The 57,391-nt window shown below is 41.8% G+C and overlaps 1 protein-coding gene across 2 annotated transcripts; it reads right to left on the reverse strand.

Moving 5' to 3' along the window:
• Positions 1-1,050: 1,050 nt before the first annotated feature.
• khdrbs2 (KH domain containing, RNA binding, signal transduction associated 2) lies at positions 1,051-57,132 on the reverse strand. 2 transcript variants are annotated; one of them, XM_035531727.1, is made up of 10 exons: positions 56,857-57,132; positions 44,131-44,258; positions 33,241-33,357; positions 29,564-29,710; positions 18,585-18,712; positions 15,274-15,472; positions 5,028-5,110; positions 4,846-4,904; positions 2,917-3,016; positions 1,051-1,068 (listed from the first exon to the last, which is right to left on the reverse strand). In XM_035531727.1, the coding sequence occupies exons 1-9, from the start codon at positions 56,945-56,947 to the stop codon at positions 2,919-2,921; spliced, it is 1,050 nt and encodes a 349-aa protein (XP_035387620.1). In that variant the 5' UTR covers positions 56,948-57,132; the 3' UTR covers positions 1,051-1,068; positions 2,917-2,918. The 2 variants fall into 2 exon arrangements, with proteins under 2 accessions (XP_035387620.1, XP_026856252.2); XM_027000451.2 differs by lacking the exon at positions 1,051-1,068 and having other exon boundaries at positions 2,020-3,016.
• Positions 57,133-57,391: the final 259 nt, after the last annotated feature.

Below are 57,391 nucleotides of genomic sequence, written 5' to 3' on the forward strand. Positions count from 1 at the left end.
AAAATGTACTAAAACAATTCTGTCATTTAATCTTGCCTTACTTCAGATAGTAATGTAATTGCTATCTGTTCTGTAATTGGCAATCCTTTGTTAATTTTCATCATAGCTGTTCCTTTCACGTAACTTATAATTATTTCTTGTCCATAACTATAAATAAAAGAACAGCTTTTGATTTGTTACAACTAAAGAAATGGTAATGTCATAGGTGTAAAACGTGTAGGAAAAAAAGAAGGAAGCAAACTCCAACTGAAGAATTGAACGAAACTAAGGAAAAACGAAACCAGACATAAGCATGCACTAAGTAGAACTAAAGAAAGCAAGCAGAACAGGATCAACGACTGACAGTTGGCCACAACACCACACAGGCTTATAAATGGAAGAACATAAAAGAGTCAATGATGCATTTTGCAGTGGCAAAAACACTGATGTGGTAAAACCCTGTTTAAGTCACATTTAAGACCCTCTGAAACCATGTTACACCTATGGTTTACTGACAGTCTAAACATGCATGCTGTATTTTGGTGTTAATGGTATTTAAAGCATTATGTGCTCAGTATACAGACCTAACCTTTTAACTCTAAAGAGTCCTAATTATTGAGTAAGAGATTAATGATTGGAACTATTAAGACACCAATTTAGGGTTGGTGTCACAACTTTTCCAAAACTCTCATGATAACACCACCACTGCACATAATATCAAACATACTTCTAAGGCTTCCCAAATTGTATTACATTTTTTATTGTAGTCTGCAATTATCTGACCAAAAAAGTTGGTTCTTACAATATTTGTCATTTCAGGTACCAAACACGGAGAGAATTTAATTTCATGGTTTTCACTGCTGTAATGATCTATACTCCATATCTTGTTGGAAGAACTAATTATTCACTGACATAGATTGATCTATTTTTCACAAGTTCATCTGATGGCATAAATATTGAACAGATGATACGTATGACAGGCAGAAAGGTTATGTTTTCCCTTTGTGTCTGTATAACCAAAGCCAGGGAGGCTTTGCTTACTTACCAATGACTGATTCTCCCTGTGCGTCTTTGCTCAAGCAGAGAGACCTGTCGAAAAAGAGATCTTATTTAAGAAGTAGACTATGTGTCTCAAATGGAATATTACACATATGACACACAATACATACGACAAAAACTCTAAACAAATTTCCAATCACATGCAAAATGGATGTAACAGCTTAAGCAGGATGCCAAAGCCTGAGCCACTATCAAAAAAGTAAACCAATTTGAGGGGCAGGACAAAAGCTGTCATGGAGAAGAATCTGATTTCAGAGCAACTATCTCCTTCCTGTTTCGGGTTAAAATGCTTAGTTTAACTGCTCATGTATTAACTTCAGTTTTAGTTATTTTAATGAATGCAATGTTAATTTTTGTCTTGTGTGTTAGGGAGTCATTTTTGAAGTCACTAGTTAACTTTAATTAGCGGCTTTAGGGGGCCGATGCATTTATTTGGGGTTAGACAGGGTAGGTTTACTTTTTTAAGTGTGAGTAACTTCATTTATGACTGGCATTCGCAACATTAGAGTTACTATTAGGGTTACCTGCTTATTGTTTAGTCATCCTTTCAGTCTCTTAATGCACGTCGGCATTCAGCTCTAACAGTCACAGAAGGAAGTTCACGTCTCTAAAAGGTAGTGACCTTCAATAGCTGATATTTAAAAGCATTGGTATTACAACACAAATGCAGCTTTCTGATGTTCAGTGGAATAAGAATAAAGGTAGCAGAAACATATCAGTTTACGTATATCCCATTCACTCTAATGAGTGATGAAACATTGTGAATATCTGCCATATTCACATACTTTGGCTATACTGGCTAACACCAATGACTGAAGCCATTTAGACAGTCTTACAGTAATACGGGTACGTTCTTACCTCCTGAATCTCCATATCATTCACAGAGTCATGCTAGTACAAACAAGTCAGAATTTTTGTTTAATAAGGCCAAGCTTAAAGAATATGTTAAAAAAAGTCAATTTATTGATCTAAACAGTTGGTTTCCATTAACACCTTAAACATTTAAATGACGATTCAAGATTCAATGAACAATTTAGTGCTAGTGTTAAAATTATTTAACAAAGTTGGAATTGTATTAATGTATCTTATCTATTGTTACACAAAATGTCTCGACAGCCTAAAGTTCATTTTTTGTTGCTTTTCTTTGTTAAGTGTATAAAAAAAAAACATATTAGCAATTTCCTGAACTAAAACAGGCATTTATTACTAAAAAAACAACTATGTACTTATCTAATTTTACAAAACTGGTCAGATCTATTAACAAATTATGGCAACAAAAATTTAACAATTATGGTCACCTATTTAGAGAAGCTTACACAAGGTGCTTTATGTACTTTTTATTACATATTTATGTACAAATACAGGCTACACACAAAGCAGAGCACTTGTAGGTAGCTACATACATAGCTGATTGCTTTCAATCCCAATACTGATATCAAAATCAAATATACAAACTCATTATTTACTGTCATGAAATCAAAAAGTATTAAGAAAGATGTTAGTGTACAATACGGGTGTGTAGTACTTAGGAGTAGAAGTTTTTGCCTTGGTGAAATGGTTGCCAAGAACAAGGAAGCATCAATTTGTAGGAAATCCCATGCTTTAGATTCAGGGGGAGCAAACATTAGACAACTAAGTGAAGTAGCATTCCAGTGAAAGTATTTTGTTTAAGCAAGAGTCTTGCCAGACCTAGATTTCAACTGTGTTTCTTAATATATCCTATAAATAAGTCAAGTTATCAAAACAGTGAAGGGACCAAGTGCTGTAAGCACTTTCTTGCTCCTTGGTTAGGGGAGGTTAAATTTGGAAGTAAATACATGTTTTGTTTTGTTTTTTGAGGTTATTTGCCAGTAAGGGGAGCTCACTGCTCTAGAGCACCTTTAGTATCTACCATAGGGGTGTTCCCTGTAGACCCCTCTGGCAAGCCTTGCTGTTGGAGCTTTCAGACCAGGCCGGGCCTGAGTCCACTCCTCTTCAGCTACAGGTAAAGTGACCACAAGACATAATGAGATTCAGAAAACTCCACAGCTTTAAAGCCATCGATCAGACAATCAATCGGTCTGCATACTCAGACATAACATTTTCTAACATGATCACACGACATCACAAACAACCAAAAGATCAGGATCACATCACCTCAGCACATCCATGTAAAATCCGTGTAATATGCTCTTGGCGCTACAGAGTGGTTTTCTGTGTTATACATTCATGGTTTTCAATTCATCTTCTCTGATCTACCGTGCACATAATATAACAACACGAATGTCAGTAAGATATTCAAGCTGTTTACTGACACAGAACACTGCAGAGAAACCAAATAGATGGCAAACGTGCTAGGCTTAAGGCAGCTTACTCACTGAGCTCTGTCCAGTTCTGATTTTGTCCATTTTCCCAGATGTGAGGGATGCAATGTCACACTGCCCTAATTATCAGGTAGTGGCACTAGACAGATGAGGCATGAATTCCTAGCTGAGCTCGCACTATGACCCAGCTGTCATAGAATTGTGGCACGTGCTGGGAATCGATGCGCCATTAGGCTCCATGAGCGTGCTCATTGGACCGTTCACCGAACAATCGGCCCACCTTCACGGCAAGGAAACCCAGTGTTCATGGCAGTTAACGCGATGTTTCCATCACAGCACGGTGTTGTGATGCCAGAACACACTGGAGCAGAGCCCTTCTTCATGACATCAAAACCCTGCTATTCAGCACACCAAATCAGAGGGAACCGACGCCGGTCGGTATAGTGCATGAAACTGGCTGGTTTGTTCCCTCAGAGCTGTGTGGGCCTGGCAGCTGCATCTCGTTACCACTCAAATGTCATTACAAGCACAGGTCTCACGGCACGGTCGAATTTTAGTTCCGTGTCACAGAATGTTTATGGCGCATGAAATCAAATCACTGCTCTCTCGGTTTCTTTGTGTTGCCGCACTGAGATGCGATTTGCCATGCGGCAGCGAATGACCAGACAGGCGCATGGTGCAGGGTGGCTTCAGTGGAGAACAACGGCACCCCTGCCAAGAGCTGTGGCATCCCTGGATACCTGGTTTCAGAGAGATTTGTGCAGGAAGCTGTTCAAAAGGCAAAGCAGCATCTGAAAGGCCGGCGGTCCCTCTCTCCCTACCTTCGGGCCTGTTCTGGTCCCCTACTTTCAGCGTGTCTTAAAGATGCCCTAGGAGCCAGCACAGGAAGGCTGGCCACCAAAGACTGCAGCACCCTGCCGATTTGGCCACTGGCAAAAAAACGGTGTTTTCTCTTATCTCCCTGCCAAGAGCGATTTACCAGCACCGTGGGGAATGAGAAAGGAAGAACCATGTGTCCCTCGACAAGGGAGCCGCCCCATGGCCAGAGTTTAAGCCCGCTGGGTATGGACGTTAGTGGTGTTAAAAGAGGATCGCACTCTCTGTGAGATAGGACCCAGGAAGATAAGATGCAGTTCAGGACGCTGAGATGACACATGGCGCCTTGGATAACCCACTGTGTGGTAGGTTTCAGTAAGATGGGTTTTGCATGTGTAGCGTTTAGGGAAGCTTCCCAAACAGTCCATGGGTATTAATACAATGACCATCTGGGTGTTTGCTTCCTATGGTTTAGTGGCTGAGTATACAAATTATACAAGAGACATGCCAGGGAAAGGAACTGCTGGGAAATTGTGAATCAAAAAGGAGGCAATGTTAAATGTCTGACATTGACCCTATTGTCAATGGCTCATTGATTTTGTTGTGATGGCTTCAAGCCCCAAAGAGGAATTTTACAGTGGCACAACTGTCTGAGGATTAGCACTTTACAAATCAAAGATGTATTTACCGTAACTGTTGTAAGTGTCATCACTGGTCCCATGTCCATATTCATAATATTCTGACACACTACAATGAGATCAAAAAATGTTTTAGAAAATATCAGACACATATTCATACATGTAAAAGATCCAGGTTTATAAAACAACAACAACAGCATGGAGAGTAAAAGAGCTTTCTCAATGAGCATACCTTTTGGACTGGTTGCTATAGCCATCGTCATAGACCTCATAATTCTGGTCATCATATTCCCCGTCATATCCATCATCATAACCCTGAAAGCACAGAAATGATTCAGTGGGAGAAAAAAAACAATGAGGTAACAGGCTGGACTCCATCTCAAAACAGCACTCTAATTGTTTAGGGTTCAAAAATCAATGTTTAATCAGGCTGTGAAAAGATTTCCCTAATAAATACAGTCCCACTGTGAGGGAAGCCACACAGCTGAATCACGTCGAACAGAAAATATTGATTGTGTGCAGGGACAATTGTTTCATTTGCCATATCTGAGGAAACAAGATTGGCATTTGACCCCAAGCCGAGATGAATACAGTATCACAAACAGACAGAAAAATAAATATCTCATCATTTAATAGGACATCCATCTCACTTAATCAGATGAAAAGACACCTGATAGATGTTTAGCAAATGCCTTTATTGGTTTCCAAAACATTTTTCATGGTTCAAAAAGTGAACCTGAAAATGTATGCTTTGATAATTCAACTTTTGACTGGACAACCTCTAATCTTAAATAAATTAACACATCCCTTCCAAGTAGTATTAAACAGCCATCCTTTATATCAGTAGTAGCTTCTCAGATATTCTGCTGTGGTTTAAAAAGTATAAATGTGGTGGAATACATGGAAGACTCCACTTAAAAGCTTCCAGGGCTTCAGTAAAATGGGTTTAATGTTAGTAAATTCCACCACAAAGACAATTCAGTAGCTTGAAAGCTTCATGGTAAATGAACACAAGACAGGCTATTGAAGAGTCCAGTACTTACCTACCATGTCAAAGCAACATTAAAGTGGGAACTGTTAAATGTGACATGGGCAGAGTTGGAAACACTTATCGCTCTATTTCATAAGTAAATGTGAGGAACTGCTTTTAAAATCTATAAATAAAGATGATGACAGGCATTTTAAGTGTACACGTTTAAATATATACAATTCTGTAACCTTTTAGAAGTGCACTAGGATAGTACACACCATTACTCATGGCTGCGGGGACTCTGATTGTGTCTGTTATCCCACACTATAACTGAAGCAGATCTACAGGGCTCAAGGGGCCAGCTGTGTTTATGTTCAGCCAAAACCACTCCCACTGCATCAAACTGCCCGTCCTGTTGGTTAGACAGGTTTGAACCCTCTGGAGGTCACCATAATTGACACTATCTGAATCCTGTATTGCATTTAAGTGGGTTATCGGAATTTCAGTAAATCCCGCACGATGAAATGGCTTCCTAGCAAGGCATGCTCTAGCAACAGACACCAAAATTAATGTGACATATTCCAAATAAGTCCTCATGCCTCACACAGGTATTTATGTCGAGCTTCTCACATTTTCTCAGTGCCAGCCTGAACTTTAACTAATTATTCACGAGGTGCAAAGCCAATACTTAGATCCACCGGAGCCGTAATGTAAAGATGGTGAATGAGTGTCGCTCCCGCTGAGTGTGTGGGGGGCTCTACCTCTTGCTCGAGCTGAGGCGATGCTCTAGATCGGCATTTAGTCCTTCACTGTTGATGCCGTGCTTATTTTTATCTTTCTTGTCACATTTCTTCCTTTCCCTATTCTTCGCTTCCTGTTTTTCAACAGCTGAAGGCATGTGCTCAGCGCCTCACCGTGCCTATTTCTCAAGCTCAGGTGGTGTTCAAAGCTTTCCTTTCTGTCTGCCATCTTACTCCAGACTAATTCCCACGCTGACTCTCAAACATGCCACACTGCATAATGAGCCGCGTTGCAATTAAGCGCATTCCAAAAAGAAGCTTGTATAGTGTTATAAATGACAATCTCATTCGAACAAACAGCTGTACTACAATTGCGAAAAGCACATCCTCTTTGTTAAGTGTCTGATTTAAAAAGCTATGTCTTCATGCCATGTAATTTTTTTCCATATGTGCAGTTAAATGACTTTGGTGACGGAAATGCCCCTTTCCCATAAAAGAAGGTAATTTTAAAAATGCAGGGAAAAAAGTACAGAACACTGGATTAAATGAATCAGAATAACATTTCTTCACCAGTCGAAATGTGCTGTAAAAACAAGAGATTAGGTCTCGAACTGTTTCCTAACCTATATGGTACACAGTGGTTTCGTAATTCAGAGATTAACAAAGATTTTGATTAGGATTGAATTGGTTAAAAGACACTGGCTGCCAAAAATAGCTCTCAGGCCTTGTCACTTGCCTTAACGATATTTAAATTCTGCTCTGCGTGCTGCTGTGGTTTACTAAGAGTGAGCATGGATTAGACTAAATTAAAGTTAAGGATTATGCGAGGGATTAAGTTGTTGAAAGGATCTAACTTGGAAACCTTGCTCTATTAGTTTGCCCCATAATGAAACGGTCAGAGACCTTCCCTATCTTCCTAATGGACCACTTTGTTAACACTGTGTCTTGATAGAGCGTTCGGGGTTTAAACCACATCAAGCACACTAATACCAACAGCCGTCAAAAGGAATCTTCTCTAGCAGAACAGTGTTTTGATATACTAATTTGGAAGGATCATTTCACTGGCGGGGTTTGAGTAATCTAGCAATTCTATTTTTTTAATATGATCAATATGACAGTTTAACAGTATGCAGTGCCACTAGCTTTGGAGGTAGACCTGTGAGTGAACCTTTTATTCACTTGAAGAAATATGCTGATATTAAGCACTGTTTTTACTTCAGGCAAAATAAATGAAAAAAAAAAAAAAATTCAAATAAACACTGTCAAAGTACATTGAGTTGAACGTGACTGGAAATTCTACCAGGATGGCAGGGCTGGCAATTTAACAGCTGCTCCAGGTCATATATATCCTCAGAATAATAACAGCTGCATCCCCATTCAGTGGCAACCACAGACTGCAATAAGGTAACAAATTCACCAGTAGAGCTGATTCAGAGGCCACTGTGTGGAGCCTCTGTGCATCACGACTTTGGTTTTGTTTCTTTTTATCTTATGTTTTGTTTTGTTTTGTTTTGTTTTTTCACAGACCTAGGCTTGCTACTATGTCCTATACATCTGGAATAGAAAAAAGTTTCCAGTTTTAACCTAACCAATATATGGGTCAAAATGCCATAATTACCCAATGTAACGTACAGTTGTTTACAGAACCTCTGCTTCCACCTCTTTGACCTTAGCGCGGCATTACAAGGCACAATGCATTGCAAAAACAGTATCTAGTTAATGATGCCCGATCCTCATAGTTCAACACTCATTTGGAAAACCAATTAACTCTGAGCCTAGCGAACAAGCTAACGGGAAATAAATCAAGTGTTAACACATGGGTGGAGAGCCGTGCTAGTGTAATTAGGACAGCATGCAGGCGAAGGCCCTCAATACTCCGCTCCATTATCAATTGACAACCAGCACCTCCCTTGACAGTGACTGATCTTCCCATGAGGCCTCTGCTGCTGAAAGCCTCCTTACCACAGAAAGGGAAGGAAATCTAGGGGTTGGTAGGTCTTTTGTCTTTGGGAGTTCTTGCTTCTGCTCAGTTATTGCGAATCCTGGCTGCTTTTTGACATCAGTTGGCTTTGCTCTATCCTCTCACACTCATTTGCATTTTCGATTAATATAACGGAACAAGGATGGGCAATGTGACACAGTATAGAAATGCATACATACATCACACCCATTCCTATTTAGCAACCCAAATAAACATGCTTGAATTATAAGCATAGCTCATCGCCTCCCTACACATTTCCCCCCCACACACTGCTTCCTGTTCACTCAAATGATACAGTAATTTAGTCTGACACACTGAAAGTAAACTTCAAGCACTGTGCATAAGAAGTAGCGAGAGTCATTTTTGGGTGGTTATTTCCCATAAATAATGGGAAAAAACTGTTTTCTTCTGGTACCAAGGCCAAGGTTGGAGAGCACCGAACCGCGGATGGGAGGTGGCAGGAGCTCAAAGAATCACTCCTCAGTGCACAACCTCCTCCATCTCACACGAGTGCACCAGGGTTAGCATCTACAGGATCTAGAGGTGCCACTACTGCTCCAAATGAACTGCAAACGAAATATTCCAGTGCATATGCTTGTTAATCAGTTGCTAGTCTAAAAGATGAAATATGTACCAGTAGCATTTATGTTGTTTTTGCTGATTAACATCTGCTGCATGTGAACATGGATGTGCTCGCCTGTGTAAAAACGCTATCAACATTCTCACAGGTGTAAAAAGATACAAAATGACAGAGGTACTGAACAGTCAAACAATAACATAAGTAACTGAATCACATCAATTATACTCAGTGACCAGCAGCTGGGTTTTAATTTGATTTTTGTCATAATTGAAAGAGATTGCCCTGTTTTTAATTAAAAAGTTATATTATGATAGCTCATTGAAAATCCCTTAGGATGCCTCTTGCTCATCTGTTTGTGGATAAACATATGCATATTCATTACGGGATGTAACAGTACATCATATTGTATTTGATATGTGCCTCCCAATTTGAAAGCCATGGGGAAATGAACAATACTTTTTTATGGCTTTATGCCCAATTATCTTTCCAGTATTTTTAACTTCCAATTCCCAAATGCGTTTTGATTCTCCTGTATCGTACAATAGCAGACACGCAGCTAAACATGCTGGTGAGAGCGAGCTAGCCTGTCCACTGCCCTGTGGCTGAGAACTCTGAAAACCCTGAACAAATCACTCTACTCAGTGGAGAAAATGAAGTGATGCTTATAAAATGTTGTCTAATTTGTGTTAGGTAAACAAGGGGCCCACAGTGAGGGCAACCCAAAGAGCCTTCCTCCTTCATGGCAAATATCACCTGTCCCTGTCACATTTGATTCTGCTGCATATTCAAAAGCGAATCTTTTGTTCTGGGTTACGCATACTGTGGTGAAGCTGCTCTAAATAGATCAGTCTGAAATCTGCTGTTTCATTTCAATGTCTCCAAACTGCGCTTCATGTAAGCACATTTTCATATTCATGTCCTACATTTATAGCCCTTCTGAGGTTGAGTCAGTTACTAAGTCTATGCCTCAAATGGTCATAAGTTCACCATACTGCTGTAAATGACCCACCTAAACATCTATATTCAAACAGCTCTGCACATGAGTGCATGTTCATTTATACTCACCCATACAATTCCACCGCCAATCCTGATACCCCTATATTGTTTATTATCTGTGTATATACATTGTGTATATTGGAACTACAGTCCATATTTTTCTCTTAGTTACATTATCTAGCTTTAAATCTTTAGATTCTCCATCTCCTCACTACCCTTCTATGTGAACAGGCATTTCACTGCTAGTTGTGCCGTGTATGACTACATATGTAACAAAGTAAACTTTGATTTGATTTGCGTGCATGTTCGTGATATTTGTGAATGAGCATATTTGTGAATTAGCATAGACTATTTAATGGCGTCAGTATAAGAGAAGAGAGAGAAGAGCAACTTTCCTGCTTTCAGAGATCGGTAAACAGAGACAGCACCAGTGGAATTAAGAGCCTCTAAATTAAAACAATACAAAATAATTGTGACAATTATTACGTCCTCCTAAAACCTAAGGCTGTATATACTGCATTTACTTCAATTTTCTATATTTAAATGCAGATTTCTTCAAGATAATTAAATAGATACAATCTATTAATCCATACCAATGCTGGAGTGATTGGGAGAACTTGTTTTCCCAGCGGAGCGCCGGGTTGCTGGGTCAGTAGAATTCTGCTGAGGAGATCAGTAAATGCAGTAATGTTGTAAGCAGACCACCGTGAGGACTGATTAGGCTGTGTAGCCGTGTAATGTGGCTTTAGCTCTCAGTGCCTCACACTGGCTCACACTGCTATGCACACGCTACATCTACAGTGACAGAATGCTCTGACTGACCAATGAGAAACCTGGGTGGATGTGGCCTAGAACTGGGCTGAAAAAAAAAACACGGAGGAGAAGAAAATGATGGACAATAACAGGAGAAACAGAGGAGCAGAAAAATTAGGAAAAGAAAGGTATCAAACTCAATCAAATGCACCAAACTCAGGGACCTATTTAGAGCTCAAACCAGCAGCATAGTGGGCAATGAGAGGCAGCACAGCTGGTACTACCTACTATCTACCATGTCTTACAAAGCTAATAGCACTTCAATGCCATAATGTTTAGTGTTTTCAAAGCATGTAGGGGGTATTTCAAACAACTATTAAATAACCTTCAATCACACAAGTGGCCTGTAAGAGAGGCTTCATGTTATTTAAATCTGTGAAAATGGACTTAAAAGCCATTTCACCCATGAGTACCCAGAGGCCTTTCTGTTCGTGTGCACAGAAAAAGAGGTTCTCATGTCCTTAGACAATGATACTGTAATCAGCCAAGCTGCAGAGACCTATGCACTGCTCAGACAGACAATGGTTTAAGATGAACATCTTCAGCTGGAAAGCCACTTTCAAGTGTCATGCTGTTTTTGACTTTTTTATTTCTTGGGTATGCATTATCCATTAACTTTATAAAAAACTTTTTAAAACGTTGATCTAATGTTGTTTTTGTATGAATTAGATGGTTTTCAGGGATGTACGTGACTTGTAAGTTAGGTCTGGAACACTCATGAATTTGAAACCAAACCTCAGCCACTTTAGCTCCAGTATCTTGGACTCTTTCTATTGCTGTGTGTGAGTAATCTGTGATTATTATACCCAGATAAATAAATGTATCATGTCTACTGTTTACATACACAGAATTCACATTTCTGTAATTAACAGTATGCAGCCTCCACAACTCTTACTGTAGAATTACACAAACAAGAATAATACACAAAAGCTCAGTGTTTTTCCAAAATCAAAACACTTTAGGCATACACATATGCTGTCCATTAAAGCTATATCTACAGCTTGGCCTTTGTCAGTCATCCTAATGTCTGCTAAACATGGTCATAGATAATTACCAAAGCTAACTTTTTGCATCTGCTTGCACAATAACAGCCTTTAAATGTCAGACAGCCTTGAAATAAGGAACAGTGCCTAGAGTCTTTTGGCATTCAGTCTGTCTCTGAGAGTAAGAAATTATTAAACAATCTTCCTGAGGTGTATGTTGTACATCTGTTTTATTAACGGAGGGAGTTCTGCATGGAGAATTCCATTTCCATAATTAGTTTGCCTCAAAAATGTCAACTCAGCTCTGTAAGTGAGTCTATTGTTAAAAAACAGTTACTGAAGTGAGCAGAACCTTCCTTTGAAATAGTGGGAAAAAAGCCATTTCCTAATATATTCATTCCAAATCTACAATCGAATCTTCTTTCCATGTGAAGCAGTCATATGTGTGTGTGTGTGTGTGTGTGTGTGTGTGTGTGTGTGTGTGTGTGTGTGTGTGTGTGTGTGTGTGTGTGTGTGCGCGTGCGTGTGTGCTTGTGTGTGTGCGTGTGTGTGTAAGTCTGTGTGTTAGACTACTACAGTACTCACACAAGAACCTTTTCCATACTGGCATACCCTTTTCATCAACAGGAGTTTTCTGCCTATTGCAGACAGGAAGAAGCAAAGCACAGCCTTACAGCTCTCCAATTCTATGGCCCCTCATTTAATGGTTGAAATTCTGGCTGGCCAAGGCATGCATTTGCAGCGGATGGTATACAGGTTAACAAGCCTTTGGCCAAATTCAGGAAGAAACGTTAATTTGAATTTTTAGTGTTTACCTGGCCAAAATTCCACAAATTGCAACATTATAGGCAGTAACAATACAGCAACGTTCTGAGAGTTAGCTGGCCCTTCAGTAAAGCTTGGTAGCAAGACATAAAGACAAATTCTGCCACATAACTTTTATAATTCTAAAATAGTAAATATACAAATATTTAATGGAACAGAAATATCTAAAACTGAACTGAGTAACAGTGAATAAGGAACAATGAACCATGACAAGTGGAAAGGCATCAGCAGGTCTTAATGGGCTCTAAATACAGTCTTGTCTTCTACCTTACTAAGACTAAAGATGATTTTCTGTTAGTGTGACACTTCCAATCAAATATCTACTCATGTGGCCATCGGCACGGCTAGGGTGGTAATAAAGTAATTTGCAAACTGTCAAACCGACCTTTTAACTTAAGAAGGAAGACAGCTGGTTTCACTGTGATCTTCATGGAGGCATGGTACGGGATCTCTGAGGGACATCTGTAAGTGGAAGGGCAGTGATGGGCACTCTATACAAGAGTGAGGAAATCTTCCATGCCCTGAGCTAGAGGTGATGTGGTAGGTCCTAGGTGATCTCCACAAGAACTACAATTTGCAAGATTCAAGTCCTTCCAATCCACAGTAACACAAGATCAGAATATTAACTCGAAACTCTCTGCTTATCCACCTGTATTCATTCTCCTGGGTGAGTAATTGTAGCGGAATCTTAAACCCGGAAAAATAACGGAAATGCGACTGGATCTGGATAGGCGCTACATGGGGGGATAAAACAACTGTTCAATTCATCCCTTGCTTCATTGCATTGCACTTGTAAAAGCTCAGCTTTAAATCGCCCAGCTGCCATCATCCTCTGTGCTAATGGGCCTTTGCGCTGGAGCCTGCAAACAATTTGACCCCAAGAGGTGCCAAAACAGCCTCCATCACTGTGTCTGTTCCACAAAAGAGACTGACAACTTGACAGAGAGCATCAAACCTTCAAGCCCCTGGAGGCCTTTTAAAAATGACCAGTTTGGGCGCTACTGTATTCGTAAACTATAAACCTTAGCAGGGATTTATTTATGAAATTAGACTCAGCATGGAGATGTCACAATAAATTAATTATAGTCACACTGTCTAAATCAAACCTCCCTGATGGCCAAAACAAATCTGACTAAAATGGGTTGCTAAAATGGGATATGGGACCTATCGTAGTTGATTCAGTTAGATATCAATCCCCAGTCTACTTTGTTCTTGATGTGTGATATGCACTGACCAATTTCTTTATTCACCGTAAAGAAATCTCTGTGAAGTATTGACACATCCCATTTCATGAGAAAAAATGTGCTAGTGCATTCTTGTGAGTCGGAAACTGAGCACGTCGAGGCACAAAACTGAGATTACATGGAGAGGTGAGGTGGGAACTGTAAAAATATGTTCTAGGAAAACTTCTTATTTCCTAATCCCCAGATATCTGTCTCCTTGGCCTCATCTGCCTGGCCTAGCCCCAATTACTAGCAGAAAAATGTCCACACGTTGGGTGTGTGCAGCAGTAGACCATCTATGCAGCGCGTCCTCTCGTCACTGTAATGAGCCTGCGCGCTTACATTTCCCCTGTGCGGACAGCCCGCTCTGCTGACAAACGCCCAGCACGGCCCTTTTGCATAAGGTCAAAGCTAGGTAGCAACGGATTCCTTGAAATAGTGCTTTTTTCATTAGGCCAGAGACTGAAGTTCACTTGGCTGAGATTACTCAAAATAACCCTGTAGGCCCATGGGAGCAAAGATCTGCTGTGTGTACCTTCTGCCTTTTAATATAAATGGGCTAAAACATGAGATTATTAGGTTTCTCCATATATCCAGGTTTTTCTATCCGTGGCAAAAGCACAGCACTCGCTCGGTATGCTAGCAAACCCTGACATTTGCAAATAGTAATGTTTAAGTAATTTGGTCTCTCAGTGTTCTACCCTAACACCATTTACCAACTCCTTTCACATATTTACACCACATAGCACTTTGTTCATTTGACATGAATGGGGAACTAGGAGTCACTGCTCTATAGATCACAGTAAACAGTATGCTTTTCCCATCCAGAGACTTGTTCTTTATATTTATATTTCTGTGTAGCTGTGTGTTACTCTGTCTTGCGGCAGACAGACTTGACTGAACTAAAGCACCCCTGTGAGGTGGGAGGTGAAACGCTCCACGCCTCGCTATTTTCAACCTGTCTGAATGTGCTCCACCACCACCAATACATTCAACCTTTGGTAAACAGAAAGGCCAAGTCGGTGAGTTTTTCCATTTACCTGAGGACTGGAGGTTTCATAACTTTACCTCCTGTGAAGCTTTTTATCATGCTTTCTGTACATACGCAAGACCAGCAATCTAGCTGGAGCGTTTTGTTTGGCCTCAAAGATCAAAATATGAAACGCTTATTAGATCCTACCATGTGCTTCTTCAGTTTTCAAATAAAATTAGAACTTATGTGAATGCCTAAATATATAAATTGACTGGCACAATATGACTCAGTTTGGCTCATATAATAAAGTAATAGGATGTTAGCATTTTGCGTACAAATGCAACCGAGCCATATATTCGGATAAAAGATTGAGCGAGTGAGTGATTTTACTTACGAAGTCATCATAGGTCTTGGGTGTGGCCTGTAAGAGAGGGGGTCTGTAGCCGGGGGTCCCAGGGGTCCCTCTGGCCCGGGGTACTGAGACTCCTCTGGCTAGCATAGTGGTGGGCAGGGAGGTGCGGGCTCCCACCGCTCCCCTGGGAGCTGCAGCTCCTCGACCAGGAGGAGGAGGTGGCACTACTCCCCCTCGACCCCTGCAAAGCAAACAAATTAAGAAATCATGCATCCACAGGTAAATTAAGCACAGCACTCAGTCCCTAGTACAGATATGTACTGTTTCTGTCATTCTGTTATACTGCTCTTATAATTGTGCTATTCTGCTAGTTGTGAAACTTTATCATTGCTTTGCACAGCATGTTGCAACACAGCATGTTGTATAAAAATCCTGCTTGCAGATTGGCTCTTCTGGGAACAAGTTTTTTTTTTCTTGTATAAATATAACGTATAATATGTTCTATCTGCTCTCCTGCTTTCACAGTCTGCTGCCTGAAAACGTATAGATGATGTTTCATGAACACTAACGACTAAAAACATGAAACTCAGTCTGTTTATCAAGACTAGTGGTCTATACTGCTTGCAGGATGTATGGCATTTAATATTGTTTTTGCGTGTGTGTGTGTAGCTGAGCAGTCACTCAAACGCAGAGCTGAGACATGAACTCCCATGTCATTAGACCACACAGCAGCAGTGTTTTACTGATGCCACGTTTAGTATTGGAGTCATAGGAAAAGAAAGGGACTCTGGTAGGTGAACAAGGTCACTGAGAGTTTAGAGCTTTTCGTTGTTATTGGTTTCTTACCCAGAGAATGTTTGTGCCAGTGTTTCCAAGGTCTGGAGAAACAAGAACAGGCTCTGTGGTACATGTGCTGTGTCCACATGGAAAGGACACAGACCTATAAGTGGACTGTCATAGTAAGTGGAGTAAATGGAGATGAATTTTTAGAAAACATGGGCCTAATTCACATCTTGGCCAAATCAGGCCTAAACTCCGTGGTGGTGTTCAATTAAATGGCTCAGCTGGGTTACACTATGCCTGGACAAAAGACTGTTCCATGTATACTCTTGAGGGCTAACCAGGTCATAAAGAAATGGTTTGGCAAAAGATCAAATTTACACATTTTCCAATTACCCAAAATGTGGTTGATCAGGCTTGATATGTTTGTTGTCCAATGCTAGATAATATTTATTTTGCATTATAGCTATGAGGCTTACAGCTGTGTTTTCAACCAAAACCAATTGTAAATACAAATATTCCAAAATATTTAATTACCTGCTTCAAATAACACCACTTATCCAAGTCATCTGAATGAAATAATTTTGTAAAGTAGCATAGACGGTTTACAGAAGAACTATAGTACCATTCATCTCCAGTTTTCCAGTACAAATTTTCCTCAAGCATGATTCCAGTTATCCAAGATGGCTGCCCCATAATATTCCAGCAATCAGTTTTTTACAGACTACAGTAATACTTTGTCCAAGTTTATGAAGATTTGGGTTGGTATTTATTAAAAATGGAATCGAGCACATTTGTGGTGAGTAGTAAATTGTATTAATTAAAAAAAACCTTTTTTTTTTTTTGATGAACCATTGATTAATGGACCCAACCAGGGTTTGGTTAACAACAGAAGAATGCTGTTTCAACTGTGGTAACTATGGTGTGGAACACAGTTTGAGGCTGTCACAGTGTCGTGTCCTTAACACTTGTCATTTACACAGATAGAAATGAAATTAGAACACTTACAGTAGTCCAAACTAGTGGACCAATCAAATCTCCGACATGCAAGAACTCAGAGGTGCTCACTCAACAGTTTGTCAGGTATGCGCACCCCACTGACAGTTAAAGAAGCTTCTAAATCATGTGTCCCCTTGCTTTTCAGATGTGTCAGCTCCTTTTCAAGGATGCAATCTTTCATGGGCTACTCAATCATAACTAGTCATTGTTACTGCCTCACACCGCTGCCATCTAACAATGACTATATATTGTCTAAAGTCTACATACCATACTTTACTACAAGTGAAAGATAACTGAAACACATTCATTAGAAGCACTTTATTATTAAGACTTTATTAGAGAAGCCTCTGCTCATCTCTGATATTCAACACTGCTCAATTACAAGATTGAAACATTGGACTAATAGAAAAGAATTTTAGAATATTCTGCTGTAGTCAGCTTTGCTATATCAAGACTGTTAGATTTAGGCCTGTGCTGTATGTTATGATTTTAGCATTTACTCATTATCATATGGCAACGCCTTCCATTATTCATCCCAGACAGGTTATTACACCCCCATGAACCACACTGTCCAGAAAGTTGCTCAAAACCACTACAATCTTAATATGTCTGCAGCTCTGCTTGTGTTCTAATGTTATTTCTGGATTAGAGCATTTAATATGTTTTATGGTATTGCTTTGGTTATGTGTTCTAATCTCATTCCTGGATTAGAGCATTCATATGTTTTACGGTATGGTTATGCATTATAACCTTGAACCACATCCCTGCACTTGTAGTCAGTAAAACACTGAACACTCAATCTGGCTGAGTGCAGTTCTCACATGGCATATCTGAGCCTGAGCATATGAACTATGCATGACCTCGGGGTTATTTATTTCTTTAAATGCATTTTGTAGATTTACCTGTAAAAGTTTCTTTCAGGTAGGTAAACAAACACATCACAAAATATCACTACTGGTTTGTAACTGTTCAAACATACATACACAGACACACATTTGCGCACACATGCACAGACATGGTTAGAGTAATGACTCTGAATTCCAGCAGGGGAGCATCAAGAGGAGGACAGGCTTTGGCTATTTAATCGGGTACAGCAACAAACAATGCAGCTGCATTTTGAATCCATTACCACCTGAGGTAGTGCAAGCTGTCACTCTGTCAAGGGAATCCTGCCCCTTCTGAATGTACTGCAAGCAAGGTCAAGTTCACATTATATGAAATATAAATTAAAGTAGGGAGCATGTTTAAGATGCTAAAGGTATGAATAATGCATTGTAAATTTAAGACGCGCATTTGATGAGTGGCAATTAAAGTTTCATCTGTCAACCCTCATATAATCATTGGGAGCCAGAGGTTTTCATGGCACTTTCATAACCAAGCACCGTGCAGCTGTTTGAGTGTTAAAAACGGGTTTTTTCCTTGGCATGAGCAGCAGGTCACATTCCGACAAAGCTGTGACGCTCTTGGTTCTGACTTGCGTTTGTGATGAGCTCATTATCTGGCACGAGCCCCCAAAATGGCTTAGAAACGCGTCCCCTGCACGAGTGTGCTGGCAAGCCAGCAGTGTAGCATACCGCGTGGCAGCCGCAGAGGTCAGTCGTATGCCCCGCCCCCGGGCACTCCTTGGCCTGCTCGGGTCGTCGGAGCCATTGAGATAGGAGAGCTCTCGAAGCTGCTCCTGTCTGATCTCATCGTTGTAGTCCTACAGGAAGAGAAAGCGGAATGTTCGCATGAATCCTCCACATCACTGCCAGCCGGCAAACGAGCCTACAGACACACTGCTCTAAAAAGCACGGTAAAAGAACCAGATGATTCACTTATGGGCATCAACGGGCATCAGTGTCAAAATGACTGAAGCTTAAATCTGTTGTGAGATTATCCAAATGTAGGCCAAGAATTTTAAATGTACTGCCAGGTTTTTTCCCCTCCCCATCCAGAGCAGCAGGATAAGAACATAAGCTGTGTGTGCTAGCCCGTCCCAAGCACCCAGGCTTGCACACACTGGCCTTTCAGTATGTTAGTCAATGCTTCGCCACTTGCTCCCTGGTTCCTAGAACATGATGAATGGCAGTTTTATGAAAGAAGCAGCTCTGCACTGTTTAGCATTTTCCTCACCACATCACACCAGATTCAGCAAGTTGTCCAACCCCACGTTCAGTGTCTCATAGCAGGGAGCACACTAATCTGTGCAATGCTTTTGGTCTTTTAGTAACGGTGTAGCGTGATCCTCTTTCCTGCTACAACAAGTGTAAAAAGAATTTTGGTACGCAAAAATAATCAGTCAAAAGAACTGTGGGTGAACGACAGAATGAGCTCTCGACATCAGACATCATAAGTGACCAACCAATAGTCAACTAATGACTGTGAAAGCAGAGTGCTGTCTTAATAAGCTATTAATGCAGAATCCTACTGATCACATTCCATGCAGCACCAGTTCCATGAAGTGCTGGATCTAGACACAGTACTTCACCAGTTCCATGAAGTTCTGGATCTAGACACAGACCTTCACCAGTTCCATGAAGTGCTGGATCTAGACACAGACCTTCACCAGTCCAATGAAGTGCTGGATCTAGACACAGACCTTCACCAGTTTCATGAAGTGCTGGATCAAGACACAGACCTTCACCAGTCCCATGCAGTGCTGGATCTAGACACAGACCTTCACCAGTTCCATGAAGTGCTGGATCTAGACACAGACCTTCACCAGTTCCATGAAGTGCTGGATCTAGATACAGTACTTCACCAGTTCCATGAAGTTCTGGATCTAGACACAGACCTTCACCAGTTCCATGAAGTGCTGGATCTAGATACAGACCTTCATCAGTCCCATGAAGTGCTGGACCTAGACACAGACCTTCACCAGTCCCATGAAGTGCTGGACCTAGACACAGACCATCACCAGTGTACTGCACACAATTCATCCTGTGTGGCAATGCACATGCTTCATTTGTTTAGATAGTAAGGGGAACCACAAATGAAGGAGAGGAATAGGGATGGCTTATTAACTTTGCTTGACACCAGCTATCAGCACATTGTTGTGAAAGAATACTGCTACTTCCTGCATTTATAAAAGCCCCCCTCTCCCGTCTGATCGAACATGACAGGGCCATGAATCACCAGGCCGATTACAGCGTGGATAGCTCTTATTTTATTATCTTGTCACTGCCACAGGCAGATAAACGGAGCCTCATTTCCACCAGACACTTATTCCCCTTCCTGTTTGCCGTAACAGCTGGGCACAGGCAAATATTAAAGATGGCACTTAGATGAGAGTGGCCTTTTCATAGCAATCCAGTCAACAATCAATAAATACCATGGCACACCGTGTGGGATTTAAAGCTCATTTCATGAGTAGTCCACTTCCTCCTCCTTCTCATTTTTTTTCCAATTTCCTTTTCTTATTTGTTTGTTTGTTTTGTGTTTGTTTTGCTTTCATTATTTGGAAAATCGTCATCTCACCATGCCGCTGTTTTTACTGCTGCCCTGTATTATGGCCCTCTGTTATGTTGTAAACACATTATACAGACATACGTACATAAACGTTAAGTGTAAACACGTCCTCATGTTAGTGACTATACAACATTAACAGGCGAGAGTTACAATATGGAATTTCACAAATAATTTGTTATCCAGGTCAGCTGATGTTCTTCTGTCAAAACCAGGCATTTAAAACCTGTGATGGGATTCTTATGAGACGATATTTATACATGGCAATGTCGATAAAGAGCTGTTTACATCATTACTTTTAAAGCACAAATTGTGATTGAAGCCTTTTAATTCAAATGCTTATATTTCATAGTGGAGGTATTCAATTGAATCTGGTCCTGGATTTTGTAATCACTGGTAATTAATTTGTCTCACAGAACATAGGTTTTCCAATCATAGCCCCCAGGGTCCAGGTATTACAGATTTTCCACCTTCCCTTTACTTTGAAGCTAGCTGTGATAACATAGTGGCCAGTCTGTTACATTAACCATTCAGTTAACTACCACTGGAGGTCCCGTGTTGGATACCTTCATTTGGTGATACATATGTGATATTTTCAGACATCCAATTATGCTAATCTTGTGCTAATCAGCTAACTAGTAAAACTGATGGTGAATTTCAGCCCGCAGCAACACAATAATGAAAAAAAGGTTTAAAAACGAGTAAATATTTCACATCCTAGTCTTTTACCTACAGCGGTCTCTGGCAAAAATGATTGAATTTAGCATATTTTCCTATTATCTTGGACACAAAAGGCCCAAATGAGTTGTGGAATTGAAATCTGTTTCATGCAAAGTAGATGTAATAGATATCCTGATAGATTCATCATGAAGGGCTTCTGATGGCAGAGCTAATTAAGTAGTGAAGTGGCTATGAATGACAATGGCATTGCGTTGAGTCAGTGGACAAACGCAGAGCCACAGCCGGCCAGGGTCAGGTCAGTGCGGCCGATAGCAAATTACATCCAAGTAAACACTCATTTTAGGTAAACACCCCAAGAACCAGCTGAAAGTAAAACCTGAAACATGCTCTTGGATATTATGACAGATGGACAGGAAGACTCTGACCCGTCAATGTCCATTGTCTTCGCTGTTCGCCTGTAGTCAACCATGCTCACCGTATGTTTGAGTTAAGGCACTAAAGATTCAGTATTTGCTGGTACTGTCAGAGGAATACTGTTATTTTCCCGCAGTCTGTCTGTATACCACTGCTTAGTGGGTGGTGCGCGTGTGGAGCTGATTTGCCCATGAAAACGAAATTGGACAAATGGAGTGTTTTTATGACTGTCACGATCAGTCCCTTCCATGTTCCGTGTTTTCCATGTCTTGTGTTTTGTTCTGTTCCATAGTTTCGTTTTGTCCCCACACTGATTGCTTACACCTGTCCCTCGTTTCTAGTTTTGTGAATTTCATGTGTTTAAACCCTGTTGTGTGCCTTGATCGTGGCTGTTCATTGTTTGTTTGACTTTGGAATTACTGAATTTGTGCATGTTTCGTTATGGTTGTTTCTTCGTACTCCGTGCCTTTGTGTTTCCCTTGCCTTAGTTATAGCCGGCTTTCCCGTGTGCCTTCGTGTATTTGTTTTGTTTAATCATGGTTCCCCGTACTCTCCGTGTTGGCTCTATGACCCTGGACTACTCTGATTTTGGATTTACCCCTAATAAATCTTGCTCCTTTCCGCACATGCGTCTGCCTCCTTACTGCTCAACGTTACAGATACTGGTGGGGTGACCCTGGAGGAACACACAGACACAGAACCTTCTCGGCAGTTCTCAAGATGCATACGAAGTTCATATTTGCAGTTGAGCGCTCACTGAATGACTTTAGACAGGTTATCTGTGCATTCACTCCGCCTACTCACGTCTTGTGCTGTAGGCCACTCCCCCCCCAGGACAGACACAAAGGCACAGAGTACGAAGAAACAACCATAACGAAACATACACAAATTCAATAATTCCAACAAAGACAAACAATGAACAGCTAGGACCAAGCCACACAACAGGGTTTAAATATATGAAAGTCACAAAACTAGAAAGAAGGGACAGGTGTAAGCAATCAATGTAAGGACAAAACGAAACTATGGAACAGAACAAAACACAAGACATGGAAAACACGGAATATGGAAGGGACTGATCGTGACAACACTCTTGGTTCTAATGCAAAAGTGATACCCTAATACACCTAAATACTCTGATACACCTAAATACCTCAGTTAACGAATATCAGTGTTTTTTTTAACCCAAAGCACATGTTTTTTGAAAATGCACAAAAAAATATATATAATGAATGGAAAAATTCTAAACAGGATCCAACTATCACAAAAAGATTTTTACACTAGGATGAAGTGGAAAAGCCAGCATATCACTAAAGCCAAAATAGCGATGGAAAAGGGGTTTTTGAATAAACGACGGCATGTCAAGCCGTAAGGCACAATCAAATCTCTCCATTTTGCTAGTTTCCTTCAAGGTCCTAATCATAGTAGCCTATGTCATCTAAAGTTTCTTTGCGTAACCACAGTGGATGGAAACATAATTGTTTTTTTCTGCCAAAATTTCGGGAATGCACATAACAACTGCGAAAGGTTTGGATGGACACCTGACTACATTTAACATGTGATTAGGTTGTAGAGCAGGTGGTCTAGTGTAGGATATAGAGGAGGGGGCAGCTGGATGGGGAGCAGGCAATAAGAATTATACCTGGTTCTTATTCCTTCATTCCTCCTATTTATTTCTCCTTTTTATGGTGCTGGTAGGTTAGTCACAGAATGGAGTGACTGGGTTTTTTGTTTTCTGGTAATACCTCTGCTCTTCCACTTATGGGGAAAAGAAAAGTGTTCAGGTTTCCCCTCACCTGCTTCTCCCCATATGCTCCCAGCCCGGCCATTCTGACACTATCGCTGTGTTAGATTTGATTGTACTCTCCTTTACTAACTAAGTGACATTTCAGCAAACTGATAACGATACATGTTACTCATATCCAGTCCCAACAGGCCTCTCTGATCCTCCGGCACTAAGCTTTTAGTTATGTCCAAAGCTAAGGGACGCATGTGCTTGGGTAGACATCTACAACATTCTGCCATAAACCAGAAAAGCCCGCAGAAGAGAATGCACAGTTAAGGGCTTTTCAGTGAACTCACAGAGCCTGCCATATCATCCTAACTGTACAGGCTACTCAGAAGCCCTTGACATTCTTGGAACAGGAACTCTTGTGAATAGACATGCACATCTGCTTACAATATTCCGGTCTGTGGCACTCGTCCCAGCGTTAGACTGTCTTCCTCCAAACAGGCAACAATCACAAAGAATCACTTGCACACTGCTGTAAGCTCATTTACTCTGAAATCAAAACAAGCTATTTACCAGAGTTATCTTCTCGCGTACTTCACAAATGAAATAATTATATACAGCAGATAGCCCTGTCTGTTTTGGGAAAAAAAACACTTCTATATGGCATACGCTATTGTTAGTGGGTGATTGCAGATAAATATATCATTATTATCTAAAATGGTACCTATTACTCAGTTACATGCAGAGTAACTAACTGATGATATTGATAACACTGATTAAAATATTGGCAACAATTTTCTTCATTATTTAGTTAGATTCCTGCATAGCTAATAAACTTCACAGACAGGGGCTTGTCTGGGTAAAGTGATGTACAGAATAAATATTCTAATGCACAGGAGGAATTTACATTAAAGGAATTTACATTACATCTTCTTAGAAGATGGTTAAGCCCCCCTTAAAAACCTCCTGAAAACACCCTGAAAGAGTTCCCTATGAAAACGAAAACCATTAGCAAGACAAACTGCAGAGTAGCCCAGGGTGTACAAGTTTGTGATACTTTGAAAATCACTCAGTTAAAATTGTAGTGAGTCCCTTAGTAGAATTTGTGGTGACTATGATTGTCAGAGGAAAATGATCTATTTGTTTTTCTTTCTTTTTTTTTTACTTCTATTTCTTCCTTCCTTCATTTTAAAACATTCAGATTCTGAGTTTTCTGAGTGTTGACATGTGTGAAAATGGACCCAGTGTCTACTGCTGCTAATAGTAATAATATGTCTAATAATACTAATAATAGGTCTAATAATAGTAATACTAGGTCTAATAATACTAATAATAGGTCTAATAATAGTAATAATATGTCCAATAATACTAATAATAGGTCTAATAATATTAATAATATTTCTAATAATACTAATAATAGGTCTAATAATAGTAATACTAGGTCTAATAATACTAATAATAGGTCTAATAATACTAATAATAGGTCTAATAATATTAATAATATGTCTAATAATACTAATAATAGGTCTAATAATAGTAATACTAGGTCTAATAATACTAATAATAGGTCTAATAATATTAATATGTCTAATAATACTAATAATAGGTCTAATAATAATAATAATATGTCTAATAATACTAATAATAGGTCTAATAATACTAATAATGGGTCTAATAATAGTAATAATATGTCTAATAATACTAATAATAGGTCTAATAATAATAATTATATGTCTAATAATACTAATAATAGGTCTAATAATATTAATAATATGTATAATAATACTAATAATAGGTCTAATAATAATAATAATATGTCTAATAAACTAATAATAGGTCTAATAATACTAATAATGGGTCTAATACTGCCACTACTATTAACACAGATATGACCAGGATCAACGTTTTAATGAGAGCCATACTGGCAGTCACACTGCTGAATATGTATAGTACAGTCATTTTTTATCACCTTGGTTTTTCACCATGTCATTGCTCCGTTGTCTTTACCCATCCATTATGTTTGTGCAATTACGCGAATTCCTTCAACTTTTGAACTTGTAAGTAGTAGAAGTATTTCTTCCTCTTTCTTTGCTATCCCTCCATTCTTCCATAAACTGCATTAATTCCAATTAGACTGCTTGATTTGAATTATTTATCTATTTATATATCACTTTGATCATGAAAATACACTGAGGCTCTAATACTTTAAAGTTTAGAGTCTAAACTATTTATTTAAAACTATCCTTATTAAAAGTTACTTAATAGTACGCTAACTCTATTCTTTCTGCTTTTATATTACTTAAATAACCTAAGACATTGTTAAAGACCTTAACATGTATGAACCTATTAATTCTAGCCTATCTGGGTCTCAGTTCCCCCTCTGAAAAAATAGTCTATAATGAGAAAAATGCAAATACATTGCAATTTGGTTGTTTTAGTGTGAAAAGTGACAAAGTCAGTAGCTACAACAGCTCAGCGGTCTCAGGTGATGTGGGAAGCAATCTCCACATTATCAGAGCTTAGTTATTATCACATCCGGTACTATCGTGGTCTGGACTTTGCTGTCCTCATAGCTTGTTACGGTATATACTGCGCCATAGCAAGTTTGCTGTGCCTGGATGGTTTCCCTGTGAGGTCTCAAGAGTCAGTTTCGTTACTAATGACTCCTACAGTCGATAGTGCTGACGTGTAAGACTCACGTGTAAGACTCACTCTCACGCGATATGCTGTTGATGCCTTATGAGTAGTTTTGGCTCTGGACTTCAGCTCACTGAAGTTTAAATGAAACACTGGTCAGGAGGTTAATAACAGAATGTCAGCGTTCATTTGAAAGTATTTACATCTATACTTGGTGACCCAGAATGCCAGTGGCTTTCCAGCAATCTCCAGTTTAGTTTCACATTCTGTGGTAATCCTTTCAAGCCATGTTGGTAAGTTCTTCTGTTTATTCCTCACTAAGGTGCTCTGTGGTCTGCCAGGTTGTTTGCCTCTAGTAAACTAACCAGTACAGTGTATCATAAAGCTGATTTTAATACAACAGCACTATGTGTCTGTTGATTTTATTTGCATTAGTCAGCCTCAACAACGTTCAGGTCCTCATGGTCGATTAGCACACTTCAGATGCTAATGCCATAAGTACAATTAACTTTAGAGCTTCTCTTAGCTTTCTTGTGAATGTGCTAATGATTTTAACTTAAATTAATATCCCAATTATTTATTGACCTAACAAGGCAACACTATAAAAAAGTGTAAACATTCCTATATGGTTCACATGATACCAGGATAAGTTCTCTTAACTGAGTCTGACTGTCTGCAGGTGTCCTAGAGAGTCATTGCTTTATTTGAAATCCAGTGGGCTGGACTATAGTGCAGTCTATAAGTGTATTAAAAAGAACAATGTGTGGTTGAAGTGCAAAACCTTTTTATTTGAGGGTATTAACACCTATATACTGTCTAAACCATACGCCAGTCTTTTTTATACGTAGTTCACCAATTTGAGGATAAAATAACCATTAAAATTACACATGAAAATCATGTTTAGTGGCAAATCTCTGGAAATCAATGACTACCCGAAAGCGCCGACCGGCACGCATGTCCAGAATCCGAACATGTTCCTGGTGTGGCTCTATACGGCCTGCATGCAGCTGGTCTGTGTCTCTGTTTGCCTGCAGGCCTTTTCTCTGTAAAGTGAATGCATGCTTAGCAGAGTTCAGGCCAAGTGAACGATTGGATGGCATTCAACATTTCAGGCCTTGAAAAACCCTTTACTAGCTTTTCCTGAAATCTGATGCATGTGCAGGATGAAGACCATAATCTTTTCTCTCCTTTTTTTTTTTTTTTTTTTGAGGCATGTGGTTGGATTTCAGTCATTAAGATGCGTGTAAATAAAGATAAGTGAGCCAGTTGCACAGACAGCCATACATGCCCACACCACCCTGATTCACAGACAAGAAGGGCTTCGGATCATTGGCAGTTCCTCTTTTCTTCATGTTTTCCTCATTTTATCAATCTGCTGCAGGTTAATCTTCTTCCCTTCATCTCTAATCTTCATTTGCTACAGTTTAAGATTCATCTCTTCATCTCTAATATTCATCTTCTGCAGGTTAATCTTCATCTCCCCGTAAGATTTTCTTCCAACTCTAGAGCCTTTTAAGATACTGTTCAGTAAACTACGCACTGGCCTTTTTGAGACTTACCAGTGGTTTGCATTTACTAATTTAGACCAAACCTGAGTTCAGTCTGCTTAATTAAATCCAGCTGCCAACTCCCATTACCATGCAAATTCGATTAATATTCCCTTTGTATCACCCACTTGCTCTCGCGGTCCTGGCAGCAGCAGAATGTGAATTCAGAGTTCGGTGACAAAAATGGCTAGAAAAAAAAGTCTGGGAAGACATTCAGAGTCAAAGGTGTATCACTAGGAGAGTACACTACACAGAGTATACTAGATAGAGTACACTACAGAGAGTGCACTACACAGAGTATACTAGATAGAGTACACTACAGAGAGTGCACTACACAGAGTATACTAGATAGAGTACACCACAGAGAGTACACTACACAGAGTATACTAGATAGAGTACACTACAGAGAGTGCACTACACAGAGTATACTAGATAGAGTACACTACAGAGAGTGCACCACACAGAGTATACTAGATAGAGTACACTACAGAGAGTGCACTACACAGAGTATACTAGATAGAGTACACTACAGAGAGTGCACTACACAGAGTATACTAGATAGAGTACACTACAGAGAGTACACTACACAGAGTATACTAGATAGAGTACACTACAGAGAGTACACTACAGAGTATACTAGATAGAGTACACTACAGAGAGTGCACTACACAGAGTATACTAGATAGAGTACACTACAGAGAGTGCACTACACAGAGTATACTAGATAGAGTACACTACAGAGAGTGCACTACACAGAGTATACTAGATAGAGTACACTACAGAGAGTACACTACAGAGAGTATACTAGATAGAGTACACTACAGAGAGTGCACTACACAGAGTATACTAGATAGAGTACACTACAGAGAGTGCACTACACAGAGTATACTAGATAGAGTACACTACAGAGAGTACACTACACAGAGTATACTAGATAGAGTACACTACAGAGAGTGCACTACACAGAGTATACTAGATAGAGTACACTACAGAGAGTACACTACAGAGAGTATACTAGATAGAGTACACTACAGAGAGTGCACTACACAGAGTATACTAGATAGAGTACACTACAGAGAGTGCACCACACAGAGTATACTAGATAGAGTACACTACAAAGTACACTACACAGAGTATACTACACAGTGTACACTACACAGTGTACACTACACAGACTAGACTACACAGTGTACACTACACAGGGTATACTGGATAGAGTACACTACACAGAGTATACTAGATACAGTACACTACAGAGAGTGCACTACACAGAGTACACTACAGAGAGTACACTACACAGTGTACTCTACACAGAGCCATAAGTGTGTTAAAGCCTGCACAACTGTGCTGATGAGGCAGAGCTGTGCTCCTGTGCCTCAGGGCTATGTTGTAGAGCCCAGGGCAGACTGGGTAAAGTAGCATGAGAGTCTTCCTGCAAACGCCCCTCCCCCGAGGCCAACCCTGCACACAGAAGTATTCATATTTACAGTCTAGACTCAGCACGCATACAGTAGGGACATTAATTATTAGTAAACGCTTCAGGCCCGTGGAAAGATGCAGTGCCTTCCAGGGATTTTTTGCCCCTCATACATTGCTGAGCTTATTAACGTTTGAATATATTATGCGTGTTAGAGCAGTAGATGGAAAAGTGCTGAGGGGTGGAGATTTTTTTACACTATTTGAATCTGTGCCTAATTCCTGTAATGTATAGAAAGGTTTTACAAAGGAAAATTGCAACTTCAGTGTATTGTGAACAGCTAATAGTTGTAAAAATGCAGTAAAAAAAAAAAAGAAATGTATTACATGACTTGATTGTAACACCAGAATACAACAGTAATAGACAACAGGGCACAGAATGTTTCTATAAACTTCCACATCGCCAAGTAGAGTCTGTCTGTTTGGCTCAGTCTGTCCCTCCCTGTAGTTAACGACATGCTTAACCTTCTAAATGATTCGCTTTTTCGATTAGCATGGAGGAAGACATGATGATGCCAGAGGTGGCGAGGTGATCAGACGACTGGCACAAGCCTGTGCTCGTGTTCAACACAAATTACTCCACAGGAGTTTGAAGTGCATTAAACAGGATAAGTGAACTTACAGGAACCAGGAATTTCTTAATCTCCTCCAAGGCGTGGCTCATGCGGGAATAGGCCTCTCCGGGTGGTGCAAAGACTTCAATTAAGACATGGAGATCATTGCTCAAATGGGCATATTTCGCCTCTCCACTTTTCCTTAGCTCTTCTTCCTGCAAACAAGAAATCGGGTCAGATTGGTTCTATCTGGCTTGGCAGATTTGAAAAAAGCAAACAAACATTTACTCAAATAATTTGTCCCGCTATTGAAGCTGCACATTCTCTCTGGGCAGTGTGCCTGCTTTGATAAACTGAATTGTGGTGCATTTGCTGATGAAAAGCGTCACCGTTTTTCAGTCATCACAGCTAGGAGAACAGGCCAGTCATTACGTCTCATTACTAACACCCAAACCGCCACGAACCTTCCAAAACACAGCACGTCAAAGCTTTGTTATCCAGAGCCAGAGGAGGAAACACTGAAAAATGACACACGCAGCTATATGCAGAAACAAAAATGTCAGAGTGGAGCCATTCAGCAGAAACAAACTGCTGTCGCCGCCTCTCCGATGAAATTCTCCCCAAGGAGATGGGAAGGGGGAGGATACATCCGAGAGGCATTCCGTTTCCCGATTCCCTGATTACTGAAGGTCGTCAGTAACTCTTCCTCTGAAAGCTTGTAATTACTGCAGCCTATGTTACCTTCTCATGTTGATTACCAGTGGCTGCAGCTTCTGCTGAGAGAATGAAGAGCTTGGGTGGAGGGGGCATGAAGAGCTTGGGTGTAGGAAGCAGGAAGAGCTTGGGTGGAGGGGGCATGAAGAGCTTGGGTGGAGGGGGCATTCTTAGATGCTTGATCAGAGATGCACACCCACATCACCTCTAAATGTCTGATTAACCCTGAGTGACATGTCTGGGGCTAAAATGTCAGTCACTCGGTCACTTCCCATGTGCTGAACATTACTTCAGCTAAGCACAAAAGGTAGTTCTTCTATTTTAATTCTGGAAGGTTATGTCATGTTTGGTATGTTTAAGAAGGAAAACATATATAATGTATATTATATTAATGCCTCTTTGCGTGTGTCTGTGCTTGTGTCACACTTTAGCTGCACAGGGTGTTACCTCACAGAAAAAAAGACAAGAAGTGATCGTCTGCAGAACCATGAGAAGAGCACGCGCTTTATCTTCTCCGTGACGGGAGAACCTTCAGTCCGATGACGTTTATGTGTCTCAAGCCTGACAGCTTTAAATTTTCTTTTATGTCAGCCCATAAGCAAACACTCTACTGTTTTAGAAGCCAAGTCTGTCCTCCAGGATAAGTATCAGAAAGCACTGAAGTAAGTCTGTCAGAACCCTCTACAAATATGACAATAATGACAAGTGCCTCTTCCTTTCTAGTTACTCTAAGTGAGAAAGAGAGGTACACAATGCAGTGACAGCTCCACAGCACTGGAGCACTATTACAGGGCTGCTCAGATTACCAACCACCACATTCCTCCTTATTGAATGCCAAAAACCTCTGCAATCTCTCAGTTGCTCGATGACTGAATGGGGACCAAACAAAACACAGAAGACTCGGTTACGAGACGACACACTCGTAAAGTAGCATCTGCCAGACTATAACAATTATCAAAAGCAAACCTTATTGTAGTGCAAACATGCCGTGCATGATTTCTTGTGCTTGGTTGCCTAGTTTCTGCCTGGCAGTAGAAGATGACTGGTCAAAAAATACATTAAATAAAAACCCTGCCTCCACTTCACTAACAGTGATTTTTTTTTTTTTTTTTTTTTTCCGTGCACATTCAGTGCATTTTATGTAGCACTCAAGAGCTTAGAAGTGAGACCTAAGTGATTTCAAAGAGGGTAATTTTGTGGTTAGAGAGGGGTCTAAACTATGTCAAAGAGAGCAGTTTTGTCCTCATTCAGCCCAGTGCTGTAGGCCAACTTGGAACTAGTGGCTTAAGTGTGTCGTGAGGCACGGGGGAGAAATAGTGAACAGGCAGGTGAATCTGCCACTGCTTAGTCAAGCTCAGGGAGAGAAGCATAAAAACAGCACTGCTCTGACTTTATGCATCAATTATGCATCGTGTTTTGACTAAAATCTGTTTCTGTTGCAAAACTGCAGCTAGGAAGCAAGCGAACAAACTCTGGCTCTTGGGCTCTGAGCTGTGGACGGCCATGTGAGTGCAGCAGGCATGCGGGGGGTGACATCAGACCTGCAGCTCCCATTGAGGCTCCCTCTGAATGGCTTAAAGCTCTTTTATGAGTGACCGGGCCAGTGTTCAACAACTCCATCTACCTCATAGCAATGAAACATGAGCATCCTGAAAACGAAAGTCCAAACATCCAGATCAGGTGCTGAATAAGTGAAGGCCATGCTGGAGCTTTTGGATGCTGTGTTTTATCCCTCAACCTGCTATGAGAAACAAACTCAAAACCCCACAAAGCAATCAGATAATCCCGACTGGGATTTTTAACACTGACCAAACAACCGGGCGTTAACGCATATTTGTATAACCACCAGAAAACAATCGGGCACTAGTGAAGAGGCATAGAGGGAGTGCAGAAGTACTCAACCGAATTACAACACATAAACTGCGCAGGATTAAACACTCCTTAGACCTGAATGGCTTCAATCCCTATGCGCGTCTCCTGTTGACAATGAGTACATGGCCATGAGGTTCCAGATAACCCACGGTCAGTTAAATGGGTGATCCAGTCATCCCCATTGGCTGTCTTCAGGTGGGGCACGTATAACGTGCTGCATTAACGAGAGACAATAGCTCTGGAGAAACCAACGGAAATTTGTAGGGGGGCTAAAACAAGAGCCAGTTGGCCTGTTTTTAATATCCAAGATAATCCGCAATGCAAATTTATTCCTTCTTAAATATTCAACAAAACCAGTACAGACATAGTGTACACATGAAATGAATGATTCAGTCACACACCTTCATCAACCCCTAATGTTAGCAGTAAAGTGGCATCAAAAAAGATTTTTGCGCTTAATATCTTTTTTTGCGGATTTTATAAAACACTGCACTGGTAAAAGGATTAGAAAGAGAAAGAAATTATTCTTTTTTTCTTTTTATCCCCTTAGTTGGTAGATGCAGCCACATGGCCCTCTGCTCTGTCACTCTTTGGTTTCAACCCTTTGGGTTAATATAAGTCTTTATCCTGGATGAGGCTCCTGGCAGGCGGCTGATTTGGCTCGAACCTGGGTGTCGCTGGTGTGAGTCAGAAGTGTTGGCGATACTCCACGTATGTCTAACGCATGTAAACAAACACAGCTAACTCTAACGTTAATGTACACGCCGACATCCAGACAGGCTATCGGCCCTTACTCCTGAAACCGCAGAGACTCCTGCAGACGAGGTTTCAGGGGCATGCAAGTCAGGAGGATAAATGATCCTGCAAAGGAAGAAACTCAGCGGACAGAGGTTGTGTGCGGGCTTCTCTCCCCCGACGCGTCCTGAGTCATGACAAATGAGCAATTGTGTGGGTTTTGATAAAAATGTATGTACTTTATGTTGGATTATTTTATGTTTTTACTAAACAGCTCAGTCACATTTCACAGTGTTGTTTTACACCTCAGTGTTTTAAGGGTAATGATACAGTGAATATTCACAGTGAATATTATTACATTAGTTGTGGAAATGGCATATCCATTTCAGACAGTAGAATCAAAGGCAGAGTGGTGCTTTCTTACCTTGCCTTTATCCCTCATTGAGCCCTTCCCAAGGATGGACATCTTAGCTCCTGTTTCTTCTTGTAATCTTTTCATGGAATTGCCCCGGGGCCCGAGCAGTTTCCCAACAAAATTAAACTGTAATGGAGAAGAAAAAGGCAATATCATTGGTCTCTCGCACTACTTGACAATTCTGTTACTTCAAAGCTAATAATAAAAAAATCAGACCTTTTTTTTTTATTTATTTTTTTGGTCATCACAGACACACTTTAACCTGAATAACCGAACTGAAGCGAATTGTATAAAATAAGAAAAGAAATCAACTGAATAGCTGATGTGTCCATCTATCAAAAGCCTAGTGCTGATCAGAGCCGGGCCTTTGCACCTTCCGAAGCTCCATGAGGATGTGTGCACCTCTATCTGGAGGGATCGTAGGCAGTCGTCCATCTAATCGATGTTCGGGGTAAGTAAAAGGTCTCCGCTGCTCACAGAAATATTAGAACATGTGCATGTGCCAATAAAGAACCTTGGAGTGTCCAGAGGTGTACGCTTTAATGTAGCATAACATAATGAGTTTATCTCCAATGGGGATTCAAGTAATACTGTCTAGATGATGAGCTATCAAGTGACTGCCTTGGGGCAACAACTAACATTTCAGACTCACAGTGGACCAGAAGTCACTGGGACCAATTACTCGACATTCCTTTTTCCCCTCTGTTCCATTCCATTGCTTCTATCAACTGGCCTCTTTAATCTTTCTGATTTTCAATGGATGCTATACAATATGAAATCAAACTATTATCACCTTGGATTTTCTGCAGCCGATACAGTGAAATGACATGTTTAATACAGTCAAATGAACAATACAAGTGTTAATTAAACATTGATTTCTCCACTAACTCAATTCCGGTGAAGAATAGGTAATCTTCTCACTTTCTTTCTGCAATTTATTGCTGTTTCTTTACTGAAATCTCTTCTAAAATGTTTCACTGCTCAGGAGATTGATTCTTTTAAGATTTCCATACACACTTAAAGCTGGATTACTCTGAACACACACCCTTCTAGAGTTCCTTTGACCATTTATTTATATTTTTAGCAGATGTTAAGAAGGAACAACAAAAGATAAATGCCAATGCAAGTGTTAAAGTGAAAACATTCAGTATCCTAGAATGTCATCTTGGAAAGTCAGCAACTTCAAGGTTAAGCAATTTCAGCAGCATGGATTTTGTGTACAAGTGAGTCTGTTATTATTTCCGAGTCCTGTCTGGGCTTGTGTACTGCTAGCTCGCGGTGAGTGGCAGAGCGTGCTAAGAGAGCTTGCCCTTCACACATTTTCAAAGGTTAGCCGACACACAGCAGTCAGAATGAAACAGTTGGCCATAACACATGTTGACGAACCCCGCCTCACACATGGGCAAAGACTGCTCGCCGTCCACCCCTTAGCCTGTCCAAGAAACTTCACGCAGGGGCAGTCAACTGTTGGAACGCTAGCACTCTCTCCCTACATCCACAGGCCTGGTGGCTCCTGAGAGCTAGCGTGGTTCCAGGTGAGTGAGGGGGACGTGTTCTGCTCCACTGTTGTGCAGCGCTGCACTGAACGGGCACACTTGGTTGTGGGTGTGGGCGGTGGGCACCGTGCAACTAGCTGCCCCCCCGTCCTGCGGGGTGGTTGTGACAGGCAGGGGTCTTGCATCTGGCTGGGAGTCCTCGAGCAGATGGCCACCTCGGCAGCGGAGTGAAGCCGCGCGCCAGGCGGCGGCAGTGGAGTGTCCTGTTTTCATTAGGCTAATGAATGTCTGGAGCTGCTCTCCAGCTCCGCGGTGGGCAATTTGGGTTTTATTAGCCAGCGCGGTTCACTGTTAAATGAGGTTTGAAATGACGCGCGCATGCCCCTGCAGGACGGCGGGTGCAGGAGAGGTGCTGACGCAACAGTGACCTGCGCCAGAGGAGGAACCTGGCACCTCTGGCAGAAACCACGCAGGACGCAAGCATAGCCTGGCGATGGAGAGATCGCCACTAACCAATCACGTGTGAATATGCATGGCTCATACCAGGCTGTGGAGAGAGTCAACAGAGCGATGTTGATTTATTGATAAACAGACAGTTTGGCCATACCTCTGTTCATTATAGAGCCCTGGACCAAGCTCGGAACGTGCTGGGTTGAACAAATGCGTTTGCACACATGAGCCTTGGTGGCCAGGACCTTCACCTGTGCTTGATTTCTTTCTGATGCTCAACGCATCGATTTTTCTGAAAATGCTTGCCAAAGTGCACAAGAACCTCAGTGCCTTCCATTTTTTCCACATTAGATCTCCGGCCAGTTGCTCTTTAGCACTGCGTCAAGGTGATGGGTTGTCTAATAGGGATATTTCCAAGCAGTTAATTGAGTATGACACTTGACCAGTCAGAGGCAGGTTACAAAACACAGAGACGCAAATGGGTATAGTCTAGTTCATTAACCTCTGCTTGCCATAACTGTCACATGTATTGTTAACTTCTTTGGAGAAAGCGCGGGCAGCCGTGAGTGGTCCATTCCTCTGGCAAAGCACCTGTCCTTTACGCTGGACTGTATGCTGGACTTTATCCTGGACTGCAGCTCTCCTAGGGCCGCTGCTCAATTCTGCTTTATTTCCTCATCTGGAGTCCCACTCCTAACAGACTTGATGCAAACGGCGCTTCTATATTTGTGCATAAAAACAAATGTAGTGGAGGCGGGAATCGCGTTTTCCCATCCAGAAGAGGGAAAAAACACAAATACATCTACACTGAAGAACGCTGGCACAGTGGTCTATTTTTATAGAGCACAGTAGTCTTTCCTCTGCATCTACACTAACAACAACGATGAAGAAAAATGTTAATGGGGTCATCTTACTTCTTGTTACCTACTCTTTTTTTCCATTTTGTTTGCATGAGATAAAGTCAAGCCTAAGATTAAAACTAGTCCCAACATCCAACTAATCCAAATTTTTTAAAGGACAGCAAAAGGTCTAAACATGCTGGGTAATCTGTTTCAAGAAAACAAGATGGATAATCTGTTTCAGTCAAAACCAAAACCCAATGTCAGAGCATCAAATCCAAGATCTTTCTTGTGTGCCATCCACAGTTGGCAAGAAGCTCATCTGATCACACTCCCAAAAAGCAGCCAGGCGTTCTGCCTCTACTCGAGCTGGAGAGGAGAAGCTGGCCGCCTTGCCGCCATGCCCAGATAAGACCCCCAGATGGAGGGAGACAGGCCGTGCCAGCCGCTGGAGAGGCTTCGCCGCGCCTGATAGTGGGGTCTCTGCCGGGGCCCACCCACGCCTGCCACCCCCTGGCTAGACCATGGGGCGAACGCACGGGCATGCGCATCAGTGCCAAGCCACTTGGACGGTGGCAGGTTGTGGCAACGTTAAGAAGGGGAGGGAGGAAGAGCCCCTGCTGAGGCCAGAGAACTAACAAGCTGGGGTCGAGAGAGTGAGAGAGAGAGAAAAAGACAGATAAAAAAGCGAGTGACAGAAAAAAAGAAGAGACAGCAACATAAGAGGATGCATACCAATGCTAATTTTCCACTGAACTTGAGAGGAAGCAGAAAATCTTAAGGAAGATGAAATTAAGCAGTGAAATTAAAACATCCATCTCAACCTCATTCCTCTTACATACCTGAGACATGGTCACAAATGAACGACAATTACAAATTCTCATTTCTGCTCCTCAGCTGGAAATGCACTCATGCCCTTTATAAATAAAAACTGAAATGCTCTGAAATCACGTCTCAGCTTATCCAGTCAAAATGACATTCAGGTGTAAAAGAGGGAATGTAAGCACAATGACTATCCGCTGCACACCACTCAAAATTAACAGACCGATGCAGTTGTTATGTGTTATGTGCTGCGTTTTTGGCAATGAACTTATAAACAGATGTAAGAGTCGTTAATACATAACTATCAATTTAAATCTTTTAGTTAACTTTATTCAAGTCTTTTTAAACAAACAACATGACATGTTGTATATAAACACGTACTATATGTATCTTCAGATTCGCCAGCCCGGAGAAAATTTCTACACACAACAATGCAATCAGATAAACCAGGTGACCTTAAGATATGGACCAGGACAGGCAAAAAGCATTACTCCAAAAAAAAAAAAAATTCTCGTTGGGGAGTGTTCAGTGCAGCTGTAAAGCAGGAAGCAGTCGTCCATGAAGGAGAGAGAGGGATGATTGGTCCCGTGCGTTACTGTGCCCACACCGAGCTACAGTGCTCGGCGCGCCAGGCACGCAGCGTCTGAGTAAACAAACAGCACATTAAGAGCGTCTCCGAGTCAGGAGGCCGACACCTTAAAGGACCCTTATCCATACAGATGAGACACAGCCTGCGCACTTTTCCGGCCTACGTTTCCCATGTGCCTGTGGAGAGTGGGCTTTACTACCTGAAGCCAAACAGAACTATCCTGCCCTCCGAGTCTGTTTGCCTGACAGAAAGGTCTGGAGATAATCAGGTTGGTTTATATGAATTATTGCAGTTCGGCAAACAGCCTGGCAGGCTGGTTTCCTCTAACTTTGGGGCATATTAGGACCTTTGTGAACGGCACTGGCTTGCTCCAAGTGTAGAGGTACACTTCCCTGAGTATGGCCCCGTGCCACAGCCCTCTCCTGAAGCCCATCTCCGGATACTGTGAGTATAACCCGTTATCTGAGCTTGTGTTCCCAGTTATAATAAACAGCCTCACCAAGAACTGGGCAGCCGCACACTCTAATTCCTAAAGAAGATACAACAGCTTAAATGCTGCTTCTGTCTTTGGCCGTGCTGCCGGGCTCTGCTCACAGGCTTATCTGAGTTAAACACCTTTGACTAGCCTGGTGCCCCTTTGGGACCAAGGATTTCTGCAGTAAGACAACAATAGGATTAGCCTGGTACACAGGACTCGTTGAAACCTCCATGTTAAGGTCACAATAACCGAAAACTGATAAGCCCAGAGTGTACGGGGACAACACGCAGGGGCAACGCATGAAGACGCCATTGTGTGTTTGATTGGTCCGTGTTTCCGCAGGTGCAGGGCTGCAGAATCCTAGAGTTCCACAGTGGCAAACACATTTGAAACGACTCACCAAAATGTCTCGGAAACGGTTGTGTAGTGCTGCTCAGCTATCGTAAAAAAGCACTTATTGTGCTATTTTGGGGAAGTCTGTGAAATTCCTCCTTGCATTAGTGTGGCAGTTTACAGCAATACATGGCACATTAGAACATTTCATAACCATTACGACTTATTCAAAGGATGAGACTAATGAGAAAGGAATGTAGACAAGAAAGCATTATCTCATCGTGATCGGAATTCTTTATTGTAACTTACAATGAATACCTGCCACTCCAATCTCCTCCTGAGTGGTGAGTTATGTGCTGATATAAACCATGTGAGCATCTGTGGGGTTCAACTTAACAGTCGTCCCAATTACGACAAAAAAAAGTTCTGCTCAAACTTAAATCTGTCCCCTGAGGTCTTAAGTCAGTCGCTCAAAAGTCTCGAAGCCTTTAAAGAGAGCTAGAGAGGTTTGATGCATGTTGAGCTTGCAAACTGTGACCATCTACATGGGAGCTTTAAATGTAGCAGCTGCTTTGATCCAGATGCTGATGCTGGTAGTCCCCCCCCCCCCCCAGCGCTGGCAGCCTTACACCTGTTTGCCGGTTCTACCCTGTGCCCCAGCGGAGCGACAGCTCGGCTGTCTCCTCTAACTAAACAAACCTCCACCGCTGTGGACGACGTGGACACAGACTGTTCCGGATGAGTGAGGGCACTTCTCCGGAGGTGGCAAACACACACGGTGAGCTCAATTCCTATTACATATTCCTTTGCCCCGTTCAAACCAGCTGGCAAGGTGGCCTGGCTGATTTACAACCCACATGGAGCTGAGGCAGAGAACTACACTGTAGATCTCAATTTCCCAATACATATCCCAGTTATCTCCTTTCTAAGGCCTGTGATCAAAGTTGAATCATCCTCTATAGGGACAAGTCCTCAGACGGTCATAAAACAATTTGGCAGAAATATTCTGATGTGTTAAAAAAACAACAGCAAAAAAACCTCATAATCTTTCATGGATATTCCAAATCCTCCTTCTAAATCTTAACACAAGGGTTTCCATGGTGACGGTATCTATCATATTACTAGATAGCAACAAGGGTACTCCCATTCGTTACTCCACCCTGACTTCGATCGGCACGGGAGAGACATGCTCTAGGCTTGTATCTGTGCTCACAGGCGCCCCCCCCCAATCCCCCCACCACAACCCACCCCACCCCACCCCCCGCACACCCTCGCCCACTCCCCTCTGCTCCTTGCCAGCAGGGACCATATTTCCCCGAGACCGCTAGCTGTTCCCCGCCAGCCCAGTTATGACACATCATACGCCGAGCTATTCATTAGCATACAGATAACAGACAGCAAGAGAGGGACTCTGTGTGGCTTTGTGCCGTTACAATGGAATGTGCGTGGAGCCAGAAGAGTAGGGCTAAACGCAGAAACAGGGGATGAAAGGTCTTCTTGATTTGCTGGACACATCGCGACCACCCAGAGGTTATTTTCTAGGTAAGCTGAGGCATCTGCAAAAATAAGGTATGCATAAATGGACACAAATAACAGCAAAATATTTGTAATGCTAATTTCAGTGAGGTTTGCAGAAAAAGCACAAAACATTGTTGGGGTCTACAGTAATAGCACAAATCACTCCATCAAGCATTGCATTGTCATTTTTTTCTGAGTATAGAATCACTCTGGATGATAGGCTGAGGAAAACAAAACAGACACAGGACATGCGGACCCTGACTACTGTAATCTCAGGAAAAGCACACCAGATTTCTGTGCACTAAGGCAGATTTTCAATGCTGCCCTCAGCGCTGCTTTGGTAAGCCTATGGATATACCTGCCAGGCCTTTATATATGTTCATTACCACAGAGTCGGACGCTATATCTTCTGTATTTACATATATACATATACATGAATATAAATTATACATATACATCAGTGTAGATTCATGTAGGAAAGTAATGAAAGTACCACTGAATTGTGTGGTTCCAAACAGTCATTATTTGTTATCTACCTCAGCGCAGGATCCTGGACATGTAATATATAGAACACATTCTGAGAAAATGACCACACGTCACATATTTTTAATGAGGCTTTAAATAAATAAGTAAAAAATAAGTATCAAGAAGCACCTAATTTTCATCTTGCTTGAGATTAAAATGTGGATTAGCAGTACATGTAGATCAGAATATGGAGCTGACAAAGTGGGACAGTAACAGTCTCCTATTCTCGGGCCAGTGCAAACTGGGCCAAGCTCTGACTACAGACAAACAGGCCCACAACAAAGTGGAAGAGAGGGAGGAATGAAAAGACATAAACTCCTTCATGCAAATGTGCGCGTTAAAGTCAGCCTACTTTAATAAGAACATCAAAGAAAGTCCGAGCAACTCGAGCCTGGCGTGAGCCGCAGCAGGGATGCTCTTCCTGGGAGACCGGCCCATTTAAGCACCAGCACACAGACAGAGAGTAGTCGTCCAGCGAGGATTAATTACACCCTCCCAGATAAGCCACTCGACGAGCCACTGGGCTTCTCTGGCTGAGGACTTCTACCTCGATTCCATGAATATCATTCTCTACACAAACCGGCTTTTCAGCTGATCCTCCAACCACCTAGTTAAAACGTATAACGCGCCACTTGAACGGTTGGCTTAGTCTAATTAGTTCCTAACCCTTTCTGCTCTCTCCATATCCTTTGGGCTGCCGGCCACATGGAGACCGTCAGCTGTTCCGTGTCAGTGCAGTCAGACACGGCATGTTTGTGGCTGTGTAGGCAGATATTTGATTGCCATTGTAGTGTGTCCCATGTAACCACACGTTCTCCACCTCAACACCTGCCACCGTCTGCCTCCCAGTACAGAGCTGATGTCCAGACCCCTCCCACCACCGGCGCTGTCTGCACAGAGTGTGCACGGACCCCTGCGCCAACCGCTCATGTGTGCCACAGCACCGGTGTGCACTCCAGGCCCGTGATGACCATCGCTTTGAATGAGTATTCTCTCTGCACAGATGATGCCATAAGTTCACACGTCACTAGGCAAAACGTGAGTAGTGACTCTCTCCCTTCCTGTACGGTAGACAGAAAGAGAGGAACAGCCATTAAGGTGAAAATAAAACAGTGGGTGCATGGATGAGAAATGATACAGTGAATCACCCCATTCTCAGCCCAGTCTATGGTGTAGAGTGATTTGCCGAAATACAAAACTCCAGCTCATCGTAATGTGGTACACATGAGGCCTGTTACAGAACAACGCAATCCAGTTGATATCTGCATTTCAGGAAAAGAACTAGGGAACTTTGTTACCATAACTACAGCACTACAGACCCTGTTAAAAAAAGATAGGCTAGGAGAAATAGACCCTGCTTGTTGTTCAGTTTAATCCCTTGGTATAAAACTTGTGTTTGTGTGTGTGTGAGGGGGAGGGGGTGTAGGTGTGTACATGTGTGTATGTCCCTACACACACACACAGACAACTTGACAAGATCCAGTAAAATGTCTACACACTACAGTGATTCGGTATTTAGTTGCAGTGAGAAAGTAGGGCAGACGTGAGCTTGTGTTGAAGTCCGGCAGAGGACTTCTCTTCATGGTTCTCTGTCCAGAAACCCACTTAGCTTTAACATATGGGGAGTAACATAACTGCACCGTGTGCTGACTTCAAATGTACTTACTGCATTACATCTACAGCTCAAATGTACCTGCTGCATTACATCTACAGCTCAAATGTACCTACTGCAGTACATCTACAGTTCAAATGTATTTACTGCAATACATCTACAGCTCAAATGTATTTACTACAATACATCTACAGCTCAAATGTATTTACTGCAATACATCTATAGCTCAAATGTACTTACTGCAATACATCTACAGCTCCTGAACGTCAGTGGAACAGCACATAGGATCTAATATTTGCATGCTAATGCCGGTCAATGTTTTATTCAACAGCATTCTGCCTCCTAGTTTAGACAGAAATAATGTCCATTGTAATATCATCATTAATATCACGCACACACACACACACACACACACACACACACACACACACACACACACACACACACACACACACACACACAGCTGAAACCTGCTTCCACACTTCCTGAAAGTTCTGAAAACACAGCCCTGCCAGGACAGCCAATCAGCACATCACACAGCTGAATTCTGGTCAGAATTTCTGCAAAAGGGCACACCCACACAACACTGAGCTCTTTGTGGGAGTGTCAGTCATTATGTCATATTTTAGCACTATACCACAATTTCAGATGAATCACACAAAGCAGCCTTTCAAAAGACTTCAACCAACATAATCCAGCTATTGGTACATATTTGAAAAAACCATAATCATCCAGAACCCAAACTGTTTTGTTTGATAATAGGTTTCAATGGCTCAGCTGGGGTCTGTGAATAAAAGTAAAGTAGACACTAAGTGCATGGGGGGGAGGGATTTCCACCTCTTCCACTGACTTACAAACAGTAATAGGACACAAAATTGATAGTGCTGGTAGATAAAAAGATTTCCTGCCTCTTTAGCTTCCTGCACAAATCATTTATTGCAAAGCTACACGGGTACAGGAAAACATATTTCTCAGCCAGTGTTAGCTTGGGAACTAGCTGATTAAAAGATTAGTAAAACAACAACAACAACAAAAAACATGATAATGAAAATAACAGAATACATACCAAATGTCCACACAGGGAGATAAAGAACTGTCTGAATATTTTAAGTTTTGCAAAAAAATAAATAAATCTGATATTAATTATTGATGATGCTCCCTAGCCTGGACTACATCTCCCAGCATCCACCTGTTGCCAGTTCCCCTGCCACTCAACCCAGATCACTCAATGAGCACACTGTCATCAGATCCCCCCTCCTGACATCTGACCGTTGTCACCTGTTCATCATCAAGGGCCTGTCTACTTAAACCTCTCTGTGTCTCCATGTTCCTTGTGAGGCATTGCCATAATTATCTCATGTGTACTGAGCTGTCTCCCTGCCTGTTACTCTAGTTTTGGCCTGTTTTCCCACCTGATTGCTGCCTCCATCTTACCCCTGTTGGAGAGACACCCTGGACTGTATCTCTGTTCACCCTGCTGCCTGCTCCATCTTCTGGATGCCTTCTCTGTGGCCACTGCCCTTTATTTGTTTACAACTCTGGAGAACCCTTTTGTAAATAATGCAAACTCTGCTCCTCATATCTGCCAGCGTCTGGTTCTGACCTGTTACGTGACAAATGAAAACAATACAGCAAAAGGAATCTGCATAACCATAAAACAAAAGTGTAAGGTTTGCTTGTGCAACGTGGAACACAAGAGAATCGGTACTGTCCTGACATATATTGTCCAAGCTTTCAACAGCATCGTGGCACCTTCATGATGGTAACACTGATTTAGGGGTTCTGTCATCATAAATGTTCCCATTTATGCATAATATGGTAAAGAAATATATTATACTCTGATTATACTGCAATTACATTGTGATAATATCGTAATACACATATAGCAAATGTGATGTGCCTCAAAATATATTAAAATCACATTATGTGGCTACTTGGTTAAAAATGGCTCTGCATTATTTTCAGGAAATTTCTTTCTGTCAGTTAAATTCTGTCACTGGCAAAACACTGTAAATCTTGACAACTAGAGAAGACGTTGATTAGGGGGCTCACAGCACACAGATAAAAACGTGATTTATTAGAAGGCTCATTTGTCAATTGACACCTTTTGCAATATCAGTATTGCGAAAGCTAGAATTGCGATCACAATTAACAAGTGATATATTGCGCAGCCCTACTGTTCCCTGTTCCCACTCTCAGAATTTCCATAAGAGAGCCCTGCAGGGCATAGATCTTACCTTTGGATACTGCTGCACTGGAATGAGCACTCTCTCTGACAGCTTGATGTTTTTGTTACTGATGACATCCAAGTATTTTTTCACCTCCCCATCTTTTCTGAGTTCGCCCCCTTCGTATTTTTCGATTTCTGCAACAGAATAAACAATGAGCCTTGAGATGTGTTCCAAGTTTGGGTCAAAGAGTCGCTTAGCCTTTTCCCGTTATTTGTCTCTGAGCACAATGAGACGTGCTCAACAAAATAATGCGGATGGAAAGTATTTTGTCTTCCTGAGTTATCTGTGCAGCAGGCACTCTCAGACTTTACACCCAAACTATTCTGTGAGCAAAGACCCAAGGTGGATGCCAGAGAGGCAGCCTATTTGTTTCTTGGGTCTTTAAACGTGTATTACCCAGTGCAGAAGGTTAATCGTATCCAAATGTTAAAATTATGTTGTAGATGTCACCCGTCACATTAAGTCCACTAAACACTTGTTAGCAAGAAAGACACAAATTGAAAACCTGCTGTGCAAAACAGTAACATTTCTTGGTTGGGGAATTTTACAGTGCTTTGGAGAATTGAGCTGAAGATGGAGCAGACACACAACATTAAGGAGCCCAAGAATGAAGCTGTCACTGGGCTTCCTAGGGGGATTCCCCCGCCGTCACAGGTAAAGTAATGCTCCGCAGAATTAAGAATTATGAACCCGTGCCACTCTTGTAGAACAACACAGCAGAGACCTAAGCCTGGGAAAAAGGGAGAGAAATGTGGGAGCGGAGGAGAGAAAGAAGAGAAAAGACAGGGAGAGGAACAGAGACAAAGGAGGAGAGAGAAATAGAAGAAAAGTGAGGGAGAAAGGAGAAAGGGGGAGGGAGAGAAAGAAGTAAAAAGAGAGCCTGATGGAGAGGGACAGAAAAAAGAGGGGGAAGGAGAGAGAGGGAGAGGGAGAGAAGAAGGAAGAGCATGGCAGGAGAAGCTCATTATTTCTCACCTCTGCTACAGCTCGCTCAGCATCCTCTACCTGCTGCAAATCACATTCCTCCACCACTCGCACTTGTGCATGCAGTGTGGATTTATGCAGGAAGGGCCTCCATGTGTGTCAGCCCCACCCAGATGCTTGCGTTCAGCCTTCAGAAAAGAGCCGGTCTCTCGCCGTGCCTGCGTCGGTGACAGATCAGCGGCGCAGTATCCAGCTCGCCTGAAGCGCTAAGGCTGCTCTTTGTCCACACGTGTAGTTACAATAAAACACACTCTCAGCGGGGATCCTCTATTACAATTATCTGTGTGCCCTAGGCAGCCTACATTTGTTAGCGGAGGGTTATTCTGACAGTGACCTTAACCAAGCTATGAAAATATTGGCAGAAAAAAACCCAAACTATTCACACAACTGTTGATATTTACAGATAGTATCAGAAAGCTGTTAATAAAGGAGTTGAAATGGATGCCTATAAATCAACAAACTAATGAATGAACATAAAAATTCAAATAGAATCTAATCACTATATGACAAACACATCATACGTGTCCCATTTTCCTGGACAGAAGTGGCGAACGAGACCTGCTAGTTCGGGATAGACTGGCAGAGCCATCAAGAGAGCGCGCTAGCCCAACACACATCCTAATGACACACACTTCTTCCATAAATGCAGAGTCATGATCTTTTAACTTCCATGTCTCGGGTTTCCCAGCGTGAAAACACAGAGGATCCTTAGAAATGCTTCACTCACAGCACATGGCAAGCATCTCGGTCTCGCCACACTGGATGACTCTTTGAAACATGACGGGACCTCTTTTAGTCTGTCACTCATGGCGAAGAGCCAGTCTGGATTGGAACACGCTATCCGACTTCCTTGTTCTCTCTCTCGCTCTCTCTCTCTCTCCGCTCTCCCTCCCGCTCTAACGGAAGGCACAAAAGAAGTCAAACTGAGCTGAAAATGAGAGACAGCCTGCGAGTGAGACCTAACAATGAGGGACAGCGTGCGTTCGATTTACGAGAGTCTGAGGCGAAACGTGGCTGAGGACACCTCGCTTGTAAACCTGCTTTTGTGTCCCTCGGCAGTGAAAATACAACTTCGTGGCGTCTTAAATTAACGCTGTCATTCCAGAACACCCTAAAAGACCGACGGGGGCCTGAATGAGAGACAGGAGTAGCGTGTGACCGGCAGCCTCTAGCCGGCTGACGTGCTGAGCCCTGGTCCGGTGCTGCTCCGATGCAGCTGTCCTCACACACCATCATTGGACAATGCTGAGCAGACCTGTAATGATGTTACTTTATCAATGCACTTAAGATTTCATTTTCTTTTCTCCCTGATTCACATTGAGCAAGGGAGCTTTTAAACGGAATTTCATCATTTACTCCCAAACCAAGCAGTCAGGCAGTGTATAAAGAATGTTGTTAAGGGCAATAAAGAAAAGTATTTGCATGGTCAGGGAGTCAAAAACTGTAGGAAAGCCTGTGCAGTGACCATTAAGGCTGGCGTCTCTTGAATGCTACCACTGTGATATCATTTCAGTTTCAGAATATTACAACATTCTGTGCAACTTCTATTATTACCCTTTGAAATGTGGATTGTAGCCTGGGCCAGCACCCTCTGTGTCACTGATTCACTGAGCCTGGTAAAGAAAATATTCTTAAAGGCACTGTATACAGTCAATCCCTCAGCTAAACTCAGTGTATAGAACATAAAGCATACAAAAATGTCAGTGAAAATGCAGAAAATTTGAGATAGAATCTACAGTATGTTTTTCATACTAAAAGCAGGTTATAGTTCACTAGTAACTTTGACTTAATGCACTAGTAAGGGTCACTGTGCTGTTCTTTATTTGATGTGAATCCTGGCACTGACCTCTGCTGCTGCAGGATCAGCTGCAAACACACGGACGCACGCACACGCGTGGGCGGACACACCCTAGATTTACGGACTTCCTTCCTTCCCAAACATTAAACTCACCAAGCTGTGTAAGTCTAGCCTGCATCTCACTTTCAAGGTGAAAAACCAAGACATATTCTGACCTAGAAATCAGTACAGTACACACTTTAATAACCAGCACTATGATGTGCAAATAAACTGGCATGAGAACATATTCTTTGAGATGTCAGGGAAAGGCAATTTTTAAAGTCATGAATATGCATATGGTAACTAATATTGTTTTCAGCTGATTGTGCTGTGTTTGTTTATTACACATTAGAGGTGCTCCACCTTTCCTGGACATGCTTTTCCTGTTCCTCACCCTGTGATTTTGTCTTTGCCGTGGAGTGTTAGCTTGAGGAATATTACTACACCAACCTAAATGAGCCTCAGGGATTTGTGTCTTTTTGGACTTCTTGTTGCACTGGACATACTGCTCAGCACAGAACCATACCAAATCATGTGCTGTTCTCGTACAAAAGGTGTCTCAAATGTGAGATGAAGCACTATTCGCTTTTTCCCAGCCAAAAAAAAAGACCTTCAAAAACAGTTTTTAAAGTCCATGTATGCTGACAGTAATATTGTTCAAATATTCATATTGCCTTGGCACTGAATTTTAGCAGACACTAATAAGTCCTGGCTGCACAGTAATGATGATTTCAAGATTTTTTGAAGGGGTAGGAAAACTCATTGCATGTTGCTGTTTGACCTCCATACTACAAAGGACGCCTCATCATTCTCTTCCTAATTAGAATAAATCTTTGTCGGCACAGGCAGTACAGCTCCTTGTCTGCGCCCGGAGAGAGAGAGAGAGAGAGAGAGAGAGAGAGAGAGAGAGAGAGAGAGAGAGAGAGAGAGAGAGAGAGAGAGAGAGAGAGAGAGAGAGAGAGAGAGAGGGAGAGAGAGCAATGAAGCTTTAAGACGTTACTGGTGGACAGATGTCAACCCAGCAGGGTCCGGTAGCTTTCAGGGAGCCGTAGCAAAGTTATGCCACCGAGTGACGCTAATTAAGTCAAGAGAGTAAAAAAAAATTCTGAATTTCTGTTACAAGAGAATACACTACTGCTCACATGAAGCTAGAAATTAAAAGAGCAATGTATGGATCTTGCTCTTCCAACACCCCCCCCCCCCCCCCCCCCCCCCACACACACACACACACTCTGTATCTCTGAGATAAACCAAAAATACCCACAGATCACATTCCTGTGCTTTTCATTAGCGCTCCTTCTTCTCCAAAAGAGTAATAGCTCTCGTGATCGTAATAAGGTTCCTTAATTGAACCTTTGCCTGGGGCCTTTTACACCCAGTACTGGACAGCAGAAATTGTGCGTGTGTGTGTGTGTGTGTGTGTGTGTGTGTGTGTGATGCTCTAGACGCAGACAGCATTTCAGCCTGATGCATTAGCTCCAAGCAAACATGTGGATGGAGTAGGACAGGAGTCTCAGAGGACTGTAGCAGAGGGGGCGCTGTGGTAGACTGTTTGATATCATCAGTGATAATATTCCATATTTCACGTTTCCCTTTTCTTTGACAGTAAAGTGTAAATTGGCAACTGCCACACACACACACACTGAAGACCCATAAACAGCACAATTTAAGCATGTTACATTTCAGTTTAACCTGTTGCAGTTTAACATGTCAACACACCACAAGTCTCATGAACATGATATTTAGGATGTGTTCATACTTGTAGTTCGGTTCCCTTGGTCCGGACCAAACAAGAAAATTATACACCGATAGATTTTTGCGCTTGTTTGCTTAGCGGTTCACACTTGTAAATTTGCAATCGAACCAAAATAAGTGTATTTTAAAAATAACGTATGACGCACGCAGTCTATGGGCTTAATGCACTTATCGGAGTTGTGCATATCTGGTGGTATTTCTACCATCTGGAAACAGCAAGAGGTGGTAAAATGGATAAACGCTTCAAAACAGCGCCAGAAATTCCTCCGCTGCAAGCACCCAAAAGGGTACGCTGCAGAGAGAAGACGACATACATTTCCGATGCCTCTTGCAAACTGTAACGGCAAACTCCTTTTTTTTTCTTTTTCTTTTTTTTTTTACTTTCGATGCACTGTTCTGTCGCGGCGATTTTAGTATCGCATCTTGTGATATCACGTCCCGTGTTCGGTTCGTTTTGTGTTCAGACTTCAAACGAACCGCACCAGAATTCTAGAAACTGACCGAGACTGCCCAGGAGTCCGTTCGCTTAACTGGTGCGCACCCAGAGTTCGAAAGGAAGCGTTCACACTAACGAAGCCCACTAACAGAGCAATTGCACCCGGGGTCGTTTGAATCAAACCACAGCTAATTGGAAAGCTATTTGTAAATTTGTGTGTGAACGCTAAGCAAACCGGGACTAAAATGTAACTCACTGTCTTGTTTGTTCCGGACAAACGGAACCGAACTACAAGTATAAACACAACCTAAATGTCCTGTTCATGAGACTTGTGGTGTGTTGACATGTTAAACTGAAACAGGTTAAACTGAAATGGAACATGTTTAAATTGTGCTGTTTATGGTTCTTCAGTGTGTGTGTGTGTGTGTGTGTGTGGCAGTTGCCAATTTATACTTTACTGTCAAAGAAAAGGGAAACGTGAAATATGGAATATTATCACTGATGATATCAAACAGTCTACTACAGCGCCCCCTCTGCTACAGTCCTCGGAGACTCCTGTCCTACTCCATCCACATGTTTGTTTGGAGCCAAAACATCAGGCTGAAATGCTGTCTGCATCTAGATCATCATACACACCCCACACACGCACGCACACACACACCACCATGAAGACACACACACACACACACATACACACACACACACACACACACACACACACACACACACACAGTTTCTGCTGTCCAGTACTGGGTGTAAAATGCCCCAGGCAAAGCTTCCATTAAAGAACCTTATTAAATAAGGCAACCAAATTACAAGAATGAACACACCCTTAGATCTCCAAGAAGTCTTGTCAGATGGAATACAGTAGCTAAAGAGGCTGCCCTTCCATAGGCAGGGCAGGAAGTGGAGCCCAATGTGAAGCTTGGGCAGGGGACATAGCACAAGCAAGTTCAGCAGTGGGCACTTAATCTCAAAAAAGTCAAGAAAAAAGCCAGACGGAGAAATCTTACCAGAACTGCTCACAAACATCAGACTGAAGTAACCGAATATAATGATTCCATAGGATCCAAGAGAGAGAGAGACAGACAGGGAGAAGTTCCCTCACGCTTCTGAGAAGGGTATCAGGACATCTGTCCATTTCTACAGTGGAACGACAATATTGTGATAGCCAGCATTAACCTATTAGCCTGCACATGACTGTTCTGTGGATGGGAAATCCTGTTTAATGGGTTTTGAGATAGAGTGCTTTCATCCACAGCTGATCCTATAATCACGTTGCATTTTCCCTCGTAACCCTCATTCCACAAACAGAGGTGGTTAGTCATTGGTTTGGTTGATGGAGATGGTCTGCAGTATATCAGACTTTTATTTTTAACCATGCAATCTATAGAAGTGATGTTTATACTGCCAGAAAAACAATTTAAGCTAACAGCCTTCTTATCAGATCATATCTGAAGTGTAACAATAAAGTGCATTTATTTCCATTAGGATCATGTCTCCTAAACACAAATCAATTTGGTTTATTGTTAAAAGCAAAGTAGGGCACAGGGATGTTTTTTTTCCCCCACTCACTCATTAGTTGTCGTTTGAGACCCCACATACTGGACCATATGTTTAGAGTCGGTGCGTACTCACCGATGAAATCCGCTACCCTGGCGCGGTTCCATGGCGTGGGTGCCAGGTCTCTCCAGAACACGCTTTGCTTTCACAACACATAAAATCAATGCAGCCTTATAGAAAAGAGCTCTGGGCAGATGCTTGTCCCAGCAGTGGAGCCCTTTTTTAGCAGAGGAAAATCTGAAGGGCAGGCACAGACATTCAGGATGAATCCTGCTCACCATGGGCCAGGACAGGAGCAGCACAAAGCACACTCCCCTCTCACAATGCATTCAGAAGCACGAAAGATCAGAAGGCCTGAAGCGTACACCCCATGTCTGATTTAGATTGCAGCGTTCTTAATCCAGACATTATTGTTCTCGTAGCAGTTGAGACGGGTTTCTCTTTGGCTTGAGATGCCATGGGAAGCCCTGCTCATCATGGCGCATTCAAAGAGAAATGTGGGAAGGAGTTGAGATGAGCATATCAATGCCTAGTTCTGTACTGCATTTCCTGTTGAGCTGTTTTAGGTGAAATTCCCTTTATACTTCAATGGCACTTCAACACTTTACAATGCACTGACATTTCATGGCATTTATTTCTTTATTTTCTGAAATTAACTGTTTGTAGTATAGGTCTTGCAACAGCAGTGCAAAATTAAATTAGTTAACATTTAAAATCTCCCCACTGTCACCAAGCTACTGTAAATCAATAAAAAAAAAAAACTCTAGAGCAAACTTCAAAAAAAGAAGCACTGTCCCCTAAGTTTAATTAAGAATTATCGCAGTGCTGTGGGATTCTGCAGCAGCGATGAACTTAACAGGGCCTGCGAGTTCATAAGCGTGAGGCAGGGATGGGAGACAGCACCCTTGCCCAAGAGCTTTTCTGCCAGTCTTCATAAGAGGGATGAGGGCATATGCCTGCCTCCTCCTCCTCCTCCTCCTCCCTGCTGCCCCCTCCACCTGCACCACCCTGCTCCTCGTCGCCATCATGCTCAACACCTGGCTCTCATCACCAGTTTCCCCTGTAAATAAATATAAATGATGATTGCATGACGTGTTTGGATTCTGACGACGGCTGTGCTTGTTCGGTTTTTGTTTTATTGCAATTGCACCCAAGCTGGCCTGTATCTCTGGAGAAACCCCTTACTGTTACAGTACCTTTGTAGGATTCCAGAGTAAACAGACCTACCTTGTATCATCTACTGAGCAGATAAATATGGACAACATGGATGCAGTGATAAAATCGCAGTGTTGGGGAGCTCTTTTACTCTCCCAGTTCCAAAAGAGAATGTGCTTTTGTTTCAGCTCTGTTGCACTTAAGTGTGTAGGGGTGTAAGACTTCTCTCTTGTGGTGGCTGTGTGTTATTTCAGTCACACACAGCTGTTTTTCACAATCCTTCAGTCCATTCCTTTATTCTGTTTTTGAAATCCATCTATTGCACAAGAATGTACTACTATTATACAAAAGAATATTTTCTGAAACTATCCAGGGTTAATAATAACTAGGAACCTGTGATGGTTGGTAATTAACATACAAGTTCTAGTTGTTCTCAGAATAGTATTCTCAATATGTCATCCCTAAGGGTTCTCGGATAATCTATCCTGAAAAAAAATCTAAATCCCAGAAGCCCCAAGCCACATAATCAAGGGCGGGCAGCAGAGCTCTGGTTACCTGGCTCCGCTGTGTTGCCAGCTGGAGGCTTGGACTAGGACACCCCAAACAGAAATGCTCAAATCTGAGTCTGCCGCTGGGGCAAGGATGCATGGGGTAAGGAGGCAGAGGCTGGTCTTGTGCACCGCAAACACAACACACACAACTGTACGCCCAACCACAGCAGCTGCCCCAGCGTTATAACATATGATAATCAGGCTCTGCAGCTCCAACTGAACCCATTTCAAAAGTAATACTGTGGGATGCTGCTCACCAAGCCGTCCCGGGCCACAGCACCCCTGAAGGAGCACAAGGACTGTCTCCTACATCACAGCGACAGCACGCTTACCAGGCATCTGAGAGATAAACCTCCACCGTTTCACTGCGAGTTATACTGTGTATGACTATGTATGTGACGAATAAACCAAACTTGAAACAATGACAATCAGGTACATAACCCTTTGCATACAAACACCACTGGGCCAGATCAGCTTCAAGAGGACTCTCTTACACGTGTTTTAGAGAACAGAGTTGCAAATAAAAATATACGATAAATAAACTGAGCCAGGGGCAGCCTTGGAATTGACAGAAGCCATTTTCAGCATAAAGGTCAAGGCAAATACGGTCAATTACACGCCATCTTATTTCTAGTGTAATCAAAGTGTGTCTGCCACTTCCCTCTTACCAGCCCCTGCAATTACAGAATACCCAACCAGATCCCTGAAAGAATTTCTAATGAGATTCTAATAATAACATAGAGTTGTTGGATTTTATTAAAATCAATTCACAAGAAAAGATATGGCTACAAATCCCACCCTCAGCCCTAGCCTTTATCACATGGAACTTTTTGTTCCAAGTCATGGCCCTCGTTTAGGACAAACCTCTCAGCAGTCACGGCCCTGTTTTAGCCGCCATTAGTCGCCATGTAACTTGGCACTTCTGCTCTGCTGCTCTATTAAATTATTAAAAATGTTTAATAAATGGTTTTTTATTAACAACATAAATAGTCTTACAATTTCAACACTGGCTACTGTCTCGTTCCTACTGAGGTTCTAAATGTTCAGTTAGGAAGTCTCTCCCTCTCCTTCCTCCACAGTAGAAAACTCGATGCCCGGCCTGTCGGAATCTCATTGCATCAAACAGCAACTTTATCAGGAACAAAAGCATCAAATTGCATCAAATAGCTGATTGCAAAATTAGAGGTTGTTTAGTTGTGCCGAAAACACCATGAGGATGGACTGGGGAGATTTCGCAGGGGTCAAAGTGCCGGTCACGGTACATGCACTGCTCACAAGCTCGTCTCTGCTGGGGTTCGGAGGGAATGAACATGTCTGGACAACATGCTTCGGCAAATAAAAGCTGGCAGAGGGCCAGCAGCTCAGGATGTGATTCAAACAGACTGTTAAGGCCATGACTAAAGCTTAACTATGACTGAGACAGCTGTTTTACTTCTGGGGCCCCAGTAGCAGCACCATTTAGCACCGTTTTCTGTCTCTTCCAAAATGTGTCCATATTAATGAATATGCATTTCTGTCTAGTTTGCACTTTTGGGTGTGTTTATACCTACCAAGCAGAGGGGCATTCATAAACACATGAAGAAAAAAGCCAATTTACATACCCATACATAATATGGCACTGGTATTTCCTTAAAGCCAAAGCTGAAAATGAACACAGGTGGAATCTTCTTTAGATGTTCAAACAATGTTTTTCTTGCAGCAGCCAAGCGGCTTTTTAGATCTTTTTTTCGCACTAAAAGTGCTTTGGATAATCTGATATGAGAACAAACAGTATACAAAATTCAGCCTGTCTTTCTATATGACATGTAGAAACATTCTGGACCAACACAGATATTTGATAGAAAAATTAGAAATGGCTTTTTTCTTATGTGATTTTAATATAAATGGGGCATTAGCTTCAGAAAACAGCTTACATTCACCTCATATACCTTGTAGTTATATTATGGAGTCAGTGATTGGCATTAATCCTTGATCAAATTGCAAGCAATAATATTCTAAATGTTTTGATGTGTACAAATGACCACATCTGTTGCCAACTGCATTAATTTATTCGATAGTACACAAATTATTTATTACCCCCTTGCTGAAATGTTAGATCTTGATCAATCTATAAAGATAATGACTTTCAACTTATTTCATGGTATTCAAAAGTGCAGATGATGGTTCAATTGCATAAAACATCTCTCATCCAGCCAATGGCATTCAATTGTCCATAATGCATTTGCAACTCAAAATTAGACCAATGAGGATGGCAAATTTGACAGGGCCAGGGGTAGACTCTGGAAAACACCAGTAAAGGAACGACCACAAGGAGCTTCCGTAAGGGATGTCATAAAGGATGTCATAAGGGAAGTCATAAAGGATGTCATAAGGGATGTCATAGAGACCAAATCATTGATTCTGCAAAACAAGGTCAATTTAGCACGTCTTTCAAAGCATTAGCCTCTCTTAACTTCAGCTGCACCACACTAGCAAACACATTCATCATCCCTGCCTGAAAAAAGGGGCAAAACCCTCCAGCTGTCGTGTATGTCATGGCACTGAGGTTGCGTTTCACTCCAGGGCTTGCTCTCGTGCTCGTTGGGCTTGCTCGCTTGCTCTCTCTCTCTCTCTCTCTCTCTCTCTCTCTCTCCGTTTTATTCTGATGAAGAAAGAGAATGAAGCGTACACTACTGCACACATCCTACACTCAGAAGTTAAGGCTACTCAGATGGAACAGCACTCTGAATCTAATCACGCCTGAATGGGTGAATAATGTGATGTCAATTTTTTAACCTTTAGGAAGAGCAAGCATCAAAGATCACTTGCGATAGCATCACTATCACTATGAGTAGCATTTTGACAAGGAGAGATGTTTTTCATAATGCTTGCGCTAATGAAAGCACAAAGTAGCATATTATAAATATATGTTGCATATTCAATCATTTTAAGAGTCAGAAAATAAAAACATACTTTCAATGCCCCACACAACATTTAGTAATATACAAAATTGGGATCAAAGTCTTAATGAGGTGTTAGAACATGAAAAAAAAGCAAAATTATCTTTCTGTAAGATGAAACCATTCTATCTCTCCTAATACATAACAATATACCTGATAGTTTGCTGCAGTTATTTCTTGTTATTATTTATATTAGTAGTAGTAGTAGTAGTAGTAGTAGTAGTAGTAGTAGTAGTATTACTATTATTGTTGTTGTTGTTGTTTATTGGTTTGTGCTGTGTTGTTCAATTCCTGTGTTAATAAACCACAGGAATAATTAATTTCTTTTTGACCTTCAAATGAGTGATCAGGATATTTACTACATTATAAGCACATAATAATCTGACAGGTCAAACGATTTTGTAAAAATGGTACGAATGTTCTCTGGAAACTGTATTTGTTTACACTCTAACCTTCTCTTTTACCATGCTAGCAAGATTCTTCAAATGCACAAATTGTCAGAAAAATAGAAATGTGTCATTTTGTTAATGGAAGAGTTCAGTAAACCCAAAAATTATCTCAAGGGGGATACAGTGATGTTACACAATAATTCATCATTATTATGTCAAAAAACCCGATAATACATTATTTGCTGTCAATTCAGCACAGTATGAAAATAAGACATAAAATGGCAGTTTTACTAGGCGTCTACTACAGTTCTGAACACACGTATTTTGAACACATTATATCTCATTAGCAATAGAACTACATTGATGAGAGTATATCAGTGTCTCAGATCCATGCTTCCTTTGGACAATTCACATTTTCTTACAATGTAACCTAAATTAGGAGTTAAGTTTAAGTGTAAGTATGTTATATTAACACCTTATAGCCGAGGGAACAGGCACAAAAATAGTATTGATTATAAATTATAACCGTTAAAAAGAAAGTTTCCTCTCACAAAACCCCGGACCCGTGCACTCGATGATTTCGTCTTCTCTCTTTTCTGGTAATAGATAAAACAGGTATTTTATTGTCGCTCAGGATAAAGAATATGGTGACACTTTAGATCTCTGATGCACGGTGTTTCCCTCTAGAGCCAGGACGCCTCGTTCGGATGTCTTTTATACGAAGTTTACCACAACAATTTGCATCGACGAAAAGCCAAAAACTCGAATAATTAGACAGAGCCCATCCCCACCTTTGAACAAACGTGTCCTCACTATACTTCAGAGATGCTGCCAGCACACCTGGGGGCAGGCTTCTTGCCTCCTAACAGCATGGCGGGTAGACACCTGCACCGAGGCACGCCTGTTTCGTCCGGTGTTTGAAAACGCAGATGCATTTTAATTTGCAAGTCCAGATAAACATTTATGAGAAAATGCCAACGATTGCAATGGCTTCGTAAACCTCACACGATAAAACGCACACCTGGTGATAATAGACTAGGAAGAACAATGAAGACATACTGCACATGTATACGACGCAAGCAGAATGATGAGCAGTGATGGGTGAGATCAACAATCCTGTTACCTTCGGCGAGAAGGCGCATGGCGTGTATAAAAGACGGGTCCAGGCTTTCCTTCTCGGCCATCAGCTCTGGTAAGTACTTATCCTGCTCCATCACTGGACACCTCTCCCGAGCACGGTACGTGCAGGTGAGACGACAAAAGTGTCGAGACACGGGATGAATATTTTTGAAGCGTCAAACAGCTGATGGACTGCCACCACTGAAGTCGTTAGTCGTGCGCGGTTAGTGCACAAGTGTAAAAGCATTCAGCGCTGTGCGCCCATGTCCTAGCGCTCGGTTTAAACGCAATACTCGCCTCCGAAACCTCCCACCTTAGCCGCGGAACCGGCGCTGTCGCCCCGCCCCACTGTGTCCGGATTGGCTACGTCGGAGATCCGATTTCTGTCAGACGCCAAATGGCCTCAGTGCTGCCTAAATAATAACACCCAGTGTACACCAGCCTGCACCCCAGTACCCCTCACTGCGCTATTGCTCGGAGTAGCGGTGTCTTTAGCTTGAGTGTTGTTATTTACCATGAGAAAAATGTTGCACTTGTAC

This window comes from Electrophorus electricus, chromosome 11 (assembly GCF_013358815.1).
Source record: "Electrophorus electricus isolate fEleEle1 chromosome 11, fEleEle1.pri, whole genome shotgun sequence".
Lineage (NCBI taxonomy): Eukaryota > Metazoa > Chordata > Actinopteri > Gymnotiformes > Gymnotidae > Electrophorus > Electrophorus electricus.

Coding starts and splice junctions, on each gene's coding strand:
- khdrbs2 (XM_035531727.1), bottom strand. CDS start 56,947: ATGGAGCAGGATAAGTACTTACCAGAGCTGATGGCCGAGAAGGAAAGC. Junction 44,259..56,856: donor CATGCGCCTTCTCGCCGAAG/GTAACAGGATTG, acceptor ATTCTGTTGCAG/AAATCGAAAAATACGAAGGG. Junction 5,111..15,273: donor CCAAGACCTATGATGACTTC/GTAAGTAAAATC, acceptor CTGTGCTTTCAG/GGTTATGATGATGGATATGA.